The 72,089-nt window shown below is 40.2% G+C and overlaps 1 protein-coding gene and 2 non-coding genes across 3 annotated transcripts; 2 read left to right on the forward strand and 1 right to left on the reverse strand.

The window, feature by feature from the left end:
- Positions 1-12,545: 12,545 nt before the first annotated feature.
- Positions 12,546-12,652, reverse strand: LOC120281557. The gene has a single exon (XR_005542695.1). It is a non-coding gene; the product is annotated as a small nucleolar RNA R71 (small nucleolar RNA).
- Positions 12,653-26,793: 14,141 nt separating this feature from the next.
- Positions 26,794-41,894, forward strand: LOC120281126 (the record flags this gene model as incomplete). Its single annotated transcript, XM_039288044.1, has 9 exons — positions 26,794-26,906; positions 26,984-27,290; positions 27,356-27,565; positions 27,664-28,152; positions 34,263-34,373; positions 34,595-34,774; positions 39,226-39,504; positions 41,233-41,353; positions 41,434-41,894. Coding segments are annotated over 9 exons (1,923 nt in total), but the record flags the coding sequence as incomplete, so codon positions are not given.
- A 9,201-nt stretch (positions 41,895-51,095) lies between these two features.
- LOC120281519 lies at positions 51,096-51,202 on the forward strand. The gene has a single exon (XR_005542659.1). It is a non-coding gene; the product is annotated as a small nucleolar RNA R71 (small nucleolar RNA).
- Positions 51,203-72,089: the final 20,887 nt, after the last annotated feature.

A 72,089-nucleotide genomic window follows, 5' to 3' on the forward strand; every position in this document is an offset into this window, starting at 1 on the left:
AATCGAATGGGAAGGGACACTCCTCCATCTCAAGGCTCACCCTGTAAAACCTCTTTAATCTTGGAAATCTAACTCTATTGGAACCTCTCATCAAAAGTATTAAGTCATGCAATGTAAATCAACCACAGGATTAACAACACTAACAAGCAATTAATCACAAGATTAAAACTCAAGACAACTCGGATTAACTAGAAGCATTAAGAGAATCAATCAAAATATAAATCTTAGGGTTCACATGCCCAAATACCCTAGGGTTTAGCCCTCCATGGAGCCTAGTTACAAAAACAATAATGGATACAATGAAAGCAATAAAACCCATAGAAAACCCCTCGAATTCCTTGTGGATTGGCCTTGATTGGTAGTTCTCGTCTTGAAGGGTTCTCTCCGAGCTAAATTAAGCCAATAAACAAAAATGCTATGGCTTGTCGAGAAGGAACCTATCCAAAGTTGGTGAAGAACTCCTCAATCAGCGAAGACCTTCTCCCTCAAACCCTAGCCGCCTCTCTCTCAAATGTCTATGCTCAAAGCTCACCAAAAGTCCTTTAGAATCGGCCAAGGTGTATTTATAGCCTCACATGTGTTGTCACGTGCCTGGCGCCCGCGTAAGTTTTCCGCGGCGCGCGTGGTGCCGAGAGGCTTGCGTGAGCTCACCGGTACTGTTGCCCGTATATCTGCTACGGTACTTTCGCTACAGTGATTTTCTGGCGCGATGATAAACATTCTCCTCTTAGGCCATACGATCGGTACTTGCGATCATATGGTAGACTATATAGCTTTTCCTTCATCAATACTCTTGGAAGGTCTTGAAATCTTACAAGAGGAGGAATGTGAGACATGGCTGTCTTTTGTGCCTTTCCATTAATAACTTGGCTTTCAAACTATGGAAGTTGGCACACATCTCCTCGTACACAAACTCTCTTGTGTCTTCCAACTTGATTTGTACAAGAACTCCCAATATTATGCCATGATAGCCTATCTTCGCTCTCTTTGAATTCCCAATGCCATTTGGCGATCCCTTACACTTGCGGGGAAACATTTACCGCCGCCCTCTCTCAAGTTGGGGAAAAGATGGAGAAAAGAATGCTGAAATTAGGGCTGAAAGCGGCTTTTAAAGGGCTAGAATCAGGAATCCACACGCCCATGTGGGTGCCCCTGTGGATTTTTCACACGGGCGTGTGGAATTTCCGCACGCCCGTGTGGATTCTCTGCTTTCCTGTTTTCTCGGTCGGCTGTAAATAGTGCTACTGTAATATTTTTGCTACATTATTTTCTACAATACCCTGGTACAGTACTGGCTTGAAATACTCCCGAATCCATACTTTCATAGAGGTAACGCAAACGGGCACACATTTATGTCATGGATCGCCTTGCTTCTTTAATAACAGACATGTTGGTGGAGATCTTGTTCTATATGCACAAGTCGGAATGCTTGAATGTGACTGCCCTTGTGCCCCCCAAATAGTTGTGCTAATTCGAGGACGAGGAGGTTGGCACACATTCGTGCATCTGGAACCCGACCTATGTCTTCGCGTTTGAACCTTAGCAAGATTTCCTCCAAATTAATGCATTACGAACCACATTGGCTTCTTTCTCTCATAATCGGCCTCACAACCCTACCTGCATGAAAGTAACATAAATACACCCATATTAGCGTTAAAACCTGAGAAAAGTAATGCTCAACACAAGGAAAGAACACATCCAATATGCTTTATGCTCTAACTCCACAGGTAAATGACAGATTTTCCATACACCAAATTGTAGGGAGTAGTGCCTATCGGGGTTTTGTACGCTGTTCTATGAGCCAAAGTGTGTCATCTAACCGTTTAGACCAATCCCGCTTCCCTTGTTCCATGGACTTAGTTAAAATCCTCTTGAGCTCCCTATTTGTAACTTCCACTTGTCCACTCGTTTGCGGGTGATAAGGGGTAGCAAGACGATGATGTACTCCATAGCGCTTCAACACTATCACAAGTTGTGTGTTACAAAAATGGGTTCCTCGATTGCTAATGATGATTCATGGAGTCCCAACTCGAGTGAAGAGCCTCTTTAGAAATTTCACCACCGTTCTTGCATCATTAGTTGGAAGAGCTTGAGCCTCCACCCATTTAGAAACATAGTCAACTGCCACCAAAATATATTTATTACCATTAGACTTCGGGAATGGTCCCATGAAGCCAATGCCCCAAACATCGAACACCTCGCAAAACTACATCAGATTCTGAGGCATTTCATCCCTTCACGATAGGTTTCCAGCCCTCTGACAACTATCACAATGAAGAACAAACTGATGGACATCCTGGAATAAAGTTGGCCAATAGAAACCAGCGGCTATAACTTTCTCAGCAGTTCTGCTCGAAGCATAATGCCCTCAAACAGGACCTGAATGACAATGCACAATAAAGCTCCAACCTTCCTTCCTAGAAACACATCTGCGAACCACATGGTCTGCACAAATATGGAATAGGTAGGGATCATCCCAAAAATAGTTCTTCAAGTCACTGAAAAACTTTTTCTTTTCTTGAAAACTGAGGCCTTGCTTCAGTACCTTTCCTGATAAATAATTTGCAAAATTCGCGAACCATGGAGTATCTTCTGACTCTGACTCCTGTACTGCATACAGATGTTCCTCAGGGAAGAAATCATTGATTTCCTTGCTTGCCAGTTCTTGCTCCTCACAACCTTATAATCTTGAAAGATGATCTGCAACCACATTTTCGATTCCCCTCTTATCTTTTATTTCCATATCAAATTCTTGTAACAATAAGATCCAGCGAATCAATCTTGTCTTTGCGTCATCCTTGTTCATGAGATAACGGAGTGCCGAGTGATCAGTAAATACTTTGACCCTAGATAAAATGAAGTATGGCCTAAACTTGTCAAAAGCAAACACCACTACTAACAACTCCTTTTCGGTGGTTATATAATTCTCTTGGGCACTTGTGAGAGTCTTGCTAGTATAATAAATCGGTCAAAACTGCTTATCTTTCCTTTGCCCCAAAACTGCTCCCACATCGCAATCACTTGCGTCACACATGAGCTCAAAGGGTTCATTCCAATCTGGTATAGTCAAAATTGGTGCTTGCACTAATTTCTCCTTCAACAAATTGAATGCACTCAGACAGTTATGCCCAAAATCAAAAGGAGCATCCAAGGACAATGTCTTCTTGGACCATAAAATGACATTTCTCCCAATTTAAGACGAAGTTTGTTTCTTCACATCTCACTAGTACTCTTTCCAAATTCTTCAAGCATATGTCGAAAGAGTCCCCAAATACCGAAAAATCATCCATGAACACCTCCATAATATCTTCCAAAAGATCATCAAAAATGGCCGTCATACAGTGTTGAAATGTTGTTGGTGCATTACACAACCCAAAAGGCATTCTTCTATAAGCAAAAGTGCCATAAGTGAAAGTAAATGTGGTCTTCTCCTGATCTTCTAGAGCTATGGGGATTTGAAAGTATCCCGACATGCCATCAAGGAAGCAATAGAATTGAAGCACTACCAATCGTTCCAGCATCTGATCGATAAATGGTAATGAGAAATGATCTTTTCGAGTGCCATCATTTAATCTTCTATAATCAATGCAGACTCGCCATCTTGTAACCGTCCTGGTTGGAATCAATTTATTCTTTTCATTTCTCACCACTGTTATTCCCCCTTCTTTTGGAACCACTTGAGTTGGACTCACCCATGCACTATCGAAAATAGGGTAGATAATCCCTGCATCCAGGAGCTTCACCACCTCCGCCTTGACGACTTCCTTCATGTTCGGATTTAACCTCCGCTGAGGTTGGATCATAGATTTGTAATCATCTTCCATTAAGATTTTATGAGTACTGAATGATGGATTTATGCCCTTACTGTCGGAGATCTTCCACGCAATAGCCGATGTATGCCTTTTCAACATGCTAACAAGCCTTCCCTTTTGATCCACCGACAAGTTTGAAGCTACAATCACTAGGAGTTTAGATTTTTCCATCAAGAAGGCATACTCTAAATGCGATGGTAAGGTTTTAAGCTCAAGTTCTGGTAGTTTATCAATCGAAGGGCACAACCTACTCTCGTTCAATTTGTCAGTCTTCTCAAAATCCTTCGCCTCATGTTCACAATCATTCTCCCCTTCTTCCACTTATAAATGTGTTTTTGTGTGGTCTTCTATGACAAACAATACTTCCATTCCACAACTCTCCCCTCCTAATATCGACACACACAAAGAGAAAAGTTCCTGCTTTTGTTCATGATAAGATGAATCAAATTGAGCTAGGACCCTCTCCATACTTTCCTCTAAGTGATCATTCATTGATCCCAATGCAGATCTCTCAAACTGATCTAACACATTATCTAATTCGCAGTTTCGTTCTCGAATTCTAGCAATATAATCTTCAACTGATTCTTCTATGGGCTGTTAAATATTATATGACTCTTGCAAGAAATGACACGGTGTATCCTGTACTGCAAACAATTGAACCTTTTATTTCGCATTTTCAACCATTCTTGTGATAGTGTCGAATAACTCGTGTATTTCAATCATTTCTGTGATAAAAGAAAAAAGAATAATTCAGAATGATGATAGGAAAGAAAATATGAAATAGAATGAATGAATAGCTAAGAAAACAAAGTGCAAAGTATCTCTAAACGCCTACTCCCTGGCAACGGCGTCAAAAACTCGGCACGTCCATATATGCGTGTAAACCGCAAGTATACGGGTGTTAAAGTAATAATCCCAGATGAGTGGGTATCGTATCCACAGAGAGTAGGAGATAAAGACACTTAAGTTGTTTTTTAATTAATGTGGAAGATGAATATTGATTAGTGTGACAAAATATGAAATAACGAAAATAAAAGCAACAAGATAGAGAGCACAAGTAAAGGAGAAGGTAAGGCAATCTATAAAGATGGGGCACCCGGATATTGATCCGCCTAGGACAATCATTTCAAGTGCAAGAACCATCTATTATACTTCCTAATCGATGCAACAATGAGTCGTGGAAATCCTTAATTACATGATCCCAAATCTAAGATCAACCATGCCTAACTCTATACATGTCCCGGAGGAGAGATTGATAACCTCTCAACCTCACACTCGCATAGAATTGCAATGAGCTCTAGGGATTCCAAGTGATAAACCCTATTCCTATGTATAGACCTAACCCTTTAGTCCAGGTGGAAGATCCCTAGCCATAATTAAGCCGTAGGTGCTAAAATCACTTCAGCGCTTCACTCCGTTGCACTCGCAACTAAGCCCCAACGGAAGGTCATCCCTTAGCCCATTCACTCTACTATGGCCGCAAAGAACTCTTGGAACATGGAGATAGGATAGATCACACCGGAGGGGAAAGGGGACGCTCCGCTACCTCTCGACTCACCCTCTCAACCCTCTCTAATCTAGCTTTGTCTAACTCTCATTGTGTGTCACTCACTCACAAGAGTTACCAACAAGAACTCTCAACCCTAGTGTCACTCTAGGGGAGTATTCATACAATCAAGTCTCTAATATTGGAACCCACAATAAACATCAATTAATTGAAAGCATAATAAAGAGATTCAATGAAACGAATACATCCTAGGGTTTACAAATACCCAAGTACCCACTAGGGGTTTAGCTCTCCATGGAGCTAGATACAATCAATGAAATCGAATGTAAAAACAAAGCATCCATAGAAAATCCCCTCGTTAGTCATGGTGATGGTCTTGTGGAGAGTCCTCTACTCGTCGCAAGGGTCCCTTTGTTCGGCCTAGGATACACCTCGCCAGATCGGTGTCAACGAAAGCTCTCCCAATAATCTTCTTCCAAACGGTGCGCGATGTCGGAGCCGTAGAATCTCTCCAAAGCCCTAGCCAATACCTCTCAAAACCCTAGCCGCCGCCCTCTCTCAAGTTGGGGAAAATATGGAGAAAAGAATACTGAAATCAGGGTTGAAAGCGGCTTTTAAAGGGCTGGAATCAGGAATCCACACGCCCATGTAGGCGCCCCTGTGGATTTTTCACATAGGCGTATGGAATTTCCACAAGCCCCTGTGGATTCTCTGCTTTCCTGTTTTCTCAGCCGGCTGTAAACAGCGCTGTTGCAGTATTTTTTTCTACAGTGTTTTCTACAATACCCTGCTACAGTACCAGCCTGGAATACTTCCGAATTTATACTTTCATCAAGGTAACGCAAACGGGCACACATTTACGTCCTGGATCGCCTTGCTTTTTTAATAACAAACATGTTGGTGGAGATCTTGTTCTATATGCACAAGTCAGAATGCTTGAATGTGACTGCCCTTGTGCCTCTCCAAATAGTTGTGCTAACTCGTGTACTAGGAGGTTGGCATACATTCCTGCATCTGGAACCTGACCTATGTCTTCGCGTTTGAACCTTAGCAAGATTTCCTCCAAATTAGTGCATTACGACCCACATTGGCTTCTTTCTCTCATAATCGGCCTCACAACCCTACCTGCATAAAAGTAACATAAATACACCCATATTACCCTTAAAACCCAAGAAAAGTAATGCTCAACACAAGAAAAGAACACTTCGTATTCTTATCGCACAAGCACTTATCAGTGAACCCTAGAATGTATTCATTTCATTAAACCTTTTTATTATGCTTTCAATTAATTGATGTTTTATTTGAGTTCCAATCTTGTATGCTTGATTGTGTGAATACTCTCTTAGAGTGACACTAGGATTAAGAGTTCTTGTTTGTAACTCTTGTGAGTGAGTGACATACCACGAGAGTTAGACAAAGCTAGATTGGAGAATGTTGAGAGGGTGAGTCGAGAGGTAGAGGAGCGTCCCTTTTCCCCTCCGTTGTGATTTATTCTACAACCATTTCCTCGAGCTCTTTGCGGTCATAGTAGAGTGAATGGGCTAAGAGATAAGCTTCCGCTGGGGCTTAGTTGCAGGGGCAACGGAGTGAAGCGTTTAAGTGATTTTAGCACCTAGGGCTTAATTGTAGTAGAGACCTTCCACCTGGACCAAAGGGTTAGGTCTACATCTAGGAGGAGGATTTATCACTTAGAATCCCTAGAACTCATTACGATTCTATATGAGTGCGAGCTTGAGAAGTTATTCAATTTCTCCTCCGGGACATGTATAGAGTTAGGCATGGTTGACCTTAGATTTGGGACCATGTATTTAAGGATCTCCACGACTCATTAATGCATTAGTTAGAAAGCATAATAGAGGGTTTTTGCACTTGAAATGATTGTCCTAGGCGGAACAATATCCGGGTACCCCACTTATATCGATTGCCTTACCTTCCCTTTACTCGCACTCTTTCTCGTGTTTCTTTTACTTTTGTTACATCACATTTTGTCACACAAATCACTATTCACTTTTCTTTTAGTTAAGAAACAATTTAAGTGTTTTTATTCCCTACTCTCTGTGGATACGATACCCACTCATCTGGGATTTATTAATTCAACAATCCGTGCACTTGCGGGACATACGCAAGGGGTGTTGTCAGAATGCTAGTCTTTTCTCTATTGATTGGGTTGTCTAAATCAGGGCACAAGGTTTTAGTTCTTGAAATGTTATGTCTTTGTCATTAATAATGATTCATCAACAATATCAAAGATAAATATACATACATATATTACTGAAAGGTAGCATAAAAATATTGTCCATTAGTGAAGTTTGAGAGATATTAAAAAAATAAAAGCATGAAGAGAGGAAAAGGCTAGTTAGGTTTCTGAATTGTATGATTTGGTGAATATTTAATGCTTGTTGTGAAACTCATCAAGAGTCACCACAGTCATTGTTTATGCATGTGTTGGAGGGTGACAAAAAAGAATAACACAAAGAAAAAGAAAAAGAAATGAAATTTTGCTTACTTTTTGGTAATTTATTTAATTATTTATTTATTTATTTAAATTGTTTTGTTGATTAGAAGGATCTTCATCTGGACTTGTCTTTGTGGTAGGCTGTCCAATTATTGATATTCTCTTTATCTTTTTGAGCTATTAATTCTTTTTTAATGTTTTTTAATTAGTAAGACATGTTCATTTATATGATTAGAGATATGTTTACATCTATCATACATAGGACATTCATATCAAGCTACTCTAAAAATGTATTACCTATATGAAATGTCTTTATTTATTTATTTTTAATTTTATTTACATTTAATTGAGTTGTCAGTGGGGGTTGAAATAACAAGCAAAAAATTATAATGAAATTGTTGGCTTTGAATAGATGGCAAATCAAGAGAAGACCGACATAACCGCCAAATGGAATGAAAATCGTAGATGGACTAAAGAGACATGGAATAGAATGTTGCGTGACATGGTAACGAAATTCCCTAATTTAAATTGCACTGTTGAACAAGTTAAAGCATTAGAACAAGAGATAAAAAAAATTTACAAGCTACTGAATGGGTTTACCGAATTAAGTGGCTTTGGATGGGATTATGAAAAAAATATGGTAGAAGCCACTGAAGAAGTTTGGGCACCACTACTTGAGGTATATATTTTATCACATAATTTACAAACTTTATGCAATAATTTCTTTTAAACATTTTCATCACAATATACAAAGAAATAAAGAAGCAAGAAGATGACATCAAAAACCCTTTCCATATTTCACAGCATTGCAAGAGATTTATGAGGGTAAAAAAGTGTTGTTTACTAATGTTTGCTTTAAAGATTTGTAATAAATTTTCTAACCATTTGTACATTTATTACACAGGGAGATATGTAGAAGGAAGACACTCTCGTGATGTAGATTATTATACAAACATGCCAATGGACACTCCATCTCTAAGCATTCCGCACCAAATGATCCCATCCAATCATTGTCTACACCTGAAATAGAGACAGAGGATTGTGATTTTGCATAAGCGGAACCTCCATGCAGTCAACCATATATTTCACAACCACAAAGTTCATGTAGTGCAAGACGAAAAAGGTTAGGAGATGATACACAAAGAAGGAAAAGGGAACGAAAGCGAAAAAATATTCAAGAGGCATTCTTAGAACAATATATAGATATGCGCCGAGTTGAGACTGATAGATATATTGATTCTATGAGAATGAACTAGTTAGAGGAGAAGTATAATAAGTGTTTGTCCACTAAGAATATGAAGTATTCTTTTCTTACAATGAGCATTACTTTTATCATATTTTATCACTAATGCATGTGGTTTTGTGTTCTTTTGCGCATATAGGGTTGTGAAGCCAAATATGAAAGAAAGAAGCCAAAGTAGATTGCGATTGTACTTTGTTGATGAAGTCTTGGACTGAACAAATGTGAAGACACAAGTTGTAATCCAAGATACGTGAATGTGTACCAACCTTCATGCGCTCAAGCAACTACATAGTTTGGAGGGGCACAAAGACAGTTACATTTGCGTATTCCGACTTGTTCAATGTTAGTAAGATCTTCACCAATATGGCATTTTATTGAAGAAGTGATGCGATCAACAGCATAGATGTGCAAGGTTACTATAGCAAATCATTGTAACAATTACTGTAGCAGTTACTGTTCACAGCCCGCAGAAAATTAGATTTCCAGAAATCCACACGGGCGTGTGGAAATTCCGCACGCCCGTGTGGATGCCCGATTCCAGCCATTTATAAAGCTGTGACTTGTACTGATTTGGGGATTCATCTTTCATCCTTCTCTCCATCTTTTCTCCAACTTTTGGGAGGCCTACGGCTAGGGTTTAGAGGGGCTTTTACAAGGGTTTTGGAGTAGTTCTACGGCTTTTACACCATATTTTTCTTGTAAGATAGTTATTAGGGGAGCTTTCGTCGGCACTGATCCAGCGAGGTGTGCCTTAGGCTTGACAAAGGGACCTTTGGAGAGAACGAGGCTACTCCACAAGACCATCGACACAAATACCGAGGGAGTTTTCTTATGGATTACATGTTTTTACTTTCGATTTCGTTATTGATTGTATCTTGCTCCATGGAGAGCTAAACCCCCTAGTAGGTACTTGGACTTGTAAACCCTAGGATGTTATTGTTTCATTTACCTTTTATTATGTTTTCCTTAATTGATGTCTTTAATTGAGTTCCAATCTTGAATGCTTGTTGAATGATTTCTCCTTTAAAGTGACACTAGGGTTGAGAGTCCATCTTGGTAGCCTTTGTGGATGAGTGACACACCATGAGGGTTAAACATTGCTAGATTGCAGAGGGTTGAAAGGGTGAGTCGAGAAGTAGAGGAGCGTCCCCTTTCCCCTCCGGTGTGATTTATCCTACCTCTATGTTCCTAGAGTTCTTTGCAGTCACAATAGAGTAATGTGCTAAGAGAGGAACTCCGCTAGGGCATAGTTGCATGAGCAATAGAGTGAAGCATTGAAGTAATCCTTAGTATTTGGGGCTTAATTATGACTAGGGGTCTTTTGCCTGGACCAAAGGGTTAGATCAACATATAGGAATAGGGTTTATCACTTGGAATCTCTAGAGCTTCTTGCAACTGTACACAGTGTGAGGTGTTGAGACTGAGCGATTTCTCCGCCGGAGCATAGTGTAGAGTTAGTCACGGTTAACCTTAGGTTTGGGACCGTGTATATTAGAATTTTCAAGACTCATTAAGCATCAGTTAGGAGACATATGATAAGTGCTTAAGTAAACATGTTTTTATGCATGTTTTATATACATTGAGTATCATATCTTATATGATTTATATCTCATTTAGTGTATTGGGTGTTCTTTCATGCATATAGGTTGTGAAGGCATTGGGAATTCAAAAGGAAGCGAAGATAGGCTAGCAAGGGACAATGTTGAAAGTTCTTGTGCGAATCAAGGAGGAAGACACAAGAGGAGTTCGTGTATGACGAGATGTGTGCCAACTTCCATGGTTATGCAAGCCAATTTACTAGTGGAAGGGCACAAAGGCAGCCATGTCTCCATATTCCTTCTCTTTGTAAAGATTTCAAGACTTTCAAGACGCGTCGATGAAGGAAAAACCTTATAGCCTACTACATGATCGTGTGCCGATTGTGTGACCTTAAGAAGAGAATGTTTGTCATCGCGTTTGTGGAAATCAATGTAGCAAAGTACTGTAGCAATTTTACTGTACCATTACTGTAGCAGAAATTACTGTTCATGCGCCCACGTGGAAATTCCTGCAGTCCGCATGGGCGCATGGAAAATCCACATGGGCGCGTGGGAGCACATGACAGGCATGATCTGAAGCTATAAATACACCGTTTGGCCGATTCTAAAGGAACTTTTTGCTAAGCTTTGAGCATAGACTTGGAGAGAAAGGCGGCTAGGGTTTGAGGAGAAGGTCTTCGCTGATTGAGAGGGAGTTCTTCACCAACTTTGGTAGGTTCCTTCGACGTCATAGCATTGGGGAGCCATTGGCGACCTAGCTTCGAAGAGGAACCCTTCAAGACGTGGACCTACCAATCAAGGCCAATCCGCAGGGACCTTGTAGGGGGTTAGGATCCTTTGTTGGGAATTAGGGTTAGATCTACATTTTGGAATCGGTTTCACTCTTAGGTTTCCTTAGAGCATATTGCGGTCATATGGGGTGTGAGGTGTTGAGATTGGTCGATTTCTCCACCGCGACCTTGTAGGGGACTAGTGCCTTTTGCTTGGAGACAAGGATTTGTTATCATTGGAATACCTCAACTTATTAGACTCGATTCTAGAGCATTTAGTGAATCTTGAGCTTCATAGAAGATCTTAGGGGGATCATTGCCCGAGTACCTCATCTTTAGTGATTGAGACTCTTCTATTTTATTTCTTGCATACTTGTTTACTTTGCTTGCAATTAAGTTCACTCCATCATATTCATTGATTCTGACTAGATAATTGAGAAGTGGTTATCACTAATACTTCTGTTCCCTATTGATTCGACTACCTGACTCACCGGGTAATTATTACTTCGACACCTGTACACTTGTGGTTTATACGCATATTCGGACGTGTCATGTTTTTGGCGCCGTTGCCAGGGAACGGGATATTAGGAACACTAGGAATTGATTACTATAGTCATTCACATTTTTATTGCTTTTCTACTTCATGTTTCTCTCTTTCTCCGTTCTCATTGTTGTTTTTATTGATTTCAGCTTCAGGTTATGACCTGAGGGAACCCTTCGACATTAGTTGAAGAGGATCCTAAAATTGAGTGAAGATTTCATAGAAGGGGCAAAGAACCTGCACAAGAACAGAATTCTCCAGCTGAAATAGAGATCAAAGAATAAAAAAATATAGCTGAACAAGTGGGGTAACAAAGGACATTATCTGATTTTGCTAGGCCTACAATTCATGAGACACAGTCAAGCATTGTTAGGCCACCGGTAGCTGCCCAAAATTTCGACTTAAAGCTGGGTTTCATTCAGATGGTTCAACAGTCTGTACAGTTCAATGGGTTAGCTGTGAAGACCCAAATAGTCATATTGAGAACTTCCTTGCAGTTTGTGACATGTTGAAAATCAATGGGGTCTCGGATGATGCAATTTGATTGAGGGCATTCCCGTTCTCATTAAAGGGGAGAGCCAAACAATGGCTTCATTCATTGCCAAGAGCTTCTATCACAACGTGGGACGAGATGGTTGAAGCTTTCCTCGCAAGATATTTTCCTCCAGGGAAATCGGCAAAGCTTCGCAATGAAATATCTTCATTTGTTCAGATAAAGCTTGAATCCTTATTTGAAACTTGGGAGCGTTTCAAAGACCTCTTGCGAAAGTGTCCATAACATGGGTTCCCCCAGTGGGTGGTCATTCAATCATTTTACAATGGGTTGAACTCAAGCACTAAACAACTCCTTGATGTTGTCGCGGGAGGAACAATGGGAAACAAGACCCCCGAACAAGCTCGGCAACTAATTGAAGAAATGGGTTTAAATAGCTACCAATGGAATGCAAGAGAAACAAAGAAAGTGGCCGGGCTCCATGAGATTGATGCAGTTACATCCTTAGCAACCCAAGTAGAGGCATTAAGTAAGAAGTTGGACACTTTGACTTCATCAAAGATAGCTGTAATCACAAGTTGCGATGGTTGTAGGGGTATGCACATGCCATCCGATTGTCCTATCTCAATCACCATTTCAGCCCCAATTAAACAAGTCGATTTTGTGGGTAATTCGGGAAGAGGACAAGGGAACCCCTATAGCAATACTTACAACCAAGGGTGGAGAAACCACCCAAATCTCTCATAGGGAAATCAAGGGCAGCAAAAAACTGCTGCCCCACCTGGATTTTAGCAAACACCTTCGATCCCGGAAAGAGTTTCAGAATTAGAAAGGGTTTTGTCAAAGTTTATTCAGTCAATCGACACAAGGTTCCAAAACATAGAGACAACACTCCATAATCACATCGCTTCTCTACATAACTTGGAGAATCAAGTGGGACAAATAACGAAATCATTGGCGGAGAGACCTTTAGGAAGCTTACCAAGTAAGTGAAAGCGATCACGTTGCGAAGTGGTCAAGGGCTCCAAGAAAAGGTTGCTGCAGAGAACAATTCTGAAACTCTTCAAGCCAAAACCCCCACTGGGAAGACTGCTGAAAGTCCACAAGAACAGCCATAGGATAGGGTGCAAGACAAGGAGAATGGGCCAGCTGTGCTTCCCCCTTCATTTTCTCTAAGAATTCCTTATCCGGCACATTTGAATAAAGACCAAGTTGATGAGCAAAACAGGAAATTTCTGGATCTATTCAAACAACTACACATAAACATTCCGTTTGTAGAAGTGTTGTCCCAAATGCCTCGTTATGCAAAGTTCTTGAAGGACCTCTTAACCAATAAGAGGAAGATGGAGGAAAGTGTGGCTGTGGTATTGGAAGATAATTATTCGGCAATGCTTCAGAAAAATTTGCCAAACAAAATGAAAGATCCGGGTTGTTTCATCATACCATGTGCAATCGGAGGTTTGGGAAAGAAAAAGCTTTGGCCCATTCGGGAACTAGTATTAATGTTATGCCGTACACATTATTTCAGAAATTGTGTTTGGGAGAGCCACGACCGACCCGCATGACTTTACAGCTAGCCGATCATTCCGTTCATCATCCTCGAGGTATAATTGAAGATGTTTTAGTGAAGGTTGACAAGTATATTTTTCCTGCAGATTTTGTTGTGATAGATGTTGATGAAGATGCGGAGGTGCCATTAATTCTGGGGAGACCATTCCTATACACCTCTAAGGTACTCATTGACATGGATGGAGGCGAGATGACATTGCGTATCGGAGAGGAAAAGATCACATATCGCCTTGCCGAAGCAATGAAGCACTCTCTTGACTTTGATGATACTTGTTATTTTATTGACGTCAATGATGAGATTGCTATTGAGTACTTATAGGAATTTTTGCATCCGGATCCGTATGAGGAATGGCCAGATATGGAAGAGGCACAATTAAAACTTTGTGCAGAACATGCCCTCAAGGAGCAACCACAAGGAGGATTCATAGAACGTATTTTTAGCTGAGTCAAGAAGTCAAGATATCGTCGCTGGAAGCAATCCCACATAATAGGAGACAAACACGCACAAGGAGGACGCGACTCTCATTCGGTAACTTGGTTAAGAATTTTTCCTTGTGTGCAATTTGCTAAGAAGGAGGTCTTCCATTTTCATGAGCCACCATGAGGTAAGGACAGGTACGTCAAGGTTAGTGATGTTAAACAAGCGCTTCTTGAGAGGCAACCCAAGTTTTTAGTTAGTTTTTAGACTTAAAATTTACTTACTACAGTAATAAATTCATGAGTGTGTGCCTTGATCAATTTCTGATGTATGCTGGTGTTTTCATGAGATTTTTCGGCGTTGTGAATTATTTTTCATGTGTATGACATGGTTCAGGGTGATTTTGATGTTAATTATCAAAAAATTGGTTTTAATTTGGAGTTTTGGGCCCTCAGTGAACTATATGCAGAAATTTTGCAGTTCACGCGGCCGCGTGAAATTTCCATGCGGTCATGTACAGTACCCACGCGGGGAGTGGAAAATCTATACCCCCATGTGCCTATAAGAATGTGAAGGGGGCACTATTCATCATCTTCCATTTTCAAAGAACCCTTTCATCTTCCACCCTTTACTCCTATAAAACTCAAGTTTTGATCTCTAAAACCAATTGTTTTCAACTCTTTGGAGGATTAGAGGTGATTTGCTGGAGTTTACACCGAGTTTTCTTCTTCGATTTGATCCGATAAGCTTTTACTCCCTTCCATCCTTTCCATGTTCTTCATAACCATTTTCTTGGTGTTTTCATCGTATTTGTGTGCTATTTTTCATAGTAGATCATGTTGGACATTTATTGAATACTTGAAAATGGTTTGTATGCGGCGTAGGAGCCCTACTCTGGCGATTTTGCTAGAGTCAAGCACCCACGCGGGCGCGCGGCCTGCCCATGCGCCCCCGTGGGCTAGCCGTGCACAGCCCACAGTGCCACACAGCCGCGTGGCTGGGGTGCGCGGGCGCCCGGTATGGCTGGCCGCGCACTCTGGCCAGCCACGCGCTTGCGCGGTTGGCTCGTGCGCTGGGCACTGGCCACGCAGTCTCGTGGCAGGCTGGCAGAGGCCAGCACGCGCCCGCGTGGGTTGGACAGTGGGCGTTTGGCCCTGTTTTCTCTCTGGCTCGCTGTCTTCATGCACGCGGTGCCCTGTTTACACTGTATATATTTCGAACTGATATTTCTACATGTTTTCTTCACAGTTATGGCACCGCAGACCAAGAGATTGGCTCAGAAACGTCCTCGCCATGATAGGGAGCCAACCCCACAACCGGTAGTAGAATTTCTTGACCCCGTTCATCAGCAACGGTTCGAGCGCCTCTATAATCTCAAGATTGGACAGTTACGATTTATTGACTGGGACACACTAAAGGACATTGGTCTTGCTGAAGAGGTCAGGGAACTAGTTAGTGTGGGAGGTTGGGACCAACTGTTTGCTATTCAGGAGCCCATTAGACAAGATATCACCTTGGAGGTTCTTGCCTCATTTTCCTTCGATTGTGACACAGTTGATATCAGTTTTGACACGAAGGATGCCATTCGTTTTTGAGCCTTCGATCAGCCGCATAGGATGTCTTTGACCCAGTTCTCGATATATCTCGGATTGTACGATCAGGACTATGCTGATACTATCAAGTACACTCAGCTCCTCACCGATTATCCTTATGATCTCACTCCGGGCCAGGTTTTCCATGATTTATGCGGTGGTTATCAGTATTCCGCAGGCTATTCGAAGGCCTCTTTGCTCACTCGACCGACGCACAGGTACATTCATGCCGTTCTTAGTAGGTCAGTGACAGGTCGGGTAGATGGTACTAGTTCACTTCGTAGGACAGATCTTTTGTACCTCCACTCTATGGTCCATAGAGTCCCTCTCCACTTAGGATATGTGGTCGCCGATTACATTCGTCATCAGAGTGAGTACTTACGATTGGGAGCATTATTTGTGGGACCCTACATCACTCGTCTTATGTTCAAGATGGGTCTAATCAGCTCAGTCAGGGGCGAGGAGAGGGTCAGTAGTCCAGCACCATTGGGTTTGGTTACTCTCCGGTTGATGGGCATTATGAGACGTACAGGCTCAGGTGGATACACACTTGTGGAGTCGTCATCTGAGGACAACGAGGAGCTTGCTGAGGCCACAGAGACACCATTTGCAGCTGAGCCCAGGATCACCAAGCAAGCATTGATAGCATCCACGGATCCAAAGTCATCTTCCCCTCGAGTACATGAGCGCCTGGCTCGACTCGAGGTTGTTGTTGCCACCATCTTGGAGAACCAGGTGCCAATTCTGGAGCGACTTGATCGTATTCAGCAGACTCTTGACAAGGAGGTCTCATCTACTTCTGTACCAGTGTCCGCGCCAGCACCAGCACTAGCTCTAGATGCTGACGCTTGAGGCGTCACACTCATGAGACTTTTTATTTTTTGCATTTTATTTTTTTATGTATTTTATCTTTAGTTTGTGGACTTGTGTGCTCAGAAAGGTTTTATCTTCTAAGAGTTATCTTTATGCTTTCATGATGTTATTTTCTTATCTACTTTGTTGAGCTTTACTGAACCCCTTGTATTCTGTGCAGTTGGCTTTGAGAGTGATATCGTTGATGTTTTAGTCATAGACATGATCATGTGCGTTATTCCATGGTTGTGTGAGCTTCACAACTGTTATAACCAGCCCTTGAGATAGATTTCACCACATGTTAATGAGGAGTTCAGGGGAGTATTATTTTTAATTGCATTCCCGCACACATTATGCTTCTATTGATGCTATTTTTATTGTGTTTATATGTGTACATTGAGGGCAATGTACATCTTAAGTGTGGGGGAGGGTTCACCTTTTACATGACTTTTACTTGTGTTTTCATGAGCATGCTATTGTTACCAATGAAGGTTCACCTTAGGGTTGAGAGTTTAATTCTTAGTTTTTGGAGGTTGTAAACATTGGATTTTATCATGCTCTAGTTTTCATCTAATTTTCTTGAATATTTTTGTCTGTTTGCTCTTTGTGCACATTTCTCACTCATTAGACCTATGAATACTCTAGTTCATTATGTTTGGGACTTTAGTTGTTAGTTTTATGAATAATAATAATAATAATAATAATAATAATAATAATAATAATAATATCAAAATCAGAAAAATCTGAAAAATTGGAAAACAATTTGGAAATTGTTTGTTGTTTGTACATAGGGGGTGGAAAGAGCTGCCACTCATGATGTATGTAGCTACTCTCATAAGTCGGATACTTGTTATGCTCTAATGAGAGAAAGAGCTATCTCATGGGATGTGTGAAAGCTACCACCCTTGGTAGAAGAGCTACCACCTCGAAAGTGTGAAAGCCACTCGGGAGGCATCTTGGGAGAGGGCTACCTTAGAGGATTGTGTGAAGCTACTACCTATTCTTTTTGTTCATAAATAAGTCCCGTATTAATAAGAACTTAGTAGTGGACATAGTGTTGACATGAGTTGAGTTTTTCACACACACACATTCAGATTCTATCACATTCATTTTTGATTGGATTGTTTGCTAGAGCATTGATTGTTTTTGTCTAGTGTTTCATTTTCTCCATAACTTTAGAATCTTATTCTTGTATCCTCTTGGTGAACCTAAGCCAAGCACTTCTCTTTTCTTTCCATGAGTTTAATGTTTAATTTTTCTTGAGGACAAGTAAAGGCTTAAGTGTGGGGAAGTTTGATAAGTGCTTAAGTGAACATGTTTTTATGCATGTTTTACATACATTGAGCATCATATCTTATATGGTTTATATCTTATTTCGTGTATTGGGTGTTCTTTTATGCATATAGGTTGTGAAGGCATTGGGAATTCAAAAGGAAGTGAAGATAGGCTAGCAAGGCACAATGTTGAGAGTTCTTGTGCGAATCAAGAAGCAAGACACAAGAGGAGTTCATGTATGAGGAGATGTGTGCCAACTTCCATGGTTAAGCAAGCCAATTTACTAGTGGAAGGGCACAAAGGTAGCCATGTCTCCATATTCCTTCTCTTTGTAAAGATTTCAAGACTTTTCAAGACGCGTCGATGAAGGAAGAGCCTTATAGCCTACTACATGATCGTGTGCCCGATTGTGTGGCCTTAAGAGGAGAATGTTTGTCATCGCGTTTGTGGAAATCAATGTAGCAAAGTACTGTAGTGATGTTACAGTAGCAGTACTATTCACGCGCCCGCGTGAAAATTCCTATAGTCCACGCGGACGCGTGGAAAATCCACACCGGCCTTAGGGTTGGATCTACATTTTGGAATCGGTTTCACTCTTAGGTTTCCTTAGAGCATATTGCAGTCATATGGGGTGTGAGATATTGAGATTGGTCGATTTCTCCACCGGGACCTTGTAGGGGACTAGTGCCTTTTGCTTGGAGACAAGGATTGGTTATCATTGGAATACCTCAACTCATTAGACTCGATTCTAGAGCATTTAGTGAATCTTGAGCTTCATAGAAGATCTTAGGGGGATCATTGCCCGAGTACCTCATCTTTAGTGATTGAGACTCTTCTACTTTATTTCTTGTATACTTGTTTACTTTGCTTGCAATTAAGTTCACTCCATCATATTCATTGATTCTGACTAGATAATTGAGAAGTGGTTATTACTAATACTTCCGTTCCCTGTGGATTCGACTACCCGACTTATTGGGTAATTATTACTTCGACACCCATGCACTTGCGGTTTATACGCATATTTGGACCTGTCAACATAATAGTTAGTCTTGTACTTGAATCAATAACCCTAAGGGGAGCAATGTCCGAGTGCCCCGATTTCTATCGATTGCCTTTCCTCTCATTTTATCGTACCACTCTTTCTTATTGTCTTTAGTCTTGTTCACATTGATTTTATCCACACTATTATTGTTTCATCTTCACTTAATTAGTTAAGTAGTAACCGTTGTGTTTCTATTCACTATTCCCTGTAAATATGATAACCCACTCACCTGGGATTTATTACTTCGACGAACCCGTGTACTTGCGGCTCACACGGAAGGGGCGCTGTCAAAGTACACCATAGGAGAATGCATGGTGGCATTTAATGTGGTGTGTGATTTATTTTCAGATGAAGAGTTTATTAAAATTACAACATTATTTAAAGATAAGGATAATCGTGAAATCTTCTTGAGTATCACCAAGGAAGATCGGAAAGTGTTGTGGCTTGGACAAATGATTAATTAAAAACAATGTTATGTTATATGCTTTTTTATATTTACTTATGTGCAATTTATGTTTGAGGATGTTTATTATTGTCACAATAACTTGAATCTTTTATATAAGACGTTATGTTTATGAGATCTATTTATTTATTTGAGATATACTTGGTTATTTGTGGGTAGGTTTTTGAATTATTTGTGTAGACCATTGATAATCTTACAAATCATTGATAATCTTACATAGGGCAATATTCTATTACTTAATAACAAAACAAGACAACATTGATAATCTTACACAGGGCAACATTCTATTACTTAAGAACAAAACAAGGTAACATTGATAATCTTACACATTATTTATATTACATTTTTACGATAGTTACAGTAATCATTCCACATTTGCATTACTATTTCATTTGCGAGCACCTGCAATACGTTCTGAGTTCATTACATTAACATCATTTTCATATGTGTCATCTCCATTTGGGACGGTAACTTTGTCAACTCCATTACTGATTTTCTCAATCTCATCCGTGCCATTGTGTATCCGTATGAAATTATGCAATACATGCCCAACTACTATATCAGTTTAAAAATCTATTGGATGAAAGATTGCAACTTTAAGTATAGGAAATCTCATTTTCAAGACACCAATAATGCGTTCAATATGATTCCTCAATGAAGCATGTCTCAAATTAAATAGTTCTTTGTAATTGCTTGGTCTACATCTTGCCCCTTCTTACTCCTGTAAGTGATAACGCATACCTCGGTATGGAGCAATAAAATTTAGAGTATTTGCATATCCTTCATCCACTAGGTAATATTTACTGGGCGGGACATGGAAGCCTTGGTAGATTGAATGCTAAAGTACTCTAGCATCAGAAGCGGAACCTTCCCAATTAGCTCGAACATATACAAAACATAGATTAAAATCGCATGCGACCATAAGGTTTTGGGACAATGTTTGTTTTCTATTTCTATAAGGATCTTGCAAGGGTAGAGAAATAGTGATTGGAATATGTGTTCCATCAATACCACTAATACAATCCTAAAATAATAAACCCATAACATTTGTTAAGAAAAAAAATTAAAAAAATGCAAATAATAAATAAAAAGACAGTATAAACATTTCTAACCTTGAAATATGGAAAAAAAAAAGTCTACTGTTCTGGATAACTGGTGATGTTGTTGTTGGTGGCAGTTCAATATATGTATTAGCAAGAGTAGCAATAGCTTTAAGCACTTTACCAAAATAACATCTAACTGTTTTCAGCCGAATGTTGAAAGTGCTCTTGCACGTCACGATTACTAGCATTATGCGCAAGAGTGTACACAAACATTGCTAGTTGTTCCTCGATTGTAATTCTTTTCTAGTTGCAAAGAAGAAATCTTCCCCTTAAACAATTAGCAAGTGCTTCAAATATACGAAGCTCCATACGAAATTCACTCTTACAATGTGCCTCATGACTTTTAAGAATTTCTTGTACATTTGCAGCACCTGTTAATATTGATGTATGACAAGACCTAGTTTCTGAACTTACAAAAAATAGATTTGGTAAAATAGTGAGCAAGAATTCGTCATCATCTTTATTAATTTTTTTCCATTGATCCAAATCCATACTAAAACAAAAAACTTTGAGACGTAAAAATTTGAGCTGAAGAGAGATAAATTTACATATTGCATAAGAGTGTTGGCTTTAAATAGAGGGAAATTGTTAACAGTTACCGTCCTTCCGGTGAGAGCAGGCAGGTATGTGTTAATGGATACTCATGAAGTGGCTGAACAGTAACATGAATGTAGGAGCACGCATGAAATCTCAGCTTCAGAGAAAGGGAAGAAGTCTGTTGGAACAACTAGAGGCCTGAAATCGGTGTCACCGGAGTGGACCAAGGATAGAGGACAGGTGGAGCACAGCTCCCGTCCAGGTATTCTAGTGAAAGCGACCGACGGGACCTGACGTGCGCGCGGGGGGACAGGAACCAAGGGACCGACGTGTCGAATGCTGGAAGGTTAAACCTATTTCGGCGCCAGATGGCAACCTGCATTCATCCGAGGTTTCTCGGGTGGCGAAGCACGTGTTGCTTAAAAGGAGAGATGAGCAGGGGGTTACAAGGATCAATAGGGATTCAGAGAAGGTTGTGGGTAATCATGCTGACCCGTATCCAGAGTTTGACCTAATCACATTAGGGGGTTATGGCTGGTCTACGAGCCGTGGAGACACATGCTTTGAAGCTAATTGTGATCCATTTGTTCTTGGTGAAATTGGTCATGAGATGGGCCAAGAACCATTAACTCAACAGGCTGAGAATAAAGTCATTGGGCCCCAGTTGGTGAATGTGGCTGATGGATCGTTTAGAGAGGATCATTTCTCTAGGAATGATGAGGGATGTTTGTTGGGCTGTGGGCCTTCAGATGATTCTCAAATTATTAAAGCAAAGGAAGTGGTGGTCGCTAGGACCGTGGATGCGGATGAGGACAAGTCTTTTTCTTGGCCGGTGATGGATGGGCCGCCTCAAATTAGCTCAGAACCGATCCCTGGGCCTAAGTTAAAATGGGCTGCATATATGGACTTAGGAACGATTAATTTTAAAGATGAAGCTTCATTGCCCCAGTTGACGCCACCTGTTGGCTTTATTTGGGAATACATTGCAGGAGGATGGGCCCTGAGGCCCGGTACTGGCAAACCGGACATTACGGAGGGTGGACCATCATTGGATCGTGAGGGTGCGATTTCTACATCTAACAGCAATGAGGAGTCGGATGACTTGTTCTCGGAGTTTGAGAGAAATCTCAAGGAATTATTGCCTAATTTACCTGGGGGATCAGTGTCAGTTGATGGGGATCAAAGGCGCAACACCAGGAAAAGTGAGCGGAAGAAAAGGCCATCATCACATTTCAATGAGGAGGCCGGTTTCATTGTTGAACCCCCGAGATCATCAAAGAAGAAGGGACTGAAAGGAGATACTGTCGAAGGTACTTCTTCCAAACCCTTTTTAATTTCTGATTGGAACAATGCTCAACTTGCTAAATATTGTGATGCATGCGGTATTACTTTTACCTCTGATGAGAATGCATGCCTAGACCATCTCCGTCATTTAGAACTTGCGAGAATGGCCCCCTCGGGGGAGTTGGCTCCTCCTACTGAGGAGCGGGGGAATTAGTGGTGTTTATGAATATTATAACTTGGAACGTTAGGGGTTGGGAAAACTATCTAAGCAGTTTCTGGTCAAGGATTTTCTCAATATGCACTTTGTGGATGTCTGTTGTCTACAAGAGTCAAAGCTCGAAGAGATCTCTGCAGCAACATGGAGGAAGATTGGCGGGCATCGTCTTGATAAATTCTGTTTTGTTCCGGCAAGAGGTTCGGCGGGGGGATTATCGTCGAGTGGAATAGTACAAGTTTGACCTGCTCGATCTTAACTAGGGGCACCTTCTGTCTCACGGTGGAATTTTATTCCAAATTAGTGAATGTGACTTGGCGATTCACAACTGTCTATGGTCCCAACGCTGGCTTGCTTAAGCGTGAGTTTTGGGAGGAGTTGAGAGCAAGTGTGGGACCCCAAGACAAGCCGTGGATCATTTGTGGTGACTTTAATGCAACGTTCAATGTGGAGGACAAAAATAGTGGCATCCCCAATCTTGAAGACATCAGAATGCCCAATATGTTCCTCCACGATTTAAAGTTACAGGAGTCCTGGCGGTTGGTCGCAGGTTTTCTTGGACCAATGGTCAATCGGAGCCGATCTGGATGAAGCTGGACAGATTCATAGTCAATGAGGAATGTGCCAGCAGATTCCCCAAAATGATCCAGAATAGTCTGCCGAGGTTGGGTTCTGATCATGTTCCGATATGGCTTGATGTGGGATACCACTGCTCTACTCCGCGACCTTTTAGGTACGAAGTAGCTTGGTCAACGGCTGAAGGCTTCGGGGATCTTGTTAAAAAGTGGTGGGAGGATTACTCTCTACAGGGGTGTGGGGCTTTCGTGATGGCAAAAAAATTAATTTATCTCAGAGGCCAGCTGCATAGATGGGCAAAATTCTCTTTTGGATCCATCAAGCTCAAGAAACTTGCGTTGTTACACGACCTGGATTTGCTGGATGTGGCTAAGGAGAATAGGGTTCTATCGGCCGAGGAGTCCAATCAAGAGGTGGCTACGAGATCGGAGTTGGACCAAATGTGTAAACAAGAGGAAATATATTGGAGGCAACGTTCCAGGCTACAGTGGTTGAAAGAGGGTGACGACAACACTAGTTATTTTCATGCGGTGGCTAATGGTCGTAAAAATAGAAATTGCATTCCATGTATCGCTCACAATGGTGTCACTATAACAGACCCTAAAGAAATTGGGAAAGCGTTTTGTGCGTGATTTCAACAACAATTTGGTCTTAAGAGATCTACCCGTTCCTTGATTGACTTTAGGAAATTACTGTCAAACAGGAATGCTATTGACCTATCACGACTCGAAAGGACTTTCACAATAGAGGAAGTCAAAGCGGCAGTATTTGATCTGGGTAAAGATAAGGCACCAGGACCTGATGGTTTCCCCCTACAGTTCTTTAAATAGTTTTGGGAGATACTCAAAGGGGACTTGATGCTTCTGTGTGATGATTTTTTCTGGGGGAGAGCTAATCTAGAGCATATCAATTGGGCTAATATAGCCTTAATCCCCAAAGTGGAGACCCCGGAGTCGACAGGGGATTTTTGTCCTATCAGCCTAATCAATTCCACACAAAAAATTTTATCTAAGATATTGGCGTCTAGGCTCAGTAGGGTGATGCATTCTTTGGTTGACGTGAATCAGTCGGCGTTCTTAAAAGGGAGGTACATTTTAGATAATATTGCCACGGATGAGGAACTTATCTTCAGCTTACACAAGCGTAAGCTCCCGGGATTTATTCTTAAAGTGGATTTCGCCAAGGCGTTTGACTTAGTTAACTGGGATTTTCAGTTTGACCTAATGCACGCTAGAGGGTTTGGGGATAGATGGGTGGGCTGGATCAAAAGTATTCTTGTTTCCTCTAAAGTGTCTATCTTGGTTAATGGAGCTTCGAATGGTTACATTATGTATCAACGAGGGTTGAGACAGGGTGATCCCCTGTCTCCATTACTTTTTGTCTTGGTAACTGATGTTTTAAGCTCGATGTTTGATCATGCCCTCAATGCCAAAATTTTAATTGGGGTTCCTTTGGGGGAGTTGGGGAGTAAGTGCAACCTGCACTATGCTGATGATTTGTTGGTCTTATCTTCTGGGGGGTTGAAGGACCTCAGGATTATTAAGCTGATCCTCTACCTGTTTGAAGGTATGTCGGGCTTGGAAACAAACTTCTCAAAAACATGCCTTTATTCAAGCAAAACGGGTGAGCTTCCAGATCAGGTGGCGGCGGCGACCATGCAGTGTAAGGTGGGCCTCTTGCCTGTTACTTATCTGGGCATCCCAATATCTGGGAGAAGACCGAGCCGTCAAGATTGGGAAGGGGTTATTATCAAGGTAAGACGAAGACTCGCGGCTTGGAAAATGAAACATATTTCTTTAGGGGGTCGGCTTACTCTGGTGAACTCTGTGCTATCGGCTATTCCCACATTCTGGATGTCTTTGTTTCGATTACCTTGCTGGGTTATTAAGGACATCGACCGCATTAGAAGGGATTTTTTGTGGTCGGGGCCGGATATTGAGCGCCCGGACTGTCGCCTGGTCTGCTGGAAAAATCTTTGTCGACCCAGGGACCAGGGTGGTTGGGGCATCTTGGATTTAGCCAATTTCAACCAGGCATTGCTTGGGAAATGGTGGTGGAAATATATGATGGACCCCTCTTGGGGTGGTGCGAAGGTTATCCAATTTAACTACAGTCTGCCACGTTCCAATTGTTGGCCTGCTCAAACAGGTCGAATCTCCTTCTTTTGGAAAGGGTTTTTATCCTGCTTGCCGGCTCTCAGAAGTTGTGTTTCGCAGGAAATAAGCAAGGGCAGGGAAACACTCTTTTGGAAGGATGGCTGGCTTAATGGGATTGCACTTATGGATATGTGGCCCGACGAGTTCCGTGCTAGCCGGCGCCCCAACAACACGATTCACGAGCTTATCCACTTATTATAGGAATCCCCTTTTGTTGATAATGATTTCATCCATCATGTTAATGTCCGAGTGAGGAGGCCTGATAATCTAATGGGGGACAAAAAGAAATGGAGACTCACTAGGAATGGCAGCTTCTCGGTGAAGTCATTTTTTAATCGGTTAGTCGATGGTGGGCTCAGGTGCCCGGTGTCGCGCTTTTTTTGGCGCGGTGGATACCCTAATAAAATCAACCTCTTAAATTTGCTGGCTTGGCAAAATAAAATTCTGACCCTGGAGAATTTGGCGAAAAGAAGATGCAACAGGTTACCTACGGCGACATGTGTTCTGTGTCATGCGGAAACCGAGTCAAGTGATCACCTCTTCTTGCACTGGTCCTATGCTAAATTTGTGTGGGATTACTTTGTCAGGTTACTGCAGTTTCCTTCTGCTCCGAGTTCTCTTGAGGATCTTTGGGGCCATTGGAGATTTAGTTTGCCTAACGAGAAGAAGGCTTTCGGAGACCTTGTCGGAAAAGCAATAATTTGGAATATCTGGCTTGCTAGGAACGATCTTATTTTCAATGCCAATGCTTTGACTGCACATTGTCTCATTTTAAAAATTGACCGCATGCTTGTATCTTGGTGCTCTTTTCTCGCAGATGGTAATAGAGAGAAGATGGAGGATGCTATCAATACTGTTAAAAGGAGTCTGGAGTTTCTTGGCCCTCATGTGACGATTTTTGGGGAGACTAGGACTTCGGAGGAGGCTCATGTTCCGGACTCTGGCTAGTCGCTGATTATTGTTTGTGTGGGGGCCTTGGTCCTTGCACTGGGTTCTCTGTTGTTTCTTACTTTTGTTGTAACTTACCACATTTAGTGGTTGACTTTTGTACTGTTTGTTCCTTTAATTGAAGTGGTTTATCCACCTTTTCAAAAAAAAAAAAAATTTTTTTAAAAAACTCTAACGGCTAGTTTTTTTTTTAAAAAAAAACTCTGCAGCTAATTTTATTTTCACAAAATAAAAATTCATATGAAAAAATTTCTATGCATATTCAAACAATATTATGTAGAAATTTTTTCTATAGTAAATTCTACATGAATCATTTTTGAACCCTATAGAATAAAATTCTAACATAAAAACTTTACTATTATGTATCCAAACATGCCCCTCGCTTGTGCCATTTGTAAAAAATGAAAACAGCCCTGCCCAAAATCAATTTGCAACCTGAAATATACCAACATCTCCTTCAAGCATCGGCCCTCCGGCAATCAGCGCTCATGCCACACCTCCTCCTTCATTCCCCTCCGGTTTGCCTCCCCCCGCTCTTCTTCTCCTCCCAATCCCTATTCCCCTCCTTAAAATCCCGCTCAATTCTTTTTCCCAGGGTTTCCACAATTCCCAATCTCCCACTTCGCGCCCTCCCCATCACCGACATCGAGCTCCTCGACGCCCTTGCGGGATCCTCCTCCGATGACCCCAAGACCCATCTCCCTGCCGTCCGGTCCTACCAGAACGATCTCGCCCGCCTCAGTGTCATTGGTGCCGTCGCCGCCGACCAGGCCCTCACTGCCGCTGCTGCTGACGGTGGCGACATTGCTGAGGAGCACCTCTCATCCGGAGCTGCTACCATGGTTGTGGAGACGGTCTTCCCCGGCAGCTCCGACGAGCGCAGCACCGTGTCCACTAGGCTGGTCGGCAAACATTTTGAAATGTATAATCATGTCTTCTTGAAGTTGATGTTTGTTTTTTTGATCAGTTTTTGCCAGCGAAAAAGGTGAAAGAGAAGGCCAAGAAGCTGAGGGGAAGTCTTTCAACCGACATACTTTCCACTGATGGTTCTATTTCCACGAATATAGTCGCCATCACCTTCCGACAAGTGGTTTTGCAGAGATTGTGGAGCTTTGAGCTCTCGGTGTTCTGCCCTGGATCCGAGAGGAATATGGATGAGCTTGCAGAACCTAAAGATGTCAGCACCTTAATAGGTTTTTTTGCCTCAGCAATTTTGCCAATGAGGATTATTTTTCTAATATCCTTGAGGATTTCTTTTTTGTAATAATTTTGCAGGATCCTATTGATTTTTGTGTAAGCTCCTCTGACGAAGGCTTTTTGTCTGCACTTGCGGAGGTTGTCTGTTCTTTTGCTCTTGAAAAGACTAAAGCAGATTACATTGGAAATGTGGATGGCTCAGCTTCTAATAGCCTGTTTGCTTGGTTTAGTAAGCCACAAATGATGACCTCAGTGGATTCTTCGATTAGTTTATGCAAAATTTCACTTGAGAATATGGTGAAGAACGCAAGGGAAAAAATGGAGTTCAATTTGGCTAAGGGAAATCATGCATCAACGAAAAGGAACTTGAGGCACCTTTGGTGGTCACCACCTACATACTCAAGGTTGTATAAAGATGGAGGTCCTACCGTCACTGAGTGGGCAAATGAATATATTCCAGCTTACAGGATTCAGATTGATGGAAATAAGTTTAAAGATGCTAAGCTTGATGGTTGGAAGAAATTGGCAAGTAATAGGTGGGAAGTTTTCTTAACCCACTTCCAAATGGTATTTAATCCTTCTTCGCACTTAAGTTCTTCAAGCTACAATATTACTTGTTCACAGTATTAATATGCTTATGTTTGTTATCGCTTACAACCTCATATGCAATCCAAGTTATTTGTTTGCATGAAGTATCGGCTCTTTTTCTTTGATCTTAGATTTACTGACTTAGTATTCCCATTGACAATTTTATTTGGAGCTTTATATGAATTTAATAATTGTTATTTTTCTTGATAATATATCTAGCATTGCATGAACTACATGTTCTACTTCCCATCTGTGATGGTTCTATGCCTGTTCTTGCCCTATTAGTGTTTCAAAACTAGTGGTCTGGATGATTTATGGAATTACTGCCTTGAACGGTGAGCCTTGAGCCATAAGCCATGAGCCAGAGGCCTATTATTTTGATGTTCTTTATCAATTGTAAACGCTGAATTTTTGTATCCTTGTCTTCTACACTATTAATTACCTCTATGAACGTAGTTTCAATCATATTTCGTAAATTTATTTTTAAACCTCACATGTTAGGTGATGGATGACAACATTTACGTGAAACACCATATGTACTTCAGCTGTTAGGAGCCTCTTGATTTAATTTTCCATGTTTATCTTCCATGGAAAAAATTGAACCTGATTTCTTAGGAATTCCTTTTTGCCAATATTTACATTTATACATCAAGATAACCTTCCATGTAAATCATGATTTATTAATGATTTCAATTGTTTTAGATTTCAATTTGTTTAATTTTGATTTGTCTTCATGCATTTTCATTGAATTCTTATCAGAACTTCTAAAGAATTTTTGAAATATGTTGATGTCATTGCTGTACATTACTTGAGTTTGTAGAAGAGGCTTTTTGATTCTATGGTTTTAGAGAACTTATCAATTGGAATGACATCTCTTCTTGATGATTGTTCCATGCTTTATACATAGCATAAATCATGACTTATTGATGATTTTAATCATTTTAGATGTCAGTTTGTTTGCTTTTTATTTATCTTCATGCACATTCATTTAATTTTTTCAGAATTTAATGTTAATGTTGTTAGGGTAGTTTAGCAAAATTTTTAGAGTAGGCTTTATTGATTCTTTGTATAGCTCTACGAAACAGACCCTAAGGATAAGCATGAGCTGTCCAAGCATAATTCTTTGTTGTGATAGTTATTCATAGGAATAGGAAGATTAAAACCTCCTTTAAAGTGCTAATGTCTTATTCCTTTCTCAATGATATTGTGGCACATTTGGTTGTTAATTCTACAAGCTCTTCAGATGTGGGAGCATAATATTTGTTTAATCAGTCAATTGGTTAGTTTTAATTCATTTTAATTCTCATTTCACAGTCAAGTGATTAGCATGTGACTATAATAAATTGGATGGCTAAGATCAGATAGATTAACTTAGGATTGATATTGGAGGGTTGATGTAAACGTAACAATTTTTTAAGAGATGATGAAAGATGGCTATCATTTTTTTTCTTACAAATTGTTAGATCTTTAATGATCAAAATCATCTGCCTTTGTTCTTGCTTCAACTTTCTTCATCTTAGCATCTGTTTTGGTTGTAATTATTGTGTTTCCCTTCTAATGACCACATCAAATTGGTATCAGAGTAAAAGATCCTAAAATTATAGTAGGGTTTCATCTCCAAGCATGCCATGATGTGGTTAAGATCATGGAAGAGGAAACCAGGCCCAACAAACAGAATCAGTTGAGATGTGGCGCATGATTGAAGTTCTGTTTTGAGCCATGCAGACCTTACAATGACCGGAAATAGCGGGAACCTGTCTGGAGATTCTAGAAGGTGACCATGATCCTTTGGACATACTAGTATGTGGTTTGGAGCATGATATTTGATGAATCTGATTAAAATCCCTTTCATGATGTTAGGGCTGTTAACACTATTGTTCGAGGAGGATTGGAAGAGAGGATAGTTTGTGCCCTTGATTTAAACAATGGAGGAATTAAGATTGAAGTTGCTGATTTTCTAGGAAGGTTGCATGCTGGAGATTATCTAGATTGGGGAAGTAAGCTTGGAGAATTATTGAGTGAAAACCAATGGGAAAAAGTAGGGCGATGCTGTTTATAAAACTTAAATTGAAGGATATTGCACTTTAATGGTGGAAGCGAGCTGAAAAGCATCGTGCATGACAAGGCAAGCCAAAAATTTGCACTTGAACACATTAAAGCATAGATGAGGAAGCAAGTTTTACTAGGTGACCATGTAATGGAATTGTATAAAAAATTTCATTCACTGAAGCAAAAAAGTGTTTATGGAAGAATTCACATGTGAGTTCAATAACCTTTCTGTAAGGGTTGGCTTGAATTGGTTTGAATGACAGTGATAACCAAATGATCTCTTGCTATTTTGCTGGATTGAATCAATCTGTTCAAGATCAGATGGAGTACTTCGTATCTAATATTGATGACGCTTGATAGTATTCTTTGATGGCTGAAAAACAAATGTTGCATTATGGTGCAATGAGGCCATTATATGGAACAACTAATGGCAACTCTGTTACAGATGCTTTTTAGGGCAAACATTATGATAGAAAGCAGATTAAGTGAAATCAATCTCAAAAAGGAAATGAGGATTGCATAAGCAAACAACATCAAGAGAGATGACGAGAATCAAGGCTGTAAGCAAGAGCATACAAATTAAAGCAGCAAATAAAGATGTCATGAATTAATTATGCTAAAAAATTATTCTAGAATCCAATTATGAATATGCCTTACATTTTCTTCTCTTGTTAAGTCCTATAATGGAGGGATTAGAATCTCTATTGTTATGTACTATTTAAAATAGTAGCTTAACCTTGTTTAAAGATTGTTGCCTAATGAAAAAAGGCAAGCAGAAAAGTTTGTTCACTTGAGACAGGCATTTCTCTCTTTCTTTTTCTCTCTCACTCACTCATGAGCTCCACCTTTCTTACCGGAAGATCCTATAGAAAACGCAAGTAGAATCACTTTGTGACTAGATCCTTATCCAAGGCTTGCAACAACTTGGTATCAGATCTAGGAATCATGGGAGATTCAAATGACAAGATGACCAAAAATTGGGCATGATGAAGCACATGTTGAAGGAACATAGGGTTGAGTAGCAGACAATCCTTGCTGCTCTGTCAGCCAGAATTGACTATATGTCCTAGACTCAAGAAGGTTGGGGAGGTTAGAGACATGAGCAGGAAAACAAAAAAAAAAACAAAGTACCAATGCTGCACGATCAAAATATTCATTGGGGGATGTTCAGACATCGGCTTTTTTCCTCAATATGCAAAGCTTATTTTCCTTTGCATGATGGAAAAGAAGACCCACTAGCATGGCTAAATGAATGTGTTCAGTTTTTTCATGATTAACGTATATTAAGACTTGAGGTGGACAAGGTTGGACTTGCTTTGCTCCATATTTCCAGATATGCCCAACTTTGGTTTTTTCAATTTAATTAAAGAAAACTAGATTTATCATGGGAGAGCTTCAAGGAATTGTGCCATCTCCATTTTTGACTGCCAATACAGAGCAACCCACTTGGAGAACTCATCACCCTTCGGCAAACGAGGTCAATGGAAGAATACATGAGTAGGTTTCAGAGTTTGCTTGCGTAAGCCATCATGTTGTGTGGCGACTAGATATTTTTACTGTAGGGCTGTCAAAATCCATCTTCCTTGACGTGGAAATTGATCGCCGATAGATTTGGTGTCAATGGTGAGCCTTGCTAAGGGCATTTGAGAAAAAGCTTCAACTCAATTAAAGGAAAAGCCTTGGTTATAGCTCTATAACATTGGGACAAACCCCGAATATTGTAGGAAAGTCAGAAAGGAGTAAGGCAGAATAACAGTATTGAGTTAGGAGGATAGACGCACTAACCAGCTTTTGTTAAATGTCTAAACCATAGGGAAATGGCAGAATGAAGAGTCAAGAGGTTGTGTTACAATTGCGATGTAGCATACGCTAGTAGCCATAAATGCAAATTCCTTTTTTGGCTGGAAGTAGCAAACACAGGGCAAGGTGAAGATGATGGCAGAGTTGCCCTAGAACCTATGGTCACTCTTCATGCAATCACAGGGGTTTGAAACTTGTAAACTATGTAGATCAAGGCATGGTTACATGGGCAACAAATTTTGGTTTTGGTGGATTTTAGAAGCACTCATAATTTTGTGAATGGAGTAGCACATCAGTGTAGCCTGCCTTAGCAGAGATAGTCAAGGCTAGGGGTGTAAATGATAGACTACTACTCGTAAGCTACTTGAGTTCGATTTGGGGAAATCTCGAACTCGACTCGCTTATGGTCTAGTCAAGCTCGAGTAGCTCGAGTGAGCCGAGTTCAAGCATCTTACTACTTGACTCGAGTGCTTGCGAGGTTAATCGAGTAGTTGTATTTGTGTGTATATATATTATATATTAGTTTGTTTAATATATATAATTGAGTTTGAGCTCAAGCTTGAGTTTGAGTATAAAAAAAATCTATGATTAAACCGAGTTTATTAGTCTTAATTGAGCTTAATCGAGCGAGTTCGAGTAGCTTGATTTATGTATTGAGTCGAGCTTGAGTTAAAATACAAAACACGATCGAGTTTGAGCCGAGTATTGGGCAACGAGTTTTCAACCGAGCTCGAGCTCGAGAAGCTTGCTTCTCGGCTCGAACTCGATCTATTACACCCCTAGTTCTGAATGGTGAAAATATTCTATGTCCAACATGTGTGAATGGATGTGTTTGCAAGTTTCCTTGGACTCTTTCTATGTTGATTAGTAGGTGTTAGTGTAAATTGGCTTGGAACATTGGGCACAATTGCGTTGGATTTTTCCTCCTTAAAAATGCCTTTTTGGCGCAATAAGAAGAAGGTGACATGGAGAGGAGAAGGACTGAATGTCATCTCTATGGTGTTCTCCATTTAGAATTCAGCAAGTTCTCAGGTGGCGCTAGAGGAAGGGCTATAAAATTGCTGCACTAGTTTATGATGGCGATGACTTGCTAATGAGTGTTGTTTGTGTCTGTGCAGCTTGAACAAAACTCACTCACTAGGTTCAAAGGACACTTCCCTATGTGCCTCATTATATTGCCTCTTCATCCGAGCTTGTGCTTGGTGAAACCGACTATGAACATTGGTTAAAATCTGGTCCTGCTGCTGTAAGGTGTCCTCTAGTGCAGCCAATCTTGTTCTACTTGTAGTGCAAGAGAGATGGTGTGGATGGCGCCTCCAATAACCATCCAAAATGGATGTGGGCAAATTAGTGCAATAGGTTGTATTATAATAGTATTCAGCCCACGGAACCCAACAAACCCACTCATTTGGGTGATTCCCCACAAAGCATCTTAACTACATTTCAATAGTGTGATTGACCATCTTAGTTTGCCCATTGGATTGAGGATAATAGGCAGAGGGAAGATTGAGCTTGGTCCCGCTAAGCTGAAACAACTCCAACCAGAATTTACTAGGTTGGTCAAGATTTGTCAGCAACTTATTCTTGTGCTTTTTATCTGATTTCTTTCGCTTCATCAGTTAGCTTTAATTTTCTTTTTAAAATTCCCGATAGCATTGAAAGAAAGAAACATATGTAACTGTGCATTTGCATGAGCCGTCCTTCTCCAAACTATTAGATACGAGTTCTCTTCTTTTATTTTACACAATATGGTCTTTTTGGGTTTGCATTGTTAATTGTTTGGCTTCTTCATGGATCCGCTGTCAGATGTCACATTTGGCCTGAAGAGGATAGATCTAAGTGCATGCTTTCAAGTTTCATCTGCATATCAAGTAAATTGTTTCTTGAGTTTTTCCAATCGAAGGCGTGTAGTTGTTCTGTAGAATTAGGAATTGAACATGCTCCAGTTAGGAACTAAACATTCTCCATTAAATTGCTTTGCATATGTTCCCATAGAGATTCATTATGGAGGTAACTTGGCAAAGCTCCTTATATATATATTTTTTTTTATTGAGCAAACTATTAGCTTGAGCTCGCTCATGCAGAACCCACTCCCTTAGCTGATTTTTAGTGAAAAAATGAGGTAAACTTTTACTGAAATTTTCTTTGATGACAAAAGTATCTAAGAGATGTAATTACACGAGTTTTTAGTGTCTACTTGTTAAAGATTTACTTGATGTTAATGATTAATACTACTGCAGGTCGAATTGGCAAACATTCTTGACATGTTTTATGAAGATCGATTTACACTTCCATACAAAGAGCTCTCTTATGGTTTAATTAATGAATTTTCAGCCGTATCCAAAAATAAGGTCAGTGGACCCTTTTTGTTTAGTGATTTCTTACGATGATGCAAACTCAACTTATATGCTTGAGAGACCTGGATATTAAGAAGCCTGTTTTTATCTCCAGCTAAACATGCTATATATTTTAAGTCCTTCACTAACTGTTAGCCCAGTTGTCTGACTGACTCATGTTGTACTATGAATGTTTTACTTTGTATCAATAATGAATTTTTCCTGCCTTGCTGCAGAGTTTTTGGAAAATCTTACTTGTTTCCTTAGCTGGTGGATGCTTTGCTTTTGCTATCAGCATTCTAGCCCAACTATGCTTTCCAAATGTCCTCAGGGCTGGTAAAACTTCAAACCAGATTACACTTATTCCACCAACTTCAACTACATGTTCTCAGAATCAGTCCCTTGAACCCTGTGAGGTATTTTAATGAAAAATTTGGTTTGATATGGTGCTATAATTTTGTTTCCAGTTTTACTTTTCATGAAGAGCTTGTCTAGCCTAATGATGCTGCTTATTATGCTGGTGCTTATTTTATGCGTTGTGTTTTCTTTTTATTTTTTTACCTTTTTTTTTGGCTATCCCCTTCATCTTGGATGAGGTGAACCTTTCACTAATAATAGTCAAGCTGAACTGTATGTGTTGATTCATTTTTTTGGTTTTGGTATGATATTCAGAAGAGAAAAAGTAATTGCTACATCTTGGAGTTACTTGGTTGCCATGTATTTAGAGTGCCAAAGATGAAAATGAATCTCTTTGAGATATGAAAAAAGTGATCCTTATCGAAAGATGGTGCATTAGGTATAGTGCTAATGGCATGATAGTGTGTCCCCAGTTAGCAGAAGAGTAGATGGCCTCTTGACAGAGGGGCTAGGTTCTTTTAAAGATATTAAACATATTAATGAATCAAGAACATATTCTAAAATTTAAAATCCTCTTTGTTTTATAATGGTTGGACTATCCAAAGATGGCTTTTGCTGCCCTTTGTTCACTTTCAGTGACTTTTCTTTCATTTGAGTTAATTATTTTAAAATTCTAAAACTTATATTAATATCAACATAGTTTTTGAAATCATAGCCAAAATTTAAAATGTAGGTTAAAAAAGTCATAGTTTAATGAGTCATACCTCTCCCAAGTTTGCTCAAAGTTCTATTTGAGGTTGTCAATGTTTTTAGATGCATGACTTGATTTGATCAGCAGTCCAAAATTGAGTTACTTGTTGGTAGCTTGAATATTTCCTACCTTAATGAGAACGTGGAAGAAAAATTGCATAATACCATGTCAATTATCAGATGGCAATAGAAGTTGTAAGGTGTAATGGTAACTAAAGGAAAGAAGCTTGTAGTAGGGATGATGAAGGTTACTCCACTCTGTAAGCCACTCTTAGCCTGCACTTATAGAGATTGTAATTGATGATAGGATTGTAGTCTCCCCTTAAATGAAAGAGTAAAGCCTCTAATAGCCCCTAAAGTTTGGGTGAGTGTTCATTTGAACCTAAACAAAAATATTTGTTTTGGATTCTAAACTACCCAAATGTTTGTTTTGACTCCTAAACTTTGTGAAAATGTTCATTAGGCCCTTAAAATTTACAAGAGTGCTTGTTTTGGTCTCTCTTTCCAATCTTGCTGCTATTGGGTGCTAAGGTGACTTTGAATGCTGATGTGGCAATCGATGTAGACGATCACATGTAAACTGTGCCAAATAAGTTGCCACATCATCAAGATTTTATTTTATTTGTAAATTTTGTGCTTTTTTTTTAAAGCATAAAGTAATGTCTAATATTAATATATAGCAAGTCCTGTGGGAAATTATGACATTTGATTGTACATCAGCAACCACATTAACCTTCATGACCATCTCAGTACCTACAAAAAAGAAGATTGGATGGAAAGACTAACATGAGCATTTTTGTAAAAATTAAGCGCCAAAAAAATACTTTTTTGTCAAGTTCAGTCACCAAAATGAACATAGTTTGTCGGTCAAAATCAACATTGTCCCAAATTTAAGGGGCCATTTTGGCTTTATTCCTATAATAAATGCAATTGAAAGAGTGTGAAGTGACAATTTTTTTTAATCTGAAATATATCTTTACTCCCAAAAGTACATAGGGCAAATGCCTTTACGTTCACAATCTTCAATGTGACATCCTTGGATTTCATTTTTGATGATAGGCCTTGAATAAAAGTACACATCCATAGTTGACTCTGGTGCAAGCAGAACTCGGACAACTTTTAAAATCTTGAATCTATTGTAGATAATTAATGATAAAAATTTCAAATTCAAAATCCTACTGATGTCTTTTTGATTTACATATATTCAATTGATTCTATCTGTGTTTTCTTGTCAAGTATGGAGTATAATTGTATCTTGATCATATGAATTTCATTTGTCAAAGTAATGGTGGCTGACTACGTGATCCTATCCAATAATCTTTTGATTAAGGTTTAAAATTTTGACTTATAGTGGACAATGGTGACTAGATTTGACTTGAGATCTTTCTAGATTTGTGTGATCCAATCCAATATGAATGAAGAATTATTATGTTTGTATGAAATGAAGTTCTATGTTCAATTATGTTTGTATGAAGTAAAGTCTTATGTTCGTAGGATCTGTTTCATTGATCTTACAAAGAACATTCTCTGTTTTTTCTGTGTAGTTTTCTTTTCTTTTTTTTTCTTTTAAATAAAACAGAAAGAAAGGAGCCCATGGGAATTCAGGCATTTCTTTTCTCGACAAGGATGCAATTTTTTAAAATTCTCGCAGAACAAATGCTTTTGCTTAGGTGACTACAAAACAGTTAAATGACCACAAAAGAACTATACTGGTTTGGGAGAGATCTATGCAAGCTCCACCCACATTAAAAGGTATTCAAGCATGTGTTTGAGATGGATCTGCTACAGGTTGAAACTCAAATCATTTTGTTGGTTTTGCTGTTTTGGATGCAGCTGGTTGTTTATTTGGTCACTGAAATGGATTTCATATAAAGGAGATGTGAGAACATGAGGATTTTATTGGAATATAAAGACAAATTACATTTACATTGTTGATCCCTCAGAAAAATATAACTCAGTAATTACTAGTCATGTCATAGTTTCCAAATTGACAGTTGCTCACTTTTCCTTTTCACAAGTTAACACAGGTCAATGATCAAATTGGCTGATATTCAGAAACAGTTTGTGGTGTTCTTGCAGATCCTTAGAAAAAAATGATCTGGGAAATTGGTGGAATAAAAAGAGTAGATGGGGAAGTCTGATAAAGGCACTAATTCAGATGGGTTACGTGCCTCTACAAGTTGCTATATTCACACCTACAGATTTTGAGTGCTGAATTCAAATCCTCTAATTCGACAATATGAAAGGAATGATCGTCATTTTGTTATTCTGGACTCCTATGAATATGAAATGAGAAAAATGATTGATCTCTTTTCTTAATATGAAATCCCAAAGGGATGATCTTCCCCTAATCTAGACCCCGACTTAAATGCTGAAACAAAGTTGTTTCATATGTGTGGAGCCCCTCAAGGATATGTTGAACCATAGTGGTAAAGCAGGAGCACCAAATACTAGTCATTCAGTGTGTAGCATTGATCATCATAAAACATTTGTCTTTTGTGCTCTTCTTGCATAACATAGTTTGTGCTTTCAAAAAGTTCGATGATCACAAGCAATCATTGTAGCAATTGCTGGATCACAAGATACAAATATTAAATCACAAGATCACCATTTAAAAGGTGTAGTTATTAATCGTAATCTAAACTTTCGAAATGCATTCTTGGTTTTAGAACAATTTCTTATGGAAGATGTAAACCCTCCCAAACCAGTTTTATGTATAACTATTGGGTGAGTGGGTTGCTGGGTCCTGTTGGTGGGCTGCTGAAGGGTTTCTTACACGATAAATTGCTGCAGACAGGTGTGGAGATATTGAAAAGGAGATAACCACTGAACTTATTATTTGCTTTAGCTTAAATGCTTGGACACTATTTATATTTTAGATAGGCTTTTGTTATTGTAATTGTACTTTTTTTCCCAGTTTTTCTTTGGTCTACAATTGAAATAAATCTGTTGTTGTTGTATGCAGACTGGTTTTATGTAAAACAATGCTAATGTTTTAACAAATTTCCTAACTAAAATCTTCGTTCAATCCTTTTGATTTCTATCATGGTCTTCATTTATATTAAATGCCTTCTTACAGTTTGCAAATGGGAGCAGAACTCGTTCCTTTGAGAGGATAATTTTTTCAGTTACATTTCCTGTTAACCATTTAAGTTGGACCATGCTCATGTGAAGACGAATTTGGGAATTACTGATAATCAACTTTACGTTATGGAGTGGTTCTACTTGTTGAATTGTAACCCTTGACCCTCATATAGAAACCTGAATGTTTGGTTCAGAATTATTTCTGGAACAGATTCAACTATCTTCTAATCAATAAAGGAAAGCTAGAGTCTATGATAACATGAAGTTTTATTAAAATTATTGCGGGTTTAAAGCATTCAATTTTGATAAGAAAAAGTCAAGTAAAAAATCTGTATAACATAATTTCTGCCATTAATTCAAAATGTAATCTTACGAAGAACCTGGTGGAAAATTTCTCCATTGGAATATTTCATTGAAGAGATTGTAGTTGATTATTTTATAGTTGGACATTGTCACATGTTGACATTCATCATTCCAATGCTTTGTATGCATTTTTCATCAGACTTTGCTTGTTTCACCCATTTGTGTATGCTTTTAACTATGGATATGTTTTCTAAAGAAGTCATGTCCTTAATTTTCTATTTGATTATCTAGTTGGTGTTCTCATTTTCGTTGGTTCTGATTCATTTTGATTTTGATTCAGTTCTTTGATTTGATTTTTGATGTCCATAAGCAGTTAGAAACATTGTGTTCATCAGTAGTCAAGAAGATTAAAGATGCTCTCTGTTGGCCTGGAGATATAGAGATTGACAAAAATATTGGTGCTTGGATTGGGACAGTTCCTAGTTACTTGAAGATCAAGGATTCTAATGTTTTGTGTGTGGAAAATTCTGAGATAAATTCACCTCAACGGGATGTTCCAGCTAAGGAAGCCTCGTCTTCGAGCATGTCTATCTCTTTGGGAACAAGCGATTCAGGAATTCAGATGACTTCATCAGATATTGCTAGTTATGAGGCATGTGTGCTCTACCCTTTCATTTCTTGTTAAACTATAACATAGTGGTTTCAACATGTTCCATGTTTTTTTAAGGAGCATAAGCATATTGTGCCCCTGAAAAGTTTGAAATCACTTGTCAGCTGAAGAACTATTTGCCATATCATATAGAGGTTCAAGAAATAAAAAACCTTAAGAGACTTTGTGAGTAATCTTTTAATTTTGGAAAAAAATAACTGAAGAGGTGGACTGAAACGTAATTCCAATATAATTTTTGCCAAGTGTAGGAATAGAACAAAAATTTGAGAACTTTGAGGATCTAATGAATGAAAGCGCCTTCTTTAAAAAATTCCAAATGATTGACATTTTCTTGGAGAAATGAACCCAATTTATGTTTTTCACCGCCTCTGCCGGTATTAAGCATTAGATACCACATCGATTGTGATTTTAGGGAACCTGTACATCATGGATATCATGTCATGATTGAAAACGTACCATGTCAAAATCCTTATTTTTTTTATGCTTAGTTTGTAAGTGGTGTTGATTTCTGAAGTTTTCTAATTTATGCTTAAAACCGATAAGTCCAAGCAACATTTCTTCATCCTAATGTAATTTCTATCCTTCACACCTATCTGAAAAGAAGGGAAAGAACTAGAGAAGTAGTTATTTGATGTTCATACATACAGAAGATGTGCTCATTCATAATATCCTTTCCACCTATTTGAACAAAAAGGGAGAGCTCTTCAGCAGAAGATGTAATAATTTGATGCTCATACCATACAGAAGATTTGGCAATCATCAGGTTGAGAGAAAGAGATGAACAGATTCCCAATCTATTTCTACAATCCAGTTTTGGTGATTTTGCATGGGTTAAATTGGGTCATATTTATGTTGACCATCATTGGTTGGGTGTATGATGTTCAAAAATAGTATCAGATTTATGTTCCTGATCTTTACCTGTTGGATTGAACAAGAATATGGATAATATCTTGAATTGGAAGATTCATCGTAATTTCTTAATTGATCTACAAAAGAATGGAAAATATTAACAAAATAATTTCCTATATTATAATATATAGCTTTATATCAATCAGAAGTTACAAAGTTGGTTGTTTGTCTTTTAGGCTGTAGAAGATATTAGTGAATTTTTGAAGGGAGAAGTAGGAGATCCTGCTTTCTGCCAAACAGTTCTAAAATGCTGCTATGCCTCATTTAATAAGTTCTAAGTAGTGTCTAAATGGCATGAGATAGTTGTTTGATAGTAGTTTGAAGTGTAATTCCCTTTTCATTGTCTGGATAACACCTGATAGTGGTCTTTAAAAAGGCCCTTTATTCTGGAAAAGATTGTGAATCCTGGGATTTTAATAAAACTGCATGTGGTCTTTTTTTGTCTTTCGAGTGTGTGTGTGTGTGTGTGTGTGTGTGATTAGTGTGGGCATTGGGAGCTTTAATCCATACTATGTGATGCTTATACTTCTGTTTTTAATACTTCCTGTAGCAAGCAAGCATTGGTGAATGAATTACGCAAAGATTGGCAGTTGCCTTTGATTATTGTCTTAGTGATTTGATCTGATTTAGCATTTCCATGCTTGTTAAAAACAATACTCTGATTGGGGTTCTAGCACTCTCCCTTCACCTTTTCATTTTCTTGGTTCCAATTTGATTCAACAATAATTATACAACTCCTTTGAAGTCAAATATTAGAGGTTATGTCCAGCATCTATGACATTCTCATGTTTTTGGTCCCAGGTAGTTTTGTCAAGGGTCGGTGATATAATTGGTTTCCAGCCCAAAAACCGTGTAGCTGTCAATCATTGGGCATCGAATCCCTTGGCGAATTTTTTGTACGAGCAGCAGAAGCTGACCCCTGGTAAGATCTGAACTCTAGACTCTGCAATTAAATATAAAACCATATTTCTTTTACTTTTTATGTGGGTTTTGCTAAAACAGGTGTTTTTGAGCCAAGTCCGAAGATCCCCTGTCCACAAGAGTCAGTGATCTTTGAATTATTGATGTCTGAAAATCCTGAATCCTATTTTGCACTTGCAAGGCCAAGTAGATGATTATGAACGAGACATGAAAATTTCGCCTCTCATTAGTTTCATAAATCACAGCTTTGAATGCTTAGTGCGTATCTAGAATGGGAAAATATTGATATATCTCCGCACGCTAGTGCATTCCAGAGAATTGGGGGAAACTGTGTCTCATATTTTTGGTGCAGGCCAAGAATCCGAAATCTAAGGTTTTGCTGGAAGATTTGCTTTCATTTTTTTTTATTATGTCATTTTACAAACCCGTATTTACCACTATTTTTTCTTTATTGTCTTATGTAATATCTCTGAGCAAACAATGAAGGAATTATTACTCAACTTATTTTTTTTTAAAAAAGTTAGAAATGATTTAACAGAATACACATTAGCATTCCGGAACCCATCCTTCCAAAAAGTGTTCATTTCCCAAGTTGTTTTTAATTTGGTCGAAGACTGAGGTTTTCTTATTTTAATTTGTCTCGCATTATTTTTCAATTTATTTACTTTGTATTGAATAAGGTCCTTTATATGAGTGGTGGTCATTTGGCAGCTTCATAAAATTAAATTCATGAAATACATAATTTACAATGGTTGGCACATCACATAGTAGCTCTGTCGACCTGTATTATATTGAATTTAAAAATATCAACGAGGGAGATTCACCAGTAGATGTATTCTTGGTGTTGATTTCGAATTTATAAATTAAATCTTGTCCTTGTACCCAAATATAAAAAATAAAAATTTTCCCCATCCTCCCTTTTACGGAGATTATTGGGGTTTTCAGATTTCCCGTTCAATGAAATAAAATCTATTTACTTTATCATAATATGTGTATATGTGAATCTCTTAAGTACAGTAAATGGAATATTTTAATTTGAACAATCACAATAATTCTTAACATATACAAGATGGATCTATTGGGGTTTTCAGATTTCCTGGTCAATGAAATAAAATTTGTTTACTTTATCATGATATGTGTATATGTGAATCTCTTAAGTACAGTAAATGGAGTATTTTAATTTGAACAATCACAATAATTCTCAACATATACAAAATGATCTATTGGGGCTTTCAGATTTCCCGTTCAATGAAATAAAATCTATTTACTTTATCATGATATGTGTATATGTGAATCTCTTAAGTATAATAAATGGAGTATTTTAATTTGAACAATCATAATAATTCTCAACATATACAAGATGATCCTTAGTATACTGATTTATAATTAGCCAGTAAATTAAATTACATTATGCTATGCAAGCCACTGCACAATCACATTACATTCTTTAAATAATCCTTTGTTAATGCGAATTTATTCATTAGCAATTTCCTAATTAAATAAACATGGTTTTTTTGCTTTTTATTTAGATATTTATAACAAAGATAATATTATATATGTAATATTTAAATTATATATTTTAGGAACAAAGTGTGGGTACGGTCTGTAGTGTTGGAAAACACCATGAAATTGTACAAAACAATTAGAAACATGCAGAAGCTGATATGCTAAGTGTTGTGCACATTACTCCATTAGTGTAAGGGTCATCAAGTAATAGTGTGTGTGAGTAGGGTTGTCGAATCCACAAGAACTAGAGATTACTAGTATTAGCTCTCTTCTCGTTATCTAGCTAACAACCAAGTTATCAATGAGTGAAAAGTTAACTTAAATTCAAGAGTGAAAAGGACTAAAGTCAAGAGTCTAAGAAGCGAATAACCAATAAGAGAAGGTGTCCTGATAAGATTTCACTTAGGATTAATGAATTAAGGTAATTGCAATTAACATAAATTGAATCTTAGTACTGTTAGATCGGGGAATTTCAAGAATATTAATAAGCGCTTATGTATAAGTAATATGAAGTATTCTTTTCTTACATTGAGCATCACTTTTATAAAATTTTATCGCTTATTCGTGTGTATTTGTGTTCTTTTGTGCATGTAGGGTTGTGGCGACAAAATTGGATGAAGTTTTTGGATCAAACAATGGTGAAGACACAAGTTGTGCTCAAAGACATGTGTGTATGTGCCAACCTCCATTGTGCTCAAGAGAATACACAAAGTGGAAGGGCACAAAGGTAGTCGCACTCATTTGTTCCGACTCGTGCAATATTAGCAAGAGCTTGTCAATGTGGTTTCATTGAAGACACGATGCGATCTACAGCATGGATGTGTGCCCATTCATGTGGCCTTGATGAAAAGAGTGGATTCTAGAGCATTTCGGCGAAGTACTCTAGTGCGTAGGAAATGAAGACTTGGAAATTCACATGGGTGTGTGGATGCCTGATTCCAGCCCCTATAAATACCGCGTTTTGAGAATTATTAAAGAATCCTTTTACCATCTTTTGCCCATCTTTAGAGGCTCTCGCGGCTAGGGTTTGGAGAGGCTTTGGCTAGGTTTTTGGAGTGGTTCTATGGCCTTCGCCATCACGTTCCTTTGGAAGAAAGCTATTGGGGGACCTTTCGTCGGCATCGATTCGGCGAGGTGTGCCCTAGGCTTGACAAGGGAACCTTTGGAGAAGACGAAGCGGCTCCACAAGACCATCGATGTGGACTATAAGGGGGTTTTATCTACGGATAGCATGCTTTTATTTTCAATTTCATTCTTGATTGTGTATTGCTCCATGTAGAGCTAAACCCCCAGTGGGTGCTTGGACTTGTAAACCCTAAGATGATTTTGTTTCATTGACTCGTGCTTTGCTTCTTTAATTGATGTTTTAATTGACTTCCAACCTTGAATGCTTGTTATATTGATTTTCCCTTAGAGTGACACTAGGGTTGAGAATCTATCTTGGTAATCCTTGTGGATGAGTAACACTCTATTAGGGTTAGACAAAGCAAGGTTGGAGATGTCCGAGAGGGTGAGTCAAGAGGTAGCGGAACGTCCCATTTCCCTTCCGACGTGATTTATCCTATCTCCATGTTCCAAGAGTTCTTTGCGGTCATAATAGAGTGAAGTGCTAAGAGACAAACTCCACTGGGGCTTAGTTGAGCAAGCAATAGAGTGAAGTGTTGAAGTAATCCTTAGTGCTAGGGCTTAATTATGACTAGGGGTCTTTCACGTGGACCAAAGGGTTAGATTTATACTAGGGAATAGGGTTTATCACTTGGAGTTCCTAGAGCTTCCTGCAATCCCGCATAGTGTGAGGCATCGAGAGTATCCCTTTCTACTGGGGCATAGTGTAAGGGTTAGTCACGGTTGACCTTAGATTTGAGACCGTGTGTTTTTGGATTTTCAGGACTCGTTAAACTTTAATTAGGAGTCATAATTAGTAGTCTTGCACTTGATATAATAGTTCTAGGGTGAGCAATGTCCGGGTGCCCCATTTTCTTATCGATTGCCTTTACTTATCCCTATTGTGCTTCTTTTCTTTTCTTTACTTTTATTTGCATGGATATTGTTCACACAACTCCTCAATCGTTTTCACTATAGTTAAATAGCAATTTTTGTGGTTCTAAGCACTATTCTCTGTGGATACGACTACCCACTCACTGGGGTACTTTTTTACTTTGACAACCCATGCACTTGCGATACACACACGCAAGGGGTATGTCAAGTTTTTGGCGTCATTGCAAGGGAATAGGCGTTTTGGAAGCATTTTGCACTTTGCTATTTTAGCTATTCATCACTTGTTCTATTTCACACTTTCTTATTCTTCCATCATTCTAATTCGTTTTCTTTCTTTCTTTGATTTCATAAAAGATGATCAACACAACTGAAATATTTGATACAATTACGAGGATGGTTGAAGGCATAGAACAGAAGATGCAGTTGTTTGTAATACAGTCCACTTCATGTTGTTTCATGCAAGAGCAACCCATAATTAGCCACACTGCAGAAGAATCGGTTATCGATCACATTAATGAGATTCAGGATCAAAATCGTGAGCTAGACAGTGTGTTGTATCAGTTTGAAAAGTTAGCGCTGTCATCTATAAGCTATCATCTGGAAGAAAATTTAGAAAGGGTCCTTGCTCAGTTTGATTCTTCCTATCAAGAACAAAGACATGAAATTTTCTCATTGGGAGTTTCGAATACAGTCCAGGAAACTTGTGAGACACAGAATGTGGATATTGTGGAAGATCATTCAGACTCATGTGTATAAGAGAATAGCTCAGAGAACAATCTCAAACAAGATTCAACATAGTTTGAGGAAATTGATAGATTAAAGGAGAACAGATTACGACCATTCATTGAAGCACCACCTGAGTTAGAGCTCAAAGCTTTATCAGCATACTTGGAATATGCTTCTGGTGGAAGGGTCAAAGCTTCCTGTCATTGTAGCTTCAAACCTCTTTACGGATCAAAAGGACAAGCTTGTGAACATGTTGAAGAGACTTAAATCTACTATTGCTTCAAAGATTTCTAACATAAAAGGCATAAATCCCTCATTTTGCACTCATAAAATCCTAATGGAGGATGACTATAAGTCCGTTATTCAACCTCAGAGAAGATTGAATCCAAACATGAAGGAAGTTGTTAAAGTAGAGTGTTAAAACTATTAGATGCAGGAATTATATATCCCATCTCCGATAGTGCTTGGGTAAGCCCAACTCAAGTGGTGCCGAAAAATAGAGGAATGACAGTGGTGAGAAACGAAAGGAATGAGTTAATTTCGACCAGAACAGTCACAGGGTGGTGTGTATGCATTGATTACAGGAGGTTAAACGATGCAACTTGGAAGGATCATTTTTCGTTGCCATTTATTGATCAGATGTTGGATCAATTAGCCGGGCATCAGCTTTATTATTTCCTTGACGGTATGTCAGGATACTTCTAAATTCATATTGCCCCAGAAGATCAAGAGAAGACAACATTTACTTGCTTCTATGGGACCTTTGCTTATAGAAAAATGCTTTTAGGGTTGTGCAATGCATCGACGACATTCCAACGTTGCATGACTGTTATTTTTGATGATCTCCTAGAAGACATCATGGAGGTGTTCATGGATGATTTCTTGGTGTTTAGAGATTCCTTCGACATTTGCTTAAGAAATTTGGAGAGAGTGTTGGTGAGATGCGAGGAAACAAATCTTATTCTTAATTGGGAAAAGTGTCATTTTATGGTCCAAGAAGGCATTGTCCTCGGTCACAAGATTTCTGACAACGCCCCTTGCGTGTGACCCGCAAGTACATGGGTTTGTCGAAGTAATAAATCCCAAGTGAGTGGGGTATCGTATCCACAGGGAGTAGGGAATAAAAATACCAAAATTGCTACTTAACCAAGTGAAAATAAATAACGATTATGTTGATAAGATGTGATGTAAACAAAAATAAAAGAAACAAGAATGAGAGACACAATTAAGTGAGAGGAAAGACAATCGATAGATGTGGGGTACTCGGACAATGCTCCCCCTAGGACTAATGTTTCAAGTGCAAGACCTACTATTATACTTCCTAACTAATGCTTTATGAGTCGTGGAAATCCTAAAGCACACGGTCCCAAACCTAAGGTCAACCGTGACTAACTCTACACTATGTCCCGGCAGAGAAATCGCTCAGTCTCAACACCTCACACTGTGTAAAGTTGCAAGGAGTTCTAGGGATTCCAAGTGTTAAACCCTATTCCTATGTGTAGATCTAACCCTTTGGTCCAAGCGAAAGACCCCTACTCATAATTAAGCCCCAGAAACTAAAGTCACTTCAATGCTTCATTCTGTTGCTCGTGCACCTAAGCCCTAGCAGAGTTCATCCTTTAGTTCTTCACTCTATTATAAGCGCAAAGAACTCTAGGAAATAGAGGTAGGATAAATCACACCGGAGGGGAAAATGGATGCTCCGCTACCTCTCGACTCACCCTCTCAACCCTCTCCAATCTAGCTTTGTTTTACCCTCGTGGTGTGTCACCCATCCACAAAGATTACCAAGATGAACTCTCAACCCTAGTGTCACTCTAAGAGAGAAATCATTCAACAAGCATTCAAGATTGAAACTCAATTAAAACATCGATTAAGGAAAGCATAATAAAAGGTCAAAGAAACAATAACATCCTAGGGTTTACATAATCCAAGTACCCACTAGGGGATTTAGCTCTCCATGGAGCAAGATACAATCAATAATGAAATCGAAAGTAAAAACAAGTAATCCATAGGAAAACCCCCTCGGTATTATGTCGATGGTCTTGTGGAGTAGACTCGTCTTCTCCAAAGGTTCCCTTGTCCACCCTAGGGCACACCTCACCGGATCAATGCTGACGAAAGCTTCCCCAAAAACCTTCTTGCAAGTAGAGCGCGGTGTCGAATCCGTAGAACCACTCCAAAGACTTGCCAAAAGCCTCTCAAAACCTTAGCCGACGACCTCCCAAAAGATAGAGAAAAGTTGGAGAGAAGGGTGAAAAGATCTCATGAAAATCGGGTTGAATCGCGGCTTAAATAGTGCTGGAATCGGGCATCCACACGCCCCTATGGATTCTCCACACGGGCTTGTTGAATTTCCACACGGGCGTGGGGAATTTCCACACATCCGTGTGGATTCTCTGGAAACCTGTTTTTCAGCCGGCTGTGAACAGTAACTGCTACAGTGTATTGTTATAGTGATTTGCTACATTAACCTGCTACAGTAGTCCACCGAAACACTTCCAATTCCACACTTTTCATCAAGGCAACATAAACGGGCACATGTTTATGCCGTAGATCACAACTCTTTTTCAATCAAAAGCCTCATTGGTGAAGATCTTGCTATCAATGCACAAGTTGGGATACACAAATGTGACTGCCTTGGTGCCCCTCCAACTCATTGTAATGACTTAAATACATGGAAGTTGGCATACATTCACGTATCTTAGAGCCCCACTTATGTCTTCGCGTTTGTTCCTTCCAAGATTCTACCAGATAGTGCGTTCACGATCTACTTTTGGCTTCTTTTCTTAATACTTAGCTTCACAACCCTACATGCGCAAAAGAACACAAATACACATGTATCAGCACTTAAACCTGATAAAAGTAATGATCATCGTAAGGAAAGAACACTTTGCATTCTTAACACACAAGCACTTATCATCTTTTCATCATCTCGAATAGCGTCCACTAGGCCCATCCCTAGGACGAGTCTTGTAATGTAAGGGCTAGCGAATAATACTCCCACTCTTACATACTGACCTGGTGCCTCAGGAAGTCTGCTACTACGTGCCCCAAGTGAATCGATATGTCCTAGACCATGGAATATAAATTAAGTAGCTCTTGTCGGCTCAGAACACCTGTGCTGTCGCCTCGGCCATTCACAGATCTGCTAAGGACTGAGTGTAAGTATCTGTATCTTGGCTGGGACAACCATGAAGCCTTGGACACTCCCAATTCATGCTACCCTCGTCTACATAAAGCTCGGTATGCCTGTTGTAGGGTCAGGGTGCCGGGGTAATCTATCGGCAAGTGTCTACACTCCATGTTTGGGGCTTGTTGTTGTTGAAAACTTGGTGGTGCTATGGCCTTTTGCTGTCCTTGGTTAGTCCATGAGAAATTGGGATGGTTCTTCCACCCTTGGTTGTAGGTGTTGCTATAAGGATTACCTTGTACCCTTCCTGAATTGCCAACAAAGTCTACTTGTTAAGTCGGGGTTGAAGTCGCAATTGAAATAGGACAGTCAGACGGCATATGTGAACCCCGACAACCATCACAACTCGTGATCGCGGCCACCCTCAGTGAAGTCAATGCATCCAATTTCTTTCTCGGGATGATGCTCAGGATTCGAAAATTCAATGTGTGCCATGACATGGAAGCATGATGAACATAACCTTTTTAAGGTAGAAGGAGAGTTTTTGAGCTTGCTACCACGTAAGGGTTCTTCACCCTTGTTTCATTTTTGTGCTTCCCCAACAGGCTTGGGGCATTTCTTGTGGCGTCTCCTCGCTCGCTTCATCTTATGGAGCATCTTCTTTATGATCCCTGGAGTAGATGGTATCTTCTCTTCTAGACCAAGCATCATTACCTATTCGTTCTTCATTTCTTGGTCTAGGAACCCCGCATATGGGTCTGGATTCAACATTTCTTGCACATATTCATCGATTAGTTCATCAGTAGTGTCAAGAAAATAAAGAGTAACATCAAAGTTGAGAGAATGTCGCATGGCTTCAGTGAGGCCGTATGTGAGCTTCTCATCTCCAACCCTTAGTGTTAACTCCTCGCCGTCTATGTCGATAAGTGCCTTGGAAGTGCACAAGAATGGCCTCCCAAGTATCAAAGGAACAGCTACATTCTCATCGACATCCAACACTACAAAGTCTACAAGAAATATGTACTTGTCCACCTTGCCAAGTATGTCTTCAATAATGCCCCTCGGATATCTCACTGTTCGGTCAGCCAATTGCAATGTCATCGGAGTGGGCCTAGGCTCTCCCAAGCCTAGATTCTGAAAGAACAAGTATGGCATGACGTTAATACTAGCCCTCGAATCTGCCAATTCCATCTTTTCACCCAAATTGCCAATGTTGCACGGAATCACAAAGCTTCCGCGGTCTTTCTTCTTACTCGGCATATTCTTTTGCAATACCGCTGAACAAGAGGCATCTAAGATCACCGATGCACTCTTCTCCAACTTTCTCTTGTTGGTCAAAAGGTCTTTCAAGAACTTAGGATACCGAGGCATTTGAGACAAAGCCTCCACAAAAGGAATGTTGATGTGCAATTGCTTGAATAGACCCAAGAACTTCTTGTATTACTCATCATTTTGCTTGTTCTTCAATCTTGAAGGATACGGGATTCTTGGCTTGTAAGGTGGGGGTACTACGTCCTTCTCTTTGTTAGCTATCTCCTCAACCTCCATGATCTCGGGTGCTTCAACATTGGTCTTCTCACTTGGAAACCTACCCTCAACTTCATGATCACTTCTCAAAGTGATCGCCTTCATATGTTCTCTCAGATTAGTCTCGGTATTACTCGGTGGGCTTCCTTGTGGCCTCTCCAATAGAGACTTCGCAATTTGCCTCACTTAATTTTCTAAATTGTGGAATGAAGCGGTGTGGTTGCGAAGTGTAGCCTCGACCGATTGGAACCGTGTATCCGATGATTGCACAAATCTAGTCAAGGCTTTCTCTAAGTCGGTCGTCCGGGTTTCCAAGCCTAAAACTCTATTCTCCATGTTTGGGGCTTGTTGTTGTTGAAAACTCGGTGGTGCTATGGCCTTTTGCTGCCCTTGGTTACTCCATGAGAAATTGGGGTGGTTCTTCCACCCTTGGTTGTAGGTGTTGCTATAAGGATTACCTTGTACACTTCTCGAATTGCCCACAAAGTCTAGTTGTTCAGTTGGGGCTGAAGTCACAATTGAAATTGGACAATCAGACGGCATATGTGAACCCCCACAACCATCACAACTCGTGATCGCGGCCACCCTCGGTAAAATCAATGTATCCAATTTCTTGCTCAATGCCTATACTTGGGCTGCTAAGGATGTAACTGCATCAATTTCATAGAGTCCGACCACTTTCTTCTTTTCCCTTGCATTCCATTGGTAGCTATTCATGGCCATTTCCTCTACCATCTGTCGGGCTTCTTCAGGGGTCTTGTTCTCCATTGTACCTCCTGCGGCGGCATCTAGAAGTTATCTTGTACTTGGATTAAACTCGTTATAAAAAGTTTGAATGATCATCCACTCGGGGAATCTGTGTTGTGGACACTTCCGCAATAGGTCCTTGAATCTTTCCTATGTCTCAAACAAGGACTCGAGCACCATCTGAATAAACGACGATATCTCATTGCGAAGCTTTGCCGATTTCCCCGAGGGAAAGTACCTTGCAAGAAAGGCTTTAACCATTTCATTCCATGTCGTGATGGATGGTCATTGTAAAGAATGTAGCCATTGCTTTGCTCTTACTTTTAGAAAAAATGGGAAAGCCCTCAATCTTATAGCATAATCCGCAGCACCGTGGATCTTCAGCATGTCACAAACTTCCAAGAAGTTTTTAATATGGTTGTTTGGATCCTCATCTGCCAAACCACTGAATTGCGCTGACTGTTGTATCATTTGGATGAATGCTGGCTTTAGCTTAAATTTTGGAATTGTAATCGAGGAACGCACAATACTAGATTAGACCCCAATACTGACGATCCTGGATAATCAGAAAGTGTTCTCTGTTGTTCATTCTGTTCTTCCATATTGTCAAACCCTTCAATTTCCACATCAGCTAGATTTGACGGTTCTTACACAGGTACTTTACCCTTTCTTCTGAGTGTACGTTCAAGTTCAGGATCATCTTCAATTAATATCGAAGGGTTCCGTCGGGTCATAACCTGAAGCTGCACCAAAATAAAAAAAACAAATCAGAACGATGATGGAATAAGAAGGTGTGGAGTAGAATGAATGATGAATGGCTAAGATAACAAAGTGCAAAGTATCTCTAAATGCCTACTCCCCGGAAATGGCGCCAAAAAACTTGACAACACCCCTTATGTGTGACCCGCAAGTGCACGGGTTTGTCGAAGTAATAAAGTGCAAAGTATCTCTAAATGCCTACCTTCTCCGTATTATGTCGATGGTCTAGTGGAGTAGACTCGTCTTCTCCAAAGGTCCCCTTGTTTGGCATAGGGCATATCTTACTGGATCAATACCGACGAAAGCTCCCCCAATAACCTTCTTCCAAGCGGAGTGCGGTGTCGAATCCGTAGAACCACTCCAAAGACTTGTAAAAAGGCTCTTCAAACCCTAGCCGACGACCTCCTAAAAGATAGAGAAAAGTTAGAGAGAAGGATGAAAAGATCTTCCAAAAATCGGGCTGAATCGCGGCTTAAATAGGGCTGGAATCCGGCATCCGCACGCCCCTGTAGATTCTCCACATGGGCCTGTGAAATTTCCACACGAGCATGGGGAATTTTCGCACGCACGTGTGGATTCTCTGGGAACCTGATTTTCTGCCGGCTGTGAATAGTAACCACTATAGTGTATTGCTACAGTGATTTACTATAGTATCCTGCTATAGTGCTCCGCCGAAACATTTCGAATTCCACACTTTTTATCGAGGCAACATAAACGAGCACACATTTATGCCGTAGATCGCAACTCTTCTTCAATCAATGGCCTCATTGGTGAAGATCTTGCTATCAATGCACAAATCGGGATACACAAATGTGACTGCCTTCGTGCTCCTCCAACTCATTGTAATGATTTGAATACATGGAAGTTGTCACACATTCACGTATCTTAGAGCCCCACTTGTGTCTTCGTGTTTGTTCCTTCCAAGATTCCACCAATAGTGTGTTCACGATCTACTTTCGGCTTATTTTCTTAATACTTAGCTTCACAACCCTACATGCGCAAAAGAGCACAAATACACATGTATTAGAGCTTAAACTTGATAAAAGTAATGCTCATCATAAGGAAAGAACACTTCGCATTCTTAACATACAATCACTTATCAATTTCCCAATTGGGGATGGAAGTAGACAATGCAAAAATTGAAGTCATAGACAAGCTTCCCCCACCAACAAATGTAAAAGGAGTTTGTAGTTTCTTAGGACACGTGGGTTTCTATAGGTGGTTCATCAAGGACTTTCCGAAAATCACTCAACCGTTGACAAAACTCCTTGAGAATGATGCTCTCTTTGATCTTGGGAATGATTGTTTGGTTGCTTTTAATTTATTGAAAGAGAAATTAGTGCAAGCACCTATTTTGATTGCACTAGATTAGAACGAACCATTGGAGCTCATGTGCGATGCAAGTGATTATGCTATTGGAGCAGTTCTGGGGCAGAGGAAGGGTAAACAGTTCCAACAGATATACTATGCTAGTAAGACTCTCACAGGTGCTCAAGAGAATTATACACCTACAGAAAAAGAGTTATTAGTAGTGGTGTTTGCTTTTGACATGTTCAGACCATACCTCATTCACACACCCCTTACGAGTGCGTACCGTAAGTGCACGGGTTGTCAAAGTAATAAAGTACCCTGGTGAGTGGGCAATTGTATCCATAGGGAATAGTGATAAAAAACACAAAGATTGCTATTTAACTATGATGAAGATGATTCAAGAGTGGTGTGAACAATATCAATGCAAACAGAAATAAAAGAAAATAAGAAAGAGACGTAAGAGAATAATAGGAGAGGTAATCGATAGAAAGTGTGGTACCAAGACATTGATTTCTCTAGAACTATTGTTTCAAGTGCAAGACCAATCATTATGTCTCCTAACTAATGTTTAATGAGTCATGGAAATCCTATAACACACGGTCCCAAACCTAAGGTCAACCGTGACTAACTCTATACTATGCCCTAGTGGAAAGGAGTATTCTCGATGCCTTACTCTGTGTGGGGTTGCAAGAAGCTCTAGGGACTCCAAGTGATAAATCCTATTCCCTAATATAGATCTAACCCTTTGGTCCAACGAAAGACCCCTAATTACAATTTAGCCCCAGCACTAAGGATTATTTCAACGCTTCACTCTGTTGCTTAGCAGCTAAGCCCCAGCGGAGTTTCTCTTTTAGCACTTCACTCTACTATAACCGCAAAGAATTCTTGGAACGCAGAGGTAGGATAAATCACATTGGAAGGGAAAGGGGATGTTCTTCTAACTCTCGACTCACCCTCGAGATCCTCTCCAACCTTGCTTTGTCTAACTCTCATGGTGTGTCACTCATCCACAAAGATTACCAAGATGGATTCTCAACCCTAGTGTTACTCGAAGGGAAAATCCAACTCAACAAGCATTCAAGATTGGAACACAATAAAAAATATCAATTAAAAAAACATAATAAAAGGTCAATGAAACAATATCATCCTAGGGTTTACAAGTCCAAGCACCCACTAGGGGTTTAGCTCTACATAAAGCAAGATACAATCAATAATGAAATCGAATGTAAAATCATGCAATCCATAAGTAAAACCCCCTTGTATTTCGTATCGATGGTCTTGTGGAGTAGTCTCGTCTTTGACAATGCCCCTTGCGTATGTCCCGCAAGTGCACGGGTTTGTCAAAGTAATAAAATTCCAGGTGAGTGTGTATCATATCCAAAGGTAGTAGGGAGTAAAAATATTTAAATTATTTCTTAACTAAGCGAAATATAAATAGTGATTTGTGTGACAAGATGTAATACAAACAAAAGTAAAAAAGACAAGAGAGAGAGCACAAGTAAAGCAGTGGTAAGGCAATCGATATAAATGGGGTACTCGGATATTGATCCGCCTAGGATAATTATTTTAAGTGCAAACACCCTCTATTATGCTTCCTAACTAATACATTACTGAGTCGTGGAGATCCTTTAATACACGGTCCCAAATCTAAGGTCAACCATGCCTAACCCTATACATGTCCTAGAGGAGAAATTGAACAATCTCTCAACCTCACACTCGTATAGAATTGCGATGAGTTCTAGGGATTCTAAGTGATAAATCCTCTTCCTATCGTAGACCTAACCCTTTGGTCAAGGTGGAACGTCCCTAGCCACAATTAAGCCCTAGATGTTAAAATCACATCACCATTTCACTCCATTGCACTCGCAACTAAGCCCCAGAGGAAGGTCATCCCTTAGCCCATTCACTCTGCTATGACCGCAAAGAACTCGAGGAACTCGGAAAAGGGACGCTCCGCTACCTCTCGACTCACCCTCTCAACCTTCTCCAATCTAGCTTTGTCTAACTCTCGTGGTGTGTCCCTCACTCACAAGGGTTACCAACAAGAACTCTCAACCCTAGTTTTACTCTAAGGCAGTATTCATACAGTCAATACATTCAAGATTGGAACTCAATAAAAACATCAATTAATGAAAGTATAATAACAAGGTTCAATAAAACGAATACATCCTAGGGTTCACAATCCAAGTACCCACTAGGGGGTTTAGCTCTCCATGGAGGTAATTACAATCAATGAAATCGAATGCAAAAGCAATAAATCCATAGAAAACCCCCTCAATAGTCATGATGATGGTCTTCTGGAGAGTCCTCTACTCGTCTAAAGGTCTCTTTGTTTGGCCTAGGATACACCTCGCCGGATCGGTGCCGCTGAAAGCTCTCCCACTAACGGAGCGTGATGTCACAGCCGTAGAACCTCTCCCAATCCCTAGCCAATACCTCTCAAAACCCTAGCCATAGCCCTCTCTTAAGTTGGGGAAAAAATGTAGAAAAGAATGCTGAAATCGGGATTGAAATCGTCTTTTAAAGGGCTGGAATCGGGAATCCACACGCCCCTGTGGATATTCCACACGGGCTTGTGGAATTAACACACGGGCGTGTGGAATTTCCACACGCTCGTGTGGCTTCTCTGGCCAACTCCTTCTTCGGCCGGCTGTGAACAGTACCTGCTACAGTGCCCAGCTACAGTACCGGTCCGAAACACTCTCGGAACCATGCTTTTATTTAAGTAACGTAAACGGGCACACATTTACGTTGTAGATCGCTTTACTTCTTAAATGAGCGGCTGCGTTGGTGGAGATCTCGTTACACATGCACAAGTCGGAATACTTAGAATGTGATTGCCTTTGTGCCCCTCCAAATTATTGTGCTAGTTTGAATACAAGGAGGTTGGCACATATTCTAGCATCTTGAACCCGACTTATGTCTTCGTGTTTGAACCTTCTCAAGATTTCCTCCAAATGGTGCACTCAAGATCTACATTGGCTTCTTCTCTAAGATTCGGCTTCACAAACCTATATGCATGAAAGTAACATAAATACACACATATTAGTGTTAAAACCCGATAAAAGTAATGCTCATCATAAGGGAAGAACACTTCGTATTCTTATCACACAAGCACTTATCAGTATTCTCCAAAGGTTCCCTCATCAAGCCTAGAACACACCTTACCGAATAGAAGCCGATAAAAGTTCCCCCAATAACTATCTTCCGAAGGGACGCGATGTTGAAGGCTATAGAACCACTCTAAAAACCTTGCTAAAGCCTCTCCTAACTCTAGTTGCGAGCGCCTCCAAAGTTGGGGAAAAGATAGGAAAAAGATTGGAAAAAGATCCTTCAAAATGCCTCAAGTCAAGACTTAAATAGTGCTAGAATCGGGCATCCACACGCTCATGTGGAATTTCAACATGCTCATGTGAATCTCCAGGAGTCGAATTTTCAGCACAGTATGGACAGTTACTACTACAGTACTTTGCTACCGTAATTACTGCAGTACTTCGCCAAAATGCTCCAGAATTCATACTTTTTATCAAGGCCACATGAATGGGTACACATCCATGCGGTTGATCGCGGTGCGTCTTCAATAAAATCACATTTGACGAAGATCTTGTTAGTGTTGCACAAGTCGGAACACATGAGCATGACTGCCTTTGTGTCCCTCCAATTTGCATGTTTACTCGAGCACAACGGAGGATGGCACACACTCACATGTCTTTTAGCACAACTTGTGTCTTCACGTTTATTCACTCCAAGATTTCATCAACAAATTACATCCATGATCTACTTTTGGTTTGTTTATTTCATACTTGTCTCCACAATCCTACAAGCACAAAAGAATACAAATACACATGCATTAAGCGATAAAACCTGAGAAAAGCAATGCTCAATGTAAGAAAAGAATACTTCATATTACTATTACACAAGCACTTAGCAAACTCATCTTTTCTAGGGTCACGGTATTCACTGATCACTTAACACTTTGTTATCTCATTGACAAGTTCCCCTTGCTTATATCCCGCAAGTGCACGGGCTTGTCAAAGTAATAATCCCGGGTGAGCGGGGTCGAATCCACAGGGAGTAGGGAGTGAAAATACTTAATTTGATTCTTAGCTATGTGGAAGATCAATTGTGATAGATGTGAAATTCATTCAATTCTCAACAATTAAAAGCAACAAGTAAGAGAGCAAAAGTAAGGAGGAGGTAAGGCAATCGATAAAGATGGGGTACTCGGATGATGCTTCACCTAGGATAATTGCTTCAAGTGCAAGAACTCTCTATTATGCTTCCTAATCAATGCAATGGTGAGTCGTGGAAATCCTTACATACATAGTCCCAAATCTAAGGTCAACTATGCCTAACTCTATTCATGTCCCGGAGGAGAGATTAAATAACCTCTCAACCTCACACTCGAATAAAGTTGCAATGAGCTCTAGGGATTCCAAGTGATAAATCGCTTCCTAATTATAGACCTAACCCTTTGGTCCATGCAGAAGGTCCCTAGCCACATTTAAGCCCTACATACTAAGATCCCCTCAACGCTTCACTCCATTGCACGCGCAACTAGGCCCCAGCGGAGGTTCATCCCTTAGACCATTCACTCTATTATGGCCGCAAAGAACTCAAGGAACGGATGTAGAATCTATCACGTCGGAGGGGAAAGGGGACGCTCCTGTACCTCTCGACTCACCCTCTCAACCCTCTCCAAACTAGCTTTGTCTAACGCTCGTGGTGTGTCACTCACTCACAAGGTTACCAACAAGAACTCTCCACCCTAGTGTCACTCTAGGGGAAATGTTCATACAATCAAGCATTCAAGGTTGGAACTCACAATAAACATCAATTTATTGAAAGCATAATAAAGAAGTTCAATGAAACGAATACATCTAGGGTTCACAATCACCCAAGTACCCACTAGGGGTTTAGCTCTCCATGGAGCTAAATACAATCAAAGAAATAAAATGTAAAAGTAATAAATCCATAAAGAAACCCCCTCGATGGTCGTGTCGATGGTCATGTAGAGAGTCCTCTACTCGTCGTCCAAGGATTCCCTCGTCCGATATAGGATACGCCTCAACGGAAGCTCCGCTACCAACCTTCTTCCTAAGGAATGACGATGTCGGAGCCGTAGAACCTCTCCAAAACCTTGGCCAACACCCCTCAAAACCCTAGCCGAAGCCCTCTCTCAAGTTGGGGACAAGATGGAGAAAAGAATACCAAAATCGGGGCTGAATCAGCTTTAAATAAGGCTGGAATCGAGCAACTCCACGGGCGTGGACGATACACGCTCCCGTGTGGAATTTCCACACAGGCGTGGATAATTTCCACACGCCCATGTGGATTCTCTGTTTCTCTGATTTCTCGGCCGGCTGTAAATAGTGTTGCTACAGTAATTACTGCAGTGTTGCTACATTGATCTGCTACAGTCTTCGCCCTGATTAACTTCCCAATTCCATACTTTCATCGGGGTAACGCAAACGGGCACACGTTCACGTCGTGAATCACTTGCTTCTTCAATGATGTACATGTTGGCGGGGCTCTTGTTCTTATATGCATAAGTCAGAATGCTCGAGCGTGACTGCCTTTGTGCCCCTCCAAATAGATGTGCTCACTCGAATGCGAGAAGGTTGGCACACACTCTAGCATCTCACACCTGACCTATGTCTTCGCGTTTGAACCTTAACAAGATTTCCTCCAAAATAGGTGCATTATGATCCACATTGGCCCATTTCCTTCATACTCGGCCTCACAACCTTACCTGCGTAAAAGTAACATAAAACACACATATTAATGTAGAAAACTAAGGAAAGTAATGCTCAACATAAGGAATGAACGCTTCGCATTCATATCGCACAAGCACTTATCACTCATAAACAAGGCTAATGCTAAACCGAGGTTGATCCATTGGATTCTACTCTTGCAAGAGTTTGATATGGAGATAAAAGATAAGAGAGGGACCAAAAATGTGGTTACAGACCATTTGTCTCGATTAAAGGGTTGTGAAGGATAAGAGCCATCAAACAAAGAAATTAATGAATTTTCCTCGAGGAGCACTTGTATTCAGTCTAGAGTTCGGCATCAGGAGACATTCCATAGCTCGTGGATTTTGCAAATTACTTATTGGGGAAAGTTCTTAAGCAGGGCATCACTTTCCATCAAAAGAAAAAGTTCTTCAGTGACTTAAAGAATTATTTTTGGGATGATCCATTCTTGTTCCGCATTTGTGCAGATCATGTGGTTCGGAGATGTGTACCAAGGGAAGAAGGTTGGGACATCCTTGCACATTATCACTTGGGACCAGTTCGGGGGCATTATGCTTCGAGTAGAACTCCTGAAAACCTTGGCAAACCTTGTTTCAGGATGCACATCAGTTTGTTCTCCGATGCGATAATTGCCAAAGAGCAGGGAATCATTCTAGACGGGATGAAATGCCTCACAATTCAATGTAATTTTGCGAGGTATTTGATGTAAGAGGCATTGACTTCATGGGGCCATTTCCGAAGTCTAATGGTAATCAATATATTCTTGTGGCCGTTGAATATGTCTCCAAATGGGTGGAAGCTCAAGCTCTGCATACTAATGATGCTAGAACGGTGGTAAAATTTTTGAAGAGGCTTTTCACTTGATTTGGGACTCCATGGATTATAATTAGTAATTGAGGAACTCGTTTTTGCAATACTCAGCTTGAAAAGATGTTGAAACATTATGGAGTGCATCATCGCCTCGCAACTCCTTACCACCCGCAAACTAGTGGTCAAGTGGAGGTCACTAACAGAGAGCTCAAGAGGATTTTGACAAAATCAGTGGAGCAGGGAAAGCGGGATTGATCTGAACATTTGGATGACACACTTTGGGCTTATAGAAAAGCATATAAAACTCCGATAGGGACCACTCCATACAACTTGGTTTATGGTAATTCATGTCATGTGCCCGTGGAATTTAAGCACAAAGCCTATTGGGAAATCAAAGCAAGAATTTTGAATTGAGCAAAGCATGGGAACAAAGATTGTTTCATCTCAACGAGTTGGATGAATGGAGGTTGAAAGCATATAAGAATGCTAGGATTTACAAGGAACGAATTTGAAAGTGGCATGATTAGCATATCAAGAACCCGAAAGAGTTCAAAGTAGGAGATCAGGTTTTATTGTTCAATTCTTGATTGCGGCTATTCCCTAGGAAGCTCAAATCTAGATGGTTTGAGCCATATACTGTAACTAAAGTATCACCCCATGGGGCTGTTGAAATTACTCATCCGAAGAAGGGTATGTTTAAGGTGAATGGACATTGGCTAAAACCATACTTTGGCGGAGAGGTTAGTAACAATGACAAGGAAGTATTCTTTCTTCGTGAGCCCCCATGAGGTAAGGTTAGGTACATCAAGCTTAGTGACGTTAAATAAGCGCTTCTTGGGAGGCAACCCAAGCGTTTACTGTTTTTATAGGTTTTGTTTAGTTTTTGTATGAATAAGAGCTTTAGTGTTGGTGTCTTGATTTGTACATGCTATTACTGTGTTTTTCTCGTAGGTCGTTTACTGTTTCTCATAGGTTTTGTTTAGTGTTGGTTTCTAGATTGTTTGAGAGTGTTTTCATAATTCTCTGGATTATATTTCAATGCATAGGCAGTTTCTGTATGTGTATAAGTGTTGCAGAAATTTTTATACAGATTCTGTAATTTTTCTGAGTCATCCAGAGAAGACACACGGCCGTGTGAAATTTTCACACGGGCATGTGTTTCCATTTAGAGCTTAACTTCTCCATCCTGAGAAGACACAGGGGCATGTGAATGCTCCTGTGAATGACCTTGTGACGGTCAGACGCCCATGGGTAATTTCCACATAGGTATGTGTGGATCTCTGCAGAGTTCGCACACTCCATATCGAGAAGACACAAGGGCGTGTGTCTGCCCCTGTAGATGATCCTGTGAATGGCATACGGGGGCGGATAATTTCCACACGGCCGTGTGAAACTCTACAGAGACTTCTCCTCTATCCTGAGAACACACAGGGGTGTGTGAGTGCCCCTGTGAGTACCCCTTGTAAGCATTTACACGCCCATGTGGAATTTCCGCAGGGGAGTGTCGAATAGTTAGAATTTTTCTCGGGAGGATAGAGAAGCCATAGGGGTGTGTAGGTGCCCCTGTGGGTCAGGCACACGGGCGTGAGGAATTTTCACACGCCCGTGTGGATACATTCAGTGGCTAGAAAGGTTATCCAGTGAGCGATCCTGTGGCAGTCACACTGGCGTGGATAATTTCCATATGCCCATGTGGATGCACAGAACGCCAAAGGCTCAAAAGCTGCCTCTCTTCATCTTCCCGACCCCTCACCATCTATTTATAGAATTTTTGAGTTGTTTTTCAGCCGCATCGGAAGATTTTCATTCTCTATTCATCAGTAAGCTTATCTTTCTCTTTTCTTCGCCCAATCTTCATCTTTTTTTACCTATTGTGTTGATTTTGCATGTATTTTATGTTTAAATGGTTGGTGTATGCATTTAGAGTGATTTTAGAATGGAGTTTTGATGTATTTCTAGAATTTTTGCAACCTGGCCCTGCTGTTTTCACGGCCCGAAGATCCACACCGGCGTGTGGAATTTGCACATGACCGTGTGGATTCCTACAGAAGCTGTTTTTAAGTTTGATTTGATCGTTTCTTTTCAAATTTTGTAGGAATGGCTTCCTTGTCTAACAAAGAGGCTGGCAATCGTCCTCGAGAGCCCTCACCTGAGCATATGGAGTTTGCCATCCTCGAGCATTGGGTTCTTTTTGAGCGACTCTCGAAGTTGAAGTTAAGTCAGACATGGTTTCTGGACTTGAGCGCACTTAGGGAGATTCAGTTGGGGGATGATATGGCTAATGAGGTAGAGGAGCTCTTCTTTGTGGGTGACTACTATCTATTCGAGAGCCAGCTATCCGTATGGTCACTTTAGAGGTGCTTGTGTCATTTGAGTTTGACCGCTTGTACTCCAGCTTCGATAGCGTCGATGCCATCCAGTTCAGAGACTTCTTATAGTATCACAGTATGAGCGTTATACAGTTTTCAGCCTAATTGGGTCTTTATGATGAGGTGTTCATTGATATAATGGAGTATGAGTAGCTATCGACGGATTATCCCGGCAATTTGATGCCGCAGCATGCCTACTGGCCATTGTGTGGACAGGGGCAGTATGAGCCGGGGGTCTCGAAGGCGACATGTCTTTCTCGACCCACTTATCGATACATTCACGTCATCCTGAGCAGATCAGTGAATGGCCGCGGTGACAGTACCAGAGTTTTGAACAGGCAGGAGTTACTATATTTATACTCCATGATATAGAGCGAGCCGCTACATCTGGGGTATATATTGGCCGAGTATCTGCGTCACTAGGGCCAGTATACCAGAGTCAGAGTTCTGTTCTTAGGCCAATACATCACCCGACTTATCATGGACATGGGTCTGATGAACATTATCAAGGGGCCTGAGAAGATTATTGTACCATCTCCCTCAGTTTGGAGACTATGTGACTTATGGGGATGATCCGTAGGTACAGAAACGGTGTCTATGTGGTGATCATGCCCCCTACCAGAGATAGCCGAGGGGGAGGGGATGTAGTAGAGTGGTCACAGCCTGCTCTCGAGCCATAGCCTGAGCAGATGGAGACCGAGGCATCGCCAGTAGCACAGGAGCCACCTCTAGTGTGTATCTTTTCGCCGACTTGAGCCCATGATCGTTTTGAAAGGCTTGAGAGTGTGGTATGGGTGCTATACTCAGATTTAATTGAGGTTCGCGTGACACAGGCCGCGAACCATGCAGAGGTGATGGCTCGTCTCGATGCACTACAGTAGCTACTAAAGTGTGACGTGACTTCTCTTTTTGTCATGAGACCCAAATCTCCACCGACTCTTCCGGCATCACCATCACCACCAGCAGCATCACCAGCAGTAGTAGCAGAGATAGCGCCTGACACCGACACTTGAGGCATCTTTACTTTATTTGTTTTTATATTTTTCGTATTTAATTTTTGCATTTGCTTATGGACTTGTACTACTTAGAAAGGATTCTCCTTCTGAGTTTATCTTTAATTTTAATTTGTTTTGAGTTGTATTTCATTTCGATATCTTTATAGACTCAATTTTATTTTATTTTGTTGAGCTTTACTGAATCCATTTGTGTATATGTGCAGATGGTCTTGTGAGTCTGGAATGTGAGGAATAGTCATGGACACGGTCAATGTGGTATTCACATGGCCGTTTGTGCTCCATAACCCGTTGGAACTCAAGTCTCATTGAAATTAGTTCCATCAAATGTACCATTAGGAGTTCATGGGAGTATTATTTCAATTTCCCATCTCCACACATGTTTTTGATTGTTATACTTCTTTAGTGTGCTTGTATGCATACATTATGGGAAATGTACATCTTAAGTGTGTGTGTCTGTGTGTGGGTGGTTGGGGGGGGGGAGTTCACATTACTCATGTTCTATTGACACGTCCGTATATGCGTGTAAATTGTAAGTGCACGGGTGTAGAAGTAATAATCTCAGATGATTGGGTATCGTATCCACAGAGAGTAGGGAATAAAGACACTTAAGTTGTTTCTTAACTAATGTGGAAAATAAATAGTGATAAGTTTGACAAAATATGAAATAATAAAAATAAAAACAACAAGATAGAGGGCACAAGTAAAAGAGAAGGTATGGCAATCGATAAAGATGGGGTACCCGGATATTGATCCGCCCAGGACAATCGTTTCAAGTGCAAGAACCCTCTATTATACTTCCTAATTGGTGCAACAATGAGTCGTGGAAATCCTTAATTACATGATCCCAAATCTAAGGTCAACCATGCCTAACTCTATACATATCCCGGAGGAGAGATTGAATAACCTCTCAACATCGCACTCGCATAGAATTGCAATGAGCTCTAGGGATTCCAAGTGATAACCCCTATTCCAATGTATAGACCTAACCCTTTGGTCCAGGTGGAAGATCCCTAGCCACAATTAAGCCCTAGGTGCTAAAATCACTTCCACGCTTCACTCCGTTGCACTCGCAACTAAGCCCCAGGAGAAGGTCATTCCTTAGTCCATTCACTCTACTATGGCCGTAAAGAACTCTTGGAACATGGAGGTAGGATAGATCACACTGGAGGGGAAAGGGGACGCTCCGCTACCTCTCGACTTACCCTCTCAACCCTCTCCAATCTAGCTTTGTCTAACTCTCATGTTGTGTCACTCACTCACAAGAGTTACCAAGAAGAACTCTAAACCCTAGTGTCACTCTAGGGGAGTATTCATACAATCAAGTCTCCAAGATTGGAACTCACAATAAACATCAATTAATTGAAAGCATAATAAAGAGGTTCAATGAAACGAATACATCCTAGGGTTCATAAATACCCAAGTACCCACTAGGGGTTTAGCTCTCCATGGAGCTAGATACAATCAATGAAATCGAATGTAAAAACAAAGCATCCATAGAAAACCCCCTCATTAGTCGTGGCGATGGTCTTGTTGAGAGTTCTCTACTCGTCACAAGGGTCCCTTTGTCCGGCCTAGGATACACCTCGCCGGATCGGTGCCGACGAAAGCTCTCCCACTAACCTTCTTCCAAACGGCGCGCGATGTCAGAGCCGTAGAACCTCTCCAAAGCCCTAGCCAATACCTCACAAAACCCTAGCCACCGTCCTCTCTCAAGTTGGAGAAAAGAATGCTGAAATCGGGGCTGAAAGAAGCTTTTAAAGGGCTGGAATCGGGAATCCACACGCCTGTGTGGGCGCCACTGTGGATTTTTCACACGGGCGTGTGGAATTTCCACATGCCCGTGTGGATTCTCTATTTTGTTGTTTTCTCGGCCGACTATAAACAGTGTTGCTGCAGTATTTTTACTACAGTGCCCTGCTACAGTGCCGGCCTAAAATACTCCTGAATCCATACTTTCATCGAGGTAACTCAAACGGGCACACATTTACGTCGTGGTTTGCCTTGCTTCTTTAATAACGGACATGTTGGTAGAGATCTTGTTCTATATGCACAAGTCAGAATGCTTGAATGTGAATGCCCTTGTGCCCCTCCAAATAGTTGTGCTAAATCGAGTACGTGGAGGTTGGCACACATTCCTGCGCTTGGAACCCGGCCTATGTCTTTGCGTTTGAACCTTAGCAAGATTTCCTCCAAATTAGTACATTACGACCCACATTGGCTTCTTACTCTCATAATCAGCCTCACAACCCTACATGCATGAAAGTAACATAAATACACCCATATTAGCTTTAAAACCTGAAAAAAGTAATGCTCAACACAAGGAAAGAATGCTTCGCATTCTTATCGCACAAGAACTTATCATTCTATACTTATGCATTCATTATTCATGCTCATGTAGCTAATGACGGTTTACCTTAGTTGCTATAGTTTTATTCCTCAGTTTAGGAGAATTTTTAACATTGAATACTATCATGCTCTAGTTTTTACTTGAATTTTTAGGAATTTTTGCCCGATTAACACTTGTTGCTCTACTCATTCATTAAACCTTGTGGAAACTCAAGTTCGACGTTTAAGGGACTATTTTAAGTTTGTTTCTTGTTTTAATTTCTATGAAAAAAAATGGATGAATGAAAAAGAAAAAGAAAAAAAATATGTGTTTGCTTGTTTTATGCATTGTTGGTGGCTACTCTCATAAGTTGGATACTAGTTATGCCCTAATGAGAGAAAGAGTTATGCCCTAGTTATGGGATGAGTGAAAGGTACTACCCCGGTAGAGAGAGCTACCACCTCGAAAGTGTGAAAGCCGCTACCTTGACGGCCTCCTAGGAAAGGGCTACCTTAGAGAATGTGTGACGGTACTACTTTCTCTTTTCATTTTGTACATAAATAAGTCCCTCTCAATTAGAGCTTTGAGGAGTACATGTTGGCTTAACTTGAGTGAGTTTACACACACTACACAATATCAGGTTTGTTGTCCTTTTTGATTCAAGTTTTTAGCTAGAGCATTGGTTTCTTTTATTCAGTGTTGGAATTTTTCCTTACTTGTAGAATGCTTCTTTTGCATGCTTTTGGTGAACTTAAGACCAAGCACTTTCAATTTTCCTTCTTGGATGCTTTCATGTTTTATTTTATCTTGAGGACAAGCAAAGGCTTAAGTGTGGGGAAGTTTGATAAGTGCTTGTGTATAAGTAATACAAAGTACTCTTTTCTTACATTAAACATCACTTTTATTAGATTTCATTGGTTATTCGTGTGTATTTGTGTTCTTTTGTGCATGTAGGATTATCGGGACAAAGTTGGATGAAGTTCTTGGATCAAACAAAGGTGAAGACACAAGTTGTATTTAAAGACATGTGGGTATGTGCCAACTTCCATTGTGCTCAACAGAATACACAAAGTGGACGGGCACAAAGGCAGTCACACTCATTTGTTCAGAATCGTGCAATATTAGCAAGAGCTCTGTCAATGTGGTCTCCTTGAAGACACAACACGATCTACCGCATGGATGTATGCCCTTTCATGTGGCATCAATGAAAAGAGTGGATTCGGGAGCATATCGGTGAAGTAATATAGCAGTTTACTATAGCAAAAACATTGTAGCAAAATCACACTGGCGTGTGGAATTTTGATATGCCGGTGTGGATGCCCGATTCCAACCCCTATAAATACTGCATTTTGAGAGTTATTAAAGAATTCTTTTCGCATCATTTGCCTATCTTTGGAGGTACTCGCGGCTAGGGTTTGGAGTGGTTTTGCCTAAGTTTTTGGAGTGGTTCTACGGCCTTCGACATCACATTCCTTTTGAAGAGAGCTATTGTGGGAACTTTCGTCGGTATTGATTCGGCGAGGTATGCCCAAGGCTTGACAAGGGAACCCTTGGAGAAGACGAGGAGGCTCCAAAAGACCATCGATACTGATTACAAGGGGGTTTTATCTATGGATAGCATGCTTTTACTTTCAATTTTATAGTTGATTGTGTATTGCTCCATGGAGGGTTAATCCTCTAGTAGGTGCTTGGACTTGTAAACCCTAGGATGATTTTCTTTCATTGACTCGTGCTTTTCTTCTGTAATTAATGTTTTAATTGAGTTCGAACCTTGAATGCTTGTTGTATTGATTTTCTGACAATGCCTCTTCCGTATGTCCCTCAAATGCACAGGTTTGTCGAAGTAATAAATCCCAGATGAGTGGGTATCGTATCCACAGAGAGTAGGGAATAAAGAACACTTAAATTGTTTCTTAACTAAACGAAAAGTGAATAGTGATTTGTGTGACAAAATGTGATGTAACAAAAGTAAAAGAAACAAGAGAAAGAGTGTAAGTAAAGGGGAGGTAAGGCAATCGAGACAAGTGGGATACCCGGATATTGTTCCGCCTAGGACAATCGTTTCATGTGCAAAACACTCTATTATGCTTTCTAACTAATGCATTAATGAGTCGTGGAGATCCATAAATACGTGGTCCCAAATCTAAGGTCAACTATGCCTAACTCTATACATGTCCCAGAGGAGAGATTGAATAATCACTCAACCTCGTACTCGTCTAGAATCGCAGTGAGTTCTAGGGATTCCAAGTGATAAATCCTCATCCTAGATCCAGATCTAACGTTTTGGTCCTTGTGGAAGGTCCCTAGTCACAATTAAGCCCTAGGTGCTAAAATTATTTCAATGCTTTACTCCGTTGCCTTTGCAACTAAGCTCCAGCGGAAGGTCATCCCTTAGCCCATTCACTCTACTATGACTACAAAGAGCTCGAGGAAATTGAGGTAGAGTAAATCACACCGGAGGGGAAAGGGGAAGCTTCGCTACCTCTCGACTCACCCTCTCAACACTCTCCAAGGGTCCTCTACTCATCCAAGGGTCCCTTTGTCCGGCCTAGGATACACCTCGCTGGATCGGTGCCGATGAAAGCTCTCCCACTAACCTTCATCCAAATAGAGCGTGATGTCAGAGCCATAGAACCTTTCCAAATCCCTATCCAATACCTCTCAAAACTCTAGCCATAGCCCTCTTTCAAGTTGGGGAAAAGATGAAGAAAAGAATACTGAAATCGGGGCTGAAATCGGCCTTAAATAGGGCTAGAATCGGGAATCCACACGCCTATGTGGGCGCCCCTGTAGATTTTTTGCACAAGCATGTGGAATTTCCTCACGCCCGTGTGGATTCTCTATTTTACTCCTTCTTCGGACGGCTGTGAACAGTACATGCTACATTGCCCTGCTACAGTACCGACCCGAAACACTCCCGAACCATGTTTTCATCGAGGTAACGTAAACGGGGACACGTTTACACCTTAGATCACTTTGCTTCTTCAATAAAAGGTAGCTTTAACGGAGATCTTGCTATACATGCACAAGCCGGAATGCTTGAATGTGACTGCCCTTGTGCCCCTCCAAATCGTTGTGCTAACTTGAATACATGGAGGTTGGCACACATTCTTCATCTTAAACCCGACTTATGTCTTCGTGTTTGAACCTTCTCAAGACTTCCTAAAAATGGTGCATTCACGATCTACATTGGCTTCTTTCTCTAACCTGCGGCTTCACAACCCTATATGCATGAAAGTAACATAAATACACACATATTAGCATTAAAACCCGAGAAAAGTAATGCTCATCATAAGGAAAGAACACTTCATATTCTTATCACACAAGCACTTATCATTTTCCCTTAGAGTGACACTAGGGTTGAGAATCTATCTTGGTAATAAATGTAGATGAGTGACACTCTATTAGGGTTAGAAAAAGAAAGGTTGTAGAGGGTCAAGAGGATGAGTCGAGAGGTATCGGAACGACCCTTTTTCTTTCCAACGTGATTTATCCTACCTCCACTTTCCAAGAGTTTTTTGCGATCATAATAGAGTGAAGTGCTAAGAGACAAACTCCACTGGGGATTAGTTGTGTGAGCAACAGAGTGAAGTGTTGAAGTAATCCTTAGTATTGGGGCTTAAATGTGATTAGGGGTCTTTCGCCTGGACCAAAAGGTAAGATCTATACTAGGGAATAGGGTTTATCACTTGGAGTCCCTAGAGCTTCCTGCAACCCCGCACAGTGTGAGGCATCAAGAGTATTCCTTTCCACCAGGGTATATTATAAGGGTTAGTCACGGTTGACCTTGGGTTTGGGACCGTGTGTTTTTGGGTTTCCACGACTCGTTAAACTTCAATTAGGAGGCATAATTAGTAGTCTTGCACTTGAAACAATAGTCCTAGGGTGAGCAATGTCCGGGTACCCTATTTTCTTATCAATTGTCTTTCCTTATCCCTATTGCGGTTCTTTCCTTTTGTTTTTTACTTTTGTTTGCATGGATATTGTTCACATAACTCCTCAATCATTTTCACTATGGTTAAATAGCAGTTTTTGTGTTTCTGGGCACTATTCCATCTGGATAAGACTATCCACTCACCGGGGTACTTTATTACTTTGACAACCTGTGCACTTTGCGGTACATACACGCAAGGGGTGTGTCAAATATATCGAGTGCTCTCTTGAGTCGCCTTAATATCTAGTCTTATACTATGGTAGAATTGAATCTCTTCTAATTTTACTTTTAGATGATTGCAAAGAGCTTTAGGAAACCCCTAATTAGAAATCTGAGCTCTCACTACATGACTCTAATTGGAAGAATTACAAGTAGCCTATCTATAATGCTCACTCTTGATTCCATTCATCTATGGATGATTTTACGCAATGAATCTCTTGATCTTGATCATGTAATCATAGTAAAAAAGCCACTCTCGTTACTCTAAATCAACAATATAAAGACATAGATTGACCCCACAATATGAAGGAAATCTATATTAAAAGTAATATAAAAGTGTAAGTATCCCAAGCTACATCAAATCCGAATACCCAAGGAAGTTAGCCCTCCATGGCATTCATGTTCATTGATAAGGGATGCAAGCATATGTGTTAATCAAGTAGTAAAGTGCGCACAAAGGTAGGGTATCAATCCACAGGGAAAATTGAGAATACAAGTACTAATCCTAACTCTGAAAACTAGCCTAATCAAAAGTTGTGATGTGTGCAGCTAAACTAAGAGGAGAGAGAATAGAAAACAAGAGTACCAAAATGAAATTGACAGAGACTCAAGGGGAAATGGGAAAGTCGGGTGTAGAGTTCCTCTAGGGTTTTATAAGCCTGATAAGTGTGTGTGCATTAGTAATATGAAGTATTCTTTTCATACGATGAGCATTACGTTTCTCACATTTTATCACTAATACATGTGCATTTGTGTTCTTTTGTGCATGTAGGGATGTGGAGACAAATATAGAAGAAAGAAGCCAAAGTAGATTGCGAGTGCACTTAGTTGATGAAATCTTGGAGTGAACAAACCTGAAGACATAAGTTGTGCTCAAAGACATGTGAGTGTGTGCCAACCTCCGTTGTGTTCAAAGAAATATGCAGATTAGAGGGGCACAAAGGCAATCACACTCATGTGTTTTGACTTGTGCAAAGCTAGCAAGATTGTCATCAAATGTGCTTTTATTTGAAGATGCAACGCAATCTACAATGTAGACGTGTGCTCGTTTATGTCACCTTTATGAAGAGTGTGGATTCGGGAGTATTTTGGTGGAGTACTATAGTAGGCAATGTAGAAAAGCACGGTAGCAATTTACTGTAGCAAATACTGTTCATAGCTGCATAAAATCGATTTCCTGGAGATTCACACGGGCGTGTGGAAATTCCACACTCGCGTGTAGATGCCTGATTACAGCCCTGTTTAAGTCACGATTTCAGCCTGCTTTTAGAATCCTTTTTTTCCATCTTTTGGCTATCTTCTCTCCACATTTGGAGCCGCCCGCGGCTAAGGGTTGTAGTGGCTTTGGCTAGGTTTTTGGAGGGGTTTACGGCCTTTGACATCGCATTTCCTTCAGAAGAGAGTTATTGGGGGAGCTTTCGTCGGCACCGATACGGTGAGGTGTGCCCTAGGCATGACGAGGGGACCTTTGGAGAAGACACGGCCACTCCACAAGACCATCGACACGAACACCAAGGTGGTTTTATTCATGGATTGCATATTTTTACTTTTATTCATATATTTTGCTCCATGGAGAGCTAAACCCCTAGTGGGTACTTGGACTTGTAAACTTAGGATGATGCTATTTCTTTGACCTTTTGTAATGCTTTCTTTAATTGATGTTTTAATTGAGTTCCAATCTTGAATGCTTGTTGAGTTAATTTTCCCTTAGAGTGATACTAGGGTTGAGAATCCATGTTGGTAATCCTTGTGGATGAGTGACACACCATGAAGGTTAGATAATGCTAGATTAGAAAGGATTGAGAGGGCGAGTCGAGGAGTAGTGGAACGACCCCTTTCCCCTTCTGTGTGATTTATCCTACCTCCACGTTCCAAGAGTTCTTTGCGGTCATAATAGAGTGAAGTGCTAAGAGATGAACTCCGCTGGGGCTTAGTCGCGCAAGCGACAGAGTGAAATGTTGAATTAATCCTTAGTATATGAGGCTTAATTGTGACTAGGGGTCTTCCACCTGGACCAAAGGGTTAGATCTATTTTAGGGAATAGGGTTTATCACTTGGAATCCCTAGAGCCTATGGCAACCTAACATAGTGTGAGGTGTCGAGATTGAGAGATTTCTCCATCGGGTATAGTGTAGGGTTAGTCACGGTTGACCTTAAGTTTGGGACCATGTGTTTAAGGATCTCCATGACTCATTATACATCAGTTAAGAAGCATAATGATTGGTCATGCACTTGAAACAATAGTCCTAGGGTGAGCAATGTTCGGGTGCCCCATTTATCGTCGATTGCCTCTCCTATCTTTTATTTGCGCCTCCTTCTTCTTTTATTATTTCTATTTTCATTGATTCTTATTCACATCACTATTAATTCATCCTCGTTCTAGTTAAATAGCAATCTTTGTGTTTCTGATCACTATTCCCTATGGATTCGACTGCCCACTCATCGTGGTATTATTACTTCGACAAAGCCATGCGCTTGCGGTACACACGCAAAAGGGCATTGTCAAAGGCCAAGACAAATGTTGTATAAGTATAAAAATTCTATTTGGACCAAAAAAATCCTAAAATATACTAAACCCTTCTTGCAAGGGTGAATAGTAA

This window comes from Dioscorea cayenensis, chromosome 17 (assembly GCF_009730915.1).
Source record: "Dioscorea cayenensis subsp. rotundata cultivar TDr96_F1 chromosome 17, TDr96_F1_v2_PseudoChromosome.rev07_lg8_w22 25.fasta, whole genome shotgun sequence".
Lineage (NCBI taxonomy): Eukaryota > Viridiplantae > Streptophyta > Magnoliopsida > Dioscoreales > Dioscoreaceae > Dioscorea > Dioscorea cayenensis.